This window comes from Amphibalanus amphitrite, unplaced genomic scaffold, assembly GCF_019059575.1.
Source record: "Amphibalanus amphitrite isolate SeventyFive unplaced genomic scaffold, NRLGWU_Aamphi_draft 000686F_arrow, whole genome shotgun sequence".
NCBI classification, from domain to species: Eukaryota; Metazoa; Arthropoda; class Thecostraca; order Balanomorpha; family Balanidae; genus Amphibalanus; species Amphibalanus amphitrite.
In genome coordinates, this window is record NW_024882180.1 from 133,666 (window position 1) to 194,613 (window position 60,948).

The 60,948-nt window shown below is 48.8% G+C and overlaps 3 protein-coding genes and 1 non-coding gene across 12 annotated transcripts; 3 read left to right on the top strand and 1 right to left on the bottom strand.

Annotated features, from left to right (window-relative positions):
• Positions 1-28,816: 28,816 nt before the first annotated feature.
• LOC122364607 (methyltransferase-like protein 7A) lies at positions 28,817-34,972 on the bottom strand. 7 transcript variants are annotated; one of them, XM_043335170.1, is made up of 5 exons: positions 34,931-34,972; positions 31,622-31,932; positions 31,049-31,324; positions 30,634-30,771; positions 28,817-30,188 (listed from the first exon to the last, which is right to left on the bottom strand). In XM_043335170.1, exons 1-5 carry the CDS (start codon positions 34,935-34,937, stop codon positions 30,051-30,053), a joined length of 870 nt encoding a protein of 289 aa, XP_043191105.1. In that variant the 5' UTR covers positions 34,938-34,972; the 3' UTR covers positions 28,817-30,050. The 7 variants fall into 7 exon arrangements, with proteins under 7 accessions (XP_043191105.1, XP_043191106.1, XP_043191108.1 ...); XM_043335171.1 differs by having other exon boundaries at positions 31,622-31,923; positions 34,931-34,965; XM_043335173.1 differs by having other exon boundaries at positions 34,936-34,951.
• On the top strand, positions 30,393-30,466 carry Trnai-aau. The gene has a single exon. It is a non-coding gene; the product is annotated as a tRNA-Ile (tRNA).
• Positions 34,973-37,740: 2,768 nt separating the features above from the next.
• On the top strand, positions 37,741-54,115 carry LOC122364608 (zinc finger FYVE domain-containing protein 9-like). 3 transcript variants are annotated; one of them, XM_043335177.1, is made up of 20 exons: positions 37,741-37,825; positions 38,453-38,536; positions 39,010-39,098; positions 39,362-41,264; positions 42,302-42,606; positions 43,196-43,370; positions 43,827-44,012; positions 44,447-44,632; positions 45,049-45,144; positions 45,454-45,576; positions 46,022-46,186; positions 47,253-47,431; positions 47,937-48,065; positions 48,675-48,779; positions 49,074-49,224; positions 49,687-49,784; positions 50,140-50,282; positions 50,542-50,662; positions 51,660-51,824; positions 52,627-54,115. In XM_043335177.1, exons 2-20 carry the CDS (start codon positions 38,479-38,481, stop codon positions 52,780-52,782), a joined length of 4,533 nt encoding a protein of 1,510 aa, XP_043191112.1. In that variant the 5' UTR covers positions 37,741-37,825; positions 38,453-38,478; the 3' UTR covers positions 52,783-54,115. The 3 variants fall into 3 exon arrangements, with proteins under 3 accessions (XP_043191112.1, XP_043191113.1, XP_043191111.1); XM_043335178.1 differs by having other exon boundaries at positions 37,780-37,829; XM_043335176.1 differs by having other exon boundaries at positions 37,785-37,813.
• A 762-nt stretch (positions 54,116-54,877) lies between these two features.
• LOC122364603 lies at positions 54,878-60,223 on the top strand. The gene is made up of 3 exons (XM_043335165.1): positions 54,878-55,512; positions 57,670-57,700; positions 59,532-60,223. Exons 1-3 carry the CDS (start codon positions 55,075-55,077, stop codon positions 60,221-60,223), a joined length of 1,161 nt encoding a protein of 386 aa, XP_043191100.1. The 5' UTR covers positions 54,878-55,074.
• Positions 60,224-60,948: the final 725 nt, after the last annotated feature.

Below are 60,948 nucleotides of genomic sequence, written 5' to 3' on the forward strand. Positions count from 1 at the left end.
GTGTCTCACTCGTTCAGCACGAACACAAAATGTTAACACCGAAACATTCTCCACAAATGATCTAAGAAGACACATTGTAGCAAATGGAGGTCAGGTCACCAAAAATCATCTCAAGACAATGAAAACGTTGCGAAAACCTATCAAGGGCCATACTCATTGATGGGTGTGTCGTATTTATTCCCTCAAGACCCCGTGCCACAGAAAACGGTCAAATGACCAAAGTCGGGTAGCTATAATCACTAAATGATGCGCGTGCCGCGCTGCATTCTAAGGGTGCAGATTGCGATAAATTTCGGACTGGTTGGTCGGGAGGTTACAGGCCTCCATACCTAACATATCCCAATAAAGTGCGGATGTTTTTATCCAACTAGACTTACACATTAGAGCATCAACATGTAGCTTAGTGTATTTTGCTTTCCAGCTCGACCCTAACTGCCGTTGTCGAAATCAGTGAGCAGGTGAGGCTTAGATGTCTAAGGCAATTCTAGAAAAACAATCTAAACTTAGGTAGCAAAAAAAAAAAGACAAAATGAGCAAAGCGCACCACACTGCATTGCAGCTGTTGCAGTGGGTCCGTCCCTGCCACGTGCCGTGCAGTCCAGACCACCGCCGCATTATGGAAATGAACGGCGGGCTTCGCATCGGCACCGTTTAGTCGAGAGCGTCGGCAGACGACAGAGGGCCGACGGCCGTCGAAGTGATCCAATTTAGCAAATGTCCGAGCGTGGTTGGGCCGCGGGCCGACGGGGGCGGCGGTGGGGCGTGTGCCGGTTCACGTCGGTTCGAACAAGCGGCGTGGTAGGGGTTTGAGGGACTATATTGGGAAGGGAGGGAAATGGGGTCTGGGAGTCTACGTACGCTCATTGCTGCATGTATGTCCTTCGATGTGTCGAAAAGAGGCTCGTTCTTCCATACATTATACATGAGAGAACACCCCAAGCTGAACATCTATGATTTGGAGCGCACAGGAACGCAAAGAAAAGCTTCAAAACCATCATGTGGGCGGCAAACGCCATTTTATTGGAATCAAAATGTTTCTTTCTGCTCATGCCTTGTTCAATTTTCAGGTGTCATATTGCAAATCAGGATGGAGCGCAGGATGCCCAGGTCAGACGCGTGTCAACGCTTTAGCAAGTGCTGAGCTGGTGTTCAATAAAACCGCATTTTTAAGATATTCGGTCTTAAATGATTGTTCCAATAAATGTTATCGTGCTGGTATACCTACTGAAGCGCCGCGAACTTCCCAATCTTATCCTGCACGCATAAACCAGTAAAACTGATACCAAATAAACGGTGGAATCAGAATACCATTCTAATAATCCTCCAATTGTAGCACACCGAAGACCTATGGCTGTACATACTTCAAGTCTGACTTTAAGCTCTGTCGTCAACGGTCCTTGCGCCAAGCTCGTCCGTTTGGAAAGTTTCCACATTTCGGCGGAACTTTCGCCGGCGGACCGAGGAGAGACCCAGGGCCAGCGTTCCTCGCGCCCCTCCGAACGACCGATCGGCCTCCTTTTCACTTGTCCTCACATTCCAGTCCTGTCGCCACGTCCCGCCGTTAGGAAACCCTCCTTTCTCCCCAGTCCCTGTCCTTGACTGTGCCCTCGTTTCTTCTAGCGGGCACTGGGTCTGGGTCCGGAGAGAGAGAGAGAAAGAGAGAGAGAGAGAGAGAGAGAGAGAGAGAGAGAGAGAGAGAGAGAGAGAGAGAGAGAGAGAGAGAGAGAGAGAGAGAGAGAGAGAGAGAGAGAGAGAGGAGAGATATGAAGGATATAGAGGGACGGAGATAGAAAGTGAGATGGAGACACAGACGCAGTGAGGAGTACCAATCGAGATGGAAAGGGAAACGAAGGCGCACATCAAGCAGTCGGTGTGTGTCGTTGAGACGTTGTAGCTATCTGAAATCGATTCAACGAGACAAACATGGCAGTTGGCACGTTGTGCGCAAAAAAGGACCGTGAAACGTAGAGAACTAAGAAACAAAACACAGATAAAAACAAAGTCCTATAATTTACCGGGCAGCCAGAGCCGAACGATAAAGTCCGTCCCATTTATCCGTTCATTATTCGTCCGTCGATTCGTGCATCGCTCTTTTCACTGGTGTGTCGCTATGTCACTCTGTTTGTCCGTCTATCCGTCTTTCCTATCCGAGTCTATCCATCCGTCCTAGGTTAATTGGTTATCCGTCAAACTACCTATCCGTCTGCCCTATGCCCACTATCCATTCGTATCCGCCCGTTCGTTCGTTTGGTCCACATCAGTCGTTGCTCGTCCAAGCTCATCGTCTGCCGTCTGACGTCTCTTGATCGTCTGGCGTCTCTGTCTGTCGTCTGTCGTCTCTGATTTATCGTCTATCATCTACCGTCTACCGTCTGTCATCTCCTGATCATCTGTGGTTTGTCGTCTGTCGTTTGCCGCCTGTTATCCATCGTCTGTCGTCTCCTGATCGCCTATCGTCGGTCGTCTGTCGTATGCCGTCTGCCGTATGCCGTCTGCCGTATGTCGTCTGCTGCCTTCTGTCCGTCCATCCGTCTGTCCGTTTGTCTGTGTACAGTAGCGGCGGAACACCTTCAATTAAGGGGGGGGGGGGCACTGCCGACTTTTGGTCCCATTCTTTCCATGCAACGCCCATAGGGCTAATGGTAAGATGCCAAAATCAAAGGGGGGCACGGTGCCCCGATGCCCTCCCCGTTCCGCCGCCTATGTATGTGTATTCGTCCGTTCATCGTTCACCCATCGTCCTCGGTTCGCCTGCCTTTCGTCTATCCTACGCCCGTCGTTCGTCCACCACCCGAGCTCTCTGGACAGCGCCGCCATGTTGGTAGGAGCGCGGCGTCCCAGCGGGGCCGACCAGGGCAAAAACGACCCTCTTCAGAAGTGGGTCACGCTCCAGCCCTGGTGCCCCAGTGGCCTAGTTTTGGTCAAGGGTCACCCCGCCGCTGGCCACGTGGTCCAGATGGCTTTATAGACACCACGTGGACGCACAGCCTGCGAGACGCACCCCCGACTTTTTGGCGCCGTCCACAGGTATGATATTTGTCTGCGGTGTTGAGTTGAAATTGTGAATGCTTGAAATGTTGATGTGGGCGATTGCAGGCGAGTTGCTGCTAACAAATAGCACATTGATGAGCAATAGGTTATTTGTAGAATAAAACACATTCCGTACTCATACAATAAGCAGTTTGGTTCTTTTTTCAACAGTTTTTTTCTTCGACGACGACATGACGAGGTGACGAGAAGAGCATATGATTGCGATTCAAGCGGTGACTTGGTACAGCAGCCAATTTCTTTTCTAGTTTTATCACATAAACGTTGTAAGGTGTGGCATTAAGCAAGATAGCAAAAGGCAAATGTGGGCAAACGAGCTGTCTGGGCATGCGAGGTTAAAGCTTCAGAGATTCTTTGCATTTGTATCAATGAGTAAAATGTTGCCTTTCGCTGATCAATTTCCAATTGCATCGCCTTGTTATTCCTTCCACGCAACATATTTGTTCCAGCAATCTCTACCAAAATATACCCGAATACCAAATACCCAGCAGTAACTACATTACCCGTAAAACGTCCCACGAACGCCTACCGACCGCACCAACCGCAATCAGAGCCGCAGCCATTCGTGACCGGAACTGGGGTTCGGCCGTGGCTGTCACGGTACGGTTACGATGACCGCAGGGTGTTTTTGGGGATCCTTTTCCCCTAGACACAGGAAGAGAGACGGAAGGGTACTATTTGGGACGTGATAGGTATTTCGGGACCCGCAGTGTCGACAGGAGAGCACGACGGTCGTGGTTTAACAGGTGATAGCACAATTAGGTATACAGCAGCGTGACATTGCACGGGCTGGCCATGTATGTTGGCTCGAGCAAACATTTCGTGGATTTAAAAACGCAAGGAAAAATAGATAGTGGGATTTATCGACTACTGGGCCTCGTTTCATAAAGCGAGTCCGTAACTTACGCCGGTTTTTGGGCTTGTATTGCAAGCGCATGTGAAGGATAAATTTATTTCCCCTTCTCCCTTCTGTTCTTGCTTGCAGGATGAACAAATTCAACGATTCAAACTATCGTCATCGCTTCACATGCACTTGCAATACAAGACCAAAAACCGGCGTAAGTTACGGACTTGCTTTATGAAACGAGGCTCTGGAATGATTTTCCGTCAAAAACTTTCATGTGCGTTCAAACTACAACATTTTGAAGTCACAGACTTCGCCTGATCATACTAACATAAACGATCAATTAACCCTCGCCGGACCTATTGGTTTTCTACATACGCGCCGGCCGAGGGGGGGGGGGGCGGGTACGACCCCCCCCTCGCCGTTTCGCCCCTGGTGGAGCTAGCGCGTCGCGGAGAAAACGAGCGTGTGCGCCGTTACGAGACGCAGAGATTGGTACCCGATTTTAAGGTCCTAGGTCAACCGGTGACCTCTGAGGTCAGGTCAAGTGCCCCAGGGTACGATTCAGTTTTTGGTGAATAACTTCGCAAAAAACGGCCGCAGAGCCGCGATTTTGGCAGCATCGTGTTCGCCTCGCTCAGGCGCGTCGAATGATATACTTTTTGTTCGGGTCAGGTCAACTTGGGGTGTTGACCTCAGGTCAAGGTCAGGTCAGCACCCCCAGGTCACGAAGTTGGTCGAAAGAGGTCATGTCGCATATCATTCGATTCGGCAGGTCTTCCTGAGTCCATTGGTGGCTTTCTCGACTCGCTAGCTCAATTTGATCGGGAGTTATTGACGAAAAACTAATATGACCTTGATGACGTCATAAATGACGTCACGGAAGGTCAACATTGCAAAAGTGACGCATCTAACCTTACAAGGAGTGCATCAAATCACGATTCTGTGTGCTTGAGATAGTTGGAGATCGTTCCCGGCGCCAGAATAGCAGTTTGAATTTTTCCCCATTGACTTATAATGGTGAGGTCACGAAAATGACCTGACCTCATATGACCTTTAGGAAAAATCCGAGATATACAAGTTGTGAGACTCATAATGGATACTAGATCCTGCAAGTTTCATTTCCCTGTGACATCTCCTCTGGCAGTGAGGGCGTTGCGAAGTTGCGACATCTGAAGACCGTGCAGAGGTTCACTTATGACGTCATAGGTCAGTGACCTGACCTGACCCAAAAATGCGGTTGGTGTCAAAAGATGCGGCTTGGATGAAAGGTCAGGTATGCCAAGTTTCAGCTATCTATCGCCAGCGTGTTTGGAGCTATCGCGAAAAAACCCTATGGGGGGGCGGCACCCGCCGCCCCCCCCCCCCCTCGGCCGGCGAGGGTTAATGCCATTTCCGTTACAAAGAAAAAAACAGTCATTTTTATTTTTACTTCAAGTGGATGCTACATTGCTGTACCAACTTATCGATTCAGCACAAACCGGCATTTTCAAAAATGTAAAAGCCGAACGCAAGCAATGATGCGAGAGAACATTGGCCACCTAGACGGTGGTCGCAGCTGCTAAAGGGGACATAACGAAAAATGAAAATTACCCGTATCTTCGTCTTTGTCTGTCTGCAAATTTCGGTCCACATTTTTCTGTCAGTCTGTCTATCTGTCTGTCTGTCTATCTGTCTGTCTGTCTATCTTCCAATCTAATTGTCAACCTATAACACTGCACTGCACCAGGTGTGGGACAGGTGACAAGACCGTTGTTGCTGGGTCGCAGTTCTCTGGACAGCGTGACAATCTCCCCTTCCACCCCCCTGTGGCCAGATCACCGGAAAAGAACGGTTCACACCGCAGACGGTATCACAGGGGCAGGTGACGATATGACGAGTAACGGGTTCAGGGGTCGGATGGGGTCGGCGCTGCAAGAGTGATAGCAATGGGAGATGGTGTGCTGAGCAAGACTTTATACCTCTAACACCAACCCTCTTTGTTAGAGATGGTGCCGAAAGCGTTGTCGTTTTAGGTGTCACAGTGACCGTTTTCACGACGGGCTGTCCGGCGAGTGCACCTAATTTGACCAAATCTGCACCTAATCTCTTTTACAGCAAATATCTGTATTTCATGAATTTATTTCAGTGTTTCCATCGATGATACTCTCTGATAATGACAAAGCAGGCATATAAGCAATTAGTGCAACCCATAGCTGATAGGTAGTAAGAGACACACTGAACCTGATTTGACCAAATCTGCACCTAATCTGCACCAAATGTGCGCCATATGAGTACCAGATGGCCCTGGCCGTCATGAAAACGGCTAGTAACAGTCACTGAAGTTAGCTGCTTGCTAAAGTTGATAGTATCCAATAGATCAACAAAACGGCAAAAGGTAGATGAGTTTTACCAATCGCGGGTGAGAGCGCGACGATTAATATATGTGGCTTTATATGTATGAAACTTGTGTTACTGGGTTTCAATAAGCTACAACCACAACGAGCAGTTTTTATTTTATGTGATTTGTTCCTTTCGTGCGTGGTTTGTTCAGACTTATGGTTAGCTGTGTTTAAAGTTTGCAAGTCAGTAACAAGACATGATACATCGTTATCAATTGAAAGCACGCCTCGTTTCGCCAATCACAGGGACTCATCAGTATTTGTATAACAATTACTTTCTGCTTGATTCGCCTGTAATGGCAACAGGCTTTGATAGGCAGGTGGCAAAACAGTATGATGCATGGAGTGTAGCCTATGGAAATGGCATTTCAGCCATCAATTAGGTTAGTTTCAAGTTAACATGACATTAAGTTGTGGTAGGATAGACTGGTACTTACAAGTGAAGTTATCATTTCAAGCACATTCTCTGAGCGTTACATTCATTATTCAGACACTCATGCAATAATAGCTTCCTGTGTTGGGAAACGTACATGCATAAACGTTGATTTACCAAACAATCGCGACATTAATAAGCAGCTTGGGTACTTTTTAAGCAGTGTTTCAGACCCTATTTCTTCCACTTGGCATACCAAAAGAATTAATCTTTTCAAGTTGAGTTCTGGAGCTGTTGAACAGTTCATTGGCTGGACCAACTATTTGTTGTCATGGACTGACGCTGGGTAACGGTAAAATGGCCCGCTGACCCGTGCCACCCACCAGCAGTGGCCACTGCATAGTGCCGAGTGTCCGCAATCCCCTTTCGACATGGTTTGACTCAGTCGCAGATGGCTACCTCGGTGACGCGCCAAGCCGCAGTGGAGAGTGTCACCAATCGAACCCCAATGGTCGGTGACCTCCAACCCGTTGCCTCTGACCCTTTGGAGCCCGTGTGGCATGCGGCTGTGGCCAGATTGCCTTGTGTGCCTCGGTCGCAGCAGGACGCGCCTGGCCACAATAAGTGTCCGTTTATTGTGATGGTGGTGCCGCCGTGTCGCACCAGTATTGACGCAGTATCAGCCAGTTTGTTTTTGCGCTCGTACTCGCCTGGTGTGATGATTGATTTGGATTTTTGATTGCCAGCTAAATTGGCGGTGGAATATTTATGGGGTGGTTGGAATAGCGGCACACGAGTTTGAGTCATTCGTCACTGTTTGACTAATGACATTAATTGCCTAAGCATTGAGCAAAGGGCTTCATGAAGTCATCACATCAGCGAATGTGCACGTATCTCTTTTTGAAAACATGTAGGAAATTGAAAGTTTTCAATAGTCAATACAGTAGATTTTTCAGAGTAATCCAACAAATAACCCCAGACTTCACCAAATCTCCATGATACGGTCAACAAATACCGCGTGGGCTAATGGCATAGACTATAGATAGGCAATGTTGTTTACATAGTTTAACTTGTGCAAAAAAAATCCAAAAATAGCCCGTACTTTCTTGTTGGACATAAAAGCCTTGGGACTTTTACGTCCCCTTTTTCTGATAAGGGAAACATTTGCAGGTGATTTTAATGGGTTTATGGTATTGCAAATGCTGAATCTCCTTCTTCAGCTCAGTAATTGTTGGGGGACCTGAAGAGTAAACATGTGCATCGGACTGTTAATTGGAAGCCTTTTAATCGTGACCAGATATTTCGAATTTGGTTGGCAACAGGTACTCTTGCAACCAACCAGCAAATAAAGTCCTCTGTCACAGCTGCAATACCTATAGGTGTGACTGATTAGCAGATGAAGAAAGCGCTGAAAGTCATCCTCTTTCTTTAGACTCGCGTGTACTACCCTGACGTCTCCCCTCCCGCCCCCGCCCCCAGTGCGACCCCGGTCCCCACCCCGTCCCCGGCGACCGGCCGCCTGCAACAGCCCTGCAAAATGGCGGCCAGCCGGTCGACGGAGCAGCCGACCGACTGGGCTCAACTCAAGGGCAGAGAGAGGTGCCCTCCGCCCCAGTGGAACGCCACTGCACTGGCTCGAGGAGGGCTCCCACTGTCCTCAACTGACCCCTGGCCGTATGTGCCGGCTGGGTTGGGATCTGGAACGAGATAGCTAGCTGGAGGTGCACTGTTCTGCATGAACTTTTTGCTGAAGGAATAATGGGCTCGTCCTACAATATTGTGAGCTGAATTTTACTTAAGATCATTATTTGTCGTTTTGAATGATACCGAAGGTAACAAACAATTACCTATGATCAGAGAGATCTAAATACAATTAATTCCTGGTTTAAAATGAAAAAAAATGAAGCCCAAATCTTGAAGGTTGATAAATTTTCCCAACAATAACTCGATAGGAACATTCCAGAATCGTTTACGATTGCTGTGCAAAAGTTCCCCAAAAATACATAGGCACTAAATTCGAAAAATATCGACATTTAGGCAAGGCTTGAAACCCTCTGCAATGATGACATTAGTTTACCTTACAGTCGTAGGCACAAATTCGGCCTAGCCAAAACGGATCTAAGTTCATTCGTAATATATTGTTGATGTCTTTCAAACGACCTTTACATCCCATCGAAAATTAAGTAGTGGGTTATATTGGGACACAAAAATGACCCTGCTATTCGACAGTTACTGCTTGGTATGTACAAGCAGAGGGGACCGGTATAAGTAAAGAGCCAGTAGCCTACGAATATATTCAAGAAACAATTAGATACAAAATAAGCGGACCGGTTTCGTCTATCAAAGACTTCTTTAGCGCCTTTTCAAAAGCGTATGAGAAGGCGTTTTTACGTTTTTGAAAAGGTGCTGAAGAATTTTTTGATAGACGAAACCGGTCTGCTTATTTTGTATCTAATTGTTTCTTGAATATATTCGTAATCGTAGGCTACTGGCTCTTTACTACATACCTGTCCAATATATATATACTTACTGTTTGGTGTCCCGTGTCAGTGCTTACTGGTGCTTATTTTTCGGTGAGTGAGAACCGAGAGGTCTATGGGCTACCGCGAAGTGGCACTATTTTCCTTTTCTTTGCTATATGCTTCTAGGGACAGAATAGTAGTGTCACAATAAGGTCAGAACATGCAAGAATGTGGTGTGTGCTGGTTATCTTGGAACTGTCCTAAAAAGAATGTCTGTTTATTTTGGCCTTTATAATGACGTGCATAAACACTATGAGTTAAACATACAAAACATAAACACATAAGAGTTCGGTTTTAAAGATAAAACAGAAACAATCTCCATTCACTTTTCAATTCAACGACTGCGGAGTGCGGTCTGTGAATGAATCTGGTCTGAATCTTGCCATCCAGCAGCCATGTTGCATGATAATATCAGTTTCATGTTTTAACTGTGATCTCATTCGTTTACCTAAGTGGCTTGAAAATATTCAGACCTTTTGGAAATCTTTGCTGGACACCTATGTATTGTGTATCTGATTTTAACTTAAAAATAGCATACGCTTTTTTACTAAAGATAAATTTATTGTTCATAAGTGCTTCGAAAACGATTTTCATTGTTTTTCATGTTTTGCTCCGATTTGGCAATTTTTCCCTTGATATCAGTTGTTTAAAATGTGACCCAGGGCTGCTGAGCTCGATAGGTCTTGACATGACCGCCTGCCCTTGACCGTTGCTTTGTTGACGATTGTTAATCGCCAGTTTCCGTACCCAGTTTAACTGTGCCGCTATGCCACCGTTTCGCGTCTACGGGGGGTTATACTGCTCTTTAACGAGTAGCCCGCAAATTATGCAAATGCTGCTTGCATGACCAGGGGCAGTTCATAGTGGAACAAATAACGTGAACGATGCTAATTTGTGGCGCAAATTTTGGCGTGGCTTCAAATTAAAACGCGACACGCGCTGTTAGTGCCACACAATGCAGCGCATTGTTTGATGGACTTGACCATTCAGGAGAACAATAAATCAGAAAATCATGAAACAATTTAATCAGCATGGATACTTAAACACAAGACAAATTAGGTAGATCGAAGGACTATCTTGAGCTTATTGAACAGCGTCGCTCGAAAAATGCAAAGGAGAAGGACATCTGTGGCCTGTGCAATCCTATCAGCCAACTCACAAAGGCTGATTTTTGTGTGATCGGCAACAAAAGCGAGGAGTGAAAGAGGGGGAGTGAGTGAATGCGTTTTCGCAGCGTTTCCCTGCGCCCTCGCCAGGTCAGGTCTTTGTTTCATAACACGGACGGCCAGGGGATTGGTTCCTATGGCACTAAAGTAGATGCAACAAATTTACAGGGTAGGTAGACCAATAAGAAATATCACCCCCGTATAAGTTTGGTGGCTCTAAGTCATTATTTAGGTGGGCTAGGGCCTAGGGGTATAAATGAGAAAAAAATCGCCAAAACACGCCAAGCGTTTTTCGCTCATAGCTTTTGATCTAGTAAAGATAGAGCAAAAATAAAAGCACCAGTGAACTCAGCACAATACGGCACATCAAACAGCATGCCTCTTTATCAGGTTTACTGCACTTTAAAACTAACTAAAATATAGTATACTTTAAATGATTATTTAAGTTCATAAATACATAGAATCGAGAGAATGCGTCATATTATATAGCATTCGACTCGGATGATCAAGAGGAATACAATGACACAATTTTTGGAGCTCTACTTTCACTGTGTGCCGAGTTATTTATAGCAAAAAGCGTAATTTGACCTAATTTGACCTCAGTTGACCCAACCTTAGCGTGTTTGCAACAAACATACACATTACACAAGCTTAGTTACGTATTGATATGAATTGACATGGAAAAATAACTAAAGAAGCTTTAATTTTATGCCTGCATAAGGAAGCATACGAAAGCGAACTCTGAAGTTTTTGGAAATAGAAGAAACTTTCTGGGCATTTTGCTAAATCAGCATGAACCGTTTCAAACTGAATTTCCAAGGTTAATAGAATTTTAAACAGTGTCTTTTGGGGCACGTATGTACATAACAGTATAATATATCAAGTGCGCATCCTTCGCTCGTTTTATGCGTTCATCAGCAAATGGCAAGTGTTGCGTCAATTCTAACCAACCCTGCCATATATCAGAAAAGCGATTAAAGAGGTTGACTGTTTCAGTTCACTTCAGAAAACTAAATAGGGACTGGCATAGGTGCTCTTTTACAACCTACGCATGTTTAGGTATGTCTTGTTTTGCCCCAGCTGTCCGTGCCGTTGATTCGGTGCTTCTGGTTCTAATTTGTTTATAGCAATACCTTGCATTTTGTAATGCACATTTGATGTTGATAATTGATACTTTAACCCTCGCCCGCAAATGGGGGGGGGGGGTGGTTGCCACCCCCCAGGCAGTCTTTCTGCTTTGCACTCAACATTTTTAGAGCTAGAAGGCTGATTTTTCGTATAGCTGCTCCTATATCCTTTCTTGATGTCCACTGAAAATTTCAAGTTTCTGTGATTTTTGGTTTTGGAGATATGACCTTGTTTTTTCAGGTCATGTTATGACCCAAATGGCCAATTCTCAACATCTTGTGTTTGCCATGGGCCTTGTGAGCTTTTGACACCCTGATTTCGGCCTTTTTTGCCAGTCTTACCTCCCACCTATCATGGAACATGTTGTTCGACGATGTACAGGGGTCAAGGTCAGGGTCAAGGTCAACCTAGGTCATCTAAGATAATTGCGTGTTAGGCAAGCTGAATTTACTTTTTGTGAAGTTTTTTGACTGCATTTTTGGTAAAAGCTTCTCAGATCATGATTTCATGTGATATGGACCCAAAAACAATCGGTGCACACATCAGTATACACACAGACACACACAGACATACAAACACATATAATTGACCTTGACCTAACTTGACCTGAAATGACCTCAGCAGCAAAATTCTGGTCGGATAGTGTGACAAAGAGGTTCTAGCTGGCTTGGCACCAGAAAACAGCATCGTCATCGGTATTTGATAAGCAGCGCACTTGATATCCAATGGTGACCCAAAACAGCAACATTTTTTAGTTTGACCTGACCTGGAAGGTCAATGACTGACCTGAGAAGGCAAAACTGGGTATCAGTGGATTCGTCTCTTCCCAAAGAATCTTTTTGGTCTTTACTGCTAAGCTCTATCTCCAACAGGAACGAAATGGCGCGGGGGTGGCAACCACCCCCCCCCCCCATGTGCGTTCTAGGATGGGAAAATGGCATGTGCGGGCGAGGGTTAATAGGCATGTTACCTACGCCGCAATTAAATGCTTACAGTTAGTTGCTGATTGAGCCCAGCCGACTTGGATGATGCATGATAAGTACAACTTGATCAATGATCAATGATCATACCTACCCATCATCGTGCATGGCTAACCAAGTGATAGCTAAAGTCACGTTTGGCGCCCCCTCCCCAAAAGCGTTGTGCGTGCTCCCCCAGTCTCCCCTCACTCCCCCTCTGGCGGAAGTGGGGTGCCGAGTGCCGGACAGAAGCCCCGACTCGCCGGCGCCACCCTCGGTTGCTATGGCAACCAATACCGGCGCCTTGTCGGTCCCCCTCAGAGGTGCACACAGTCCGACCCTTGTCCGTCAGCGCGGGTCGAAGCCGGGTCCTTCGCCGGTAAGGAATTGGAGTTGAGCGTCATTTATAGAGTAAAGTCGTCGATAAAGATAGAAGCGAAAAGGGCTATTACATACTGTTATGATAATGGTAACGGTGCCTATCTGTGGATCGAAAGACCGTAAAATCTGCACCTCTAGCCGGGAGGCCGGTACGCTGGGCGGGTTTGTTGACCGTGCGCACCTCGGCTCGGCCGAACCGCGGACGGCCTTGACCCGCGCGCGCGGTTGTAAGGCGCCGACGTAAAAACAGAGCGGCCGGAATGTAGCTGATCGCGGGCAGCCGACCGACAAAAAGCCCAGCTCCCTCGCGAGGGGCGACCGCCGCGCCGCGCCTGCCCGGCGTGGGCCCGTGTGGAGCCACGCGGCGGCCACTTGGGCTCGATTCGGCTAGTGCGCGTAAGTTCTCAGCCCGGCCACCAGACGGCAGCACCGACAGGGGGAGTCGGGCCACCCGCACGGCGCGAAATGTCCGCGATATGGCGGGGGAGGGGGAGGGGAAGGGCACCTCCTGCATTCCGGCAACGACTCCGGCTCTCTCCGGACATGCCGTGCGGTCGCTACGTGGGAGAGGTTGGAGTCTTTTCCTGCTGTCCAACGGCCGATGCCGTACCTACCTACGTCAGCACAAACTCCCGGGGATTCTTTTGGTGGGGAGGGGGAGCACTGAGACCCTTCACCTTCAGGGGCGGCGGATTCGGGGGGGCAGGGGGGGGGCAGCTGCCCCCCTGGCAAACTCGTGGGGGGGCAAAAGTATCTTTTTGCCCCCCCATAATTTGTGACTAAACTTAGACAAGAAACCATATACCTGATTATTCTGTTCGATCATCTGAAGATGTAACCAGATTAACATACTTAATCATACGTTGCCTTTCTTAAATGACAAGCGTTCGCGTTCAATTGAAGTTTTCCTCTCTTCAACCTAGTTTTGGAGACATTATAAGCGTCAACGTGACGCAGCGGCAACCCAGGCCTTCAGTGACCGCTTACAGGGGCGACGGATACGGGGCGGCAGAGGAGGCATCGTTCCCTAAGAAACTTTTGGAGGAGGGGCAAACGTAGTATTCTTTCCCCTCCATAATTTGTGCCCTAAACATGAGGAAATTTTCCATAACCTGATATTGCAGCTATGCGCTCCTACAGTTTGTCCAACGGTGCCTTTTGAATATGTGTAAATGCTAACCATTTCCGCTTTATAGCTTTTTTTGTCTTTTCAGATTCGATTTAGAGATATTTTAAGTGCGCAAGAGACGCAACTCATACTTTCAGTGGTCGTTTGCCGCTATTTTTGTACATAAATGCCAAATCGCAAGCGAGCGGAAACGGAAGGGCTAGCCATTCGCTTGCGGGTAGTTGACTGATGAGCGCTCGTAATAAGCCACTCCCCTGATTTTTTTTTCTAGCGCAACAGTTTCCAGTGCATAAAATGGTAACGCCGAGGTCGTACACATTGAACACATTGACCAATGCACGGTATGACACCCAAAGGCCAGTCATCAGAGATCTGCTTTGGGCATTCGGAGGCTTGTGTGGGGCCAGTGTAAAAACTGGATGTTTACAGTTCAGTATCCGCTTTATTTCAGTTTTCACTAAATAACTAAAAATTAATGTTGGAAACTTTTGAGGGTTAGGGCACTGATCATTAGTGGGCCCCTCTGGCTAAAGGCTGGCTATAGAATACAGAGCATCGAACACGGAAGGAAAATCTAAGGCATTTTGGAAAAATGAGTATGCCCCGCAGCGTCCGATAACTAACACCTTCCAGTGGGTCAAGCCAACGGGGTCCAAGTCTATAATGGCACTTAACGATAGCACTAACCTTGTCTCACTTTTCGTTGAATTCTGTTCCGAATGGTTTCGGCCACAGACTGGCTGCACTGAGGCCGTTTGGTATGTGTAACTGTAATTAAAGCCACCTGGGACGCCCTGACACCAGGCTGAAGCTGGGTTGGAAATGCTTTGTCTTTGCAGATATCACTGGCCGCTGATTCTCGAGTGCCTGAACCGGTAGATGTGGTAAAATTTGGTGTGATTATTTGGACCTTACCGCAGTAAGCGCTGCGCACCCTAAAGCGCTAATAAAGAAACGCCCCACCCAGAGCTTCTGGATTCTCGCTCCAGTCCACCGCTCCTTCACCCTAGCCTGCCGCCGCGCTCCCTCACCTCAGACCTCCGTTCCCAGCTTGACGAGCGTTTGGGCCTTAGTTAGGCCTTGCTGTAGGCTTACTGTATAAACCCATCGAGACAGCCCGTCTTGGTGAGCTTAGTTGGCGAACTACTGCCTTGGGGTGGGTTTCTGGCGGATCGCTGTCCCAATAGGTTTAGATGCGACCGACTGTCTCTGAATGTTTGAGCGGTCTCCTCCCGCTGTGAGCTAGTTTCAGTTGATATCTGTCTCAGAAATACTTTTTAAAGGAAGGTTAAACGGAAATCGAACGTAAAATGAACAGAGGAAATGGTAACGAGTTACCTCATTGAAGAAAAGCGCTCGCCTACTTCAAAAGGTTTGGCACCGTTCTTCAACATCTGATATGCGATCGGGTTATGGCACTATTTTTCCCATTGGAGCTTTTTTCTGATATAGCAATACGAAAATCGTTACATCGTCCACTGGCGGATCCAGGGAGCGAGCATTTAAAGCAAATATGTACTCTACTCCCCCTTCCCCTGCATCGCCCGAAAATCGAAATAGACAAAATGTATGTACCTATACCTTATGTTTCCTAATAATAAAACTTTTATCAGGAATGTTTTTGCTTTATACTGTTCAGCAATCAGCAGTATAAAGGAATCGAAATCCGAGTAGTTTTTGGATTTTAAGACACTTTTTTGGGGGGTATGTCCCCTACAGCGTCGAAAACGCCTTTCTGGATCCGTCTATGACATCATCTCGACTGGGATCTTGCCCCCCCACGCCAAAATCGAATCCGCCGCCACTGTTCACCTTGCGACCAGACCCAATCTTGAGCATCTTGCATCTTGACACCAAAACATCTTGGCTTTGACTCAAGAGTCAAGATGGCTGAGAAAAAGGCACCATGACTTTAAAAAGGGGCAGCTCGTAGTTAAAAATTTATTGGACCATGGAGTCGGACACGTCATTACCTTTGAACGTTCCAAATTTAGTAGTCTATGAATGATCATTCCCTTTACTAATGGAAAACGGGTGAAAGGGAACTTCTATGCACTTTCTTTTCTAGAGGGAAACTTTGGCTACTGAAGCGAACAAACTTAGCACGCCCACCACACAGCTTTGCTCGCTGCTCTGCACATACCGAAGGTACAGGAGACTCTACGTCGCTCCATCATCGCGTGCTTCCGTGATGCGTTCCGCGAAAATCACCGCCTACGCCAAATTCTGGTTGCCAGCCTGGCCACTCTTGTTCTTGGGGATGCCTCATCGGGACACTGCGCGCCTATCGTTAGATTTATGTTCATCGTATGTGGGGCCAATATGGGTGTGCTTCTACAGGTTGCTGGAGGTCATATCCCACCTGAGATTATGTACACCCCAAGACCCCCCTGTGGAGTCACCGACTCGCTCAGTTGGCTCCTGGCTCAGAACACTGGGGAGGCATGGGCACTAATACAAATGATATTAGCGCCACCCATATGATAGTGTTATGTTGTTTTTGGTATGCCTATGTTTTGGTGTAGGTATGATTGTGCATATGTTTTCTAGCGTATGTCTTGTGTGCATTGTGTATGTTTGTTATGCCCATGCTTGTCTTGTCTCTAGACGTAATACAATTACAATTGATGATGATGATGATGATGATGAGTAGAGAAGTAGCGGCTTAAAACTGCAAAACATACCTACCTTTGGAATTCGTTCGCGAAAATGCATGTCATCAACATTTACTGCGCGAACAAGTGCATCTATCATGAGAAATAAGCATGGAGTTGGATCGAAATCAAATGGGTTATGATCTACATCTACAACAATATCTAAGTGGGATCGTCAATCCAGCTCTTCACCATTTGTCGTGAGAACCATTGAGATTACAGACCCAATAAGTTGTTAACTCATGCACTCGTCCAGTGTCCATGTCGATCACATTCCAGCTACTGAGGCGACCATTTCCTGCAATGTTGCGAATGTTTCGGACCGCTGTACGGTTACAGATGACGAATGCCGCGGTGCACATTGTTCCTCCAGTGATTGAGGACGCTTCATTCGACCATTCCCGGCAGGATTGGCAGGTTTCGTTGAGAGGCAGAAAGTGAGTTATCTGAACAGCAATAAGACTGGAAGTTTCATAACTATTCACATTTTTTCATCCCCGCCGTTGGCATTTCCTTGAGAGTTGGAAAATAATGGATTTGGCTTGTTCTTATTGCGTAAGTTGTTTAATAAAAATAAATGAATTGATTGACAACAATTGAACTGATTGACTCGTAAACCGGCGGGTCCAGAAAGGCGGCCTTAGCGGACTCCCCAAAAATTTCCAATTTCCCCAAAACTCCCCGGAAGTCCATTCCTTACGCACTGCTGAGCAGTAGAAAACAATTTCTTTCCTGATAAAATTTTTGTGTTATTTTTATTCTTCAAAAACCGCAAAATTTTGTTAATTTCGGGCGCCGCGGGGGCATTTGCTCCAAATGCGGAATGCCCCTGGGTCCGCAGTGGACTGGTAACAAAATCATGGTGCAAGAGTTGACTTCTTTTCGTTCATTAATGGGTGAAAATGTTAATCTCAAGCTGCATCCAAAATAATTCAAGCAAAAACGAGAATCGTTTTAGGTGATCGTAAGCTTCCCTTTTATTTTTATGTTTTTTATTAATCTGGAAACGTTTCCTTGCCAGCCACGAATAAACAGCGGTATGATTTGAAATGCAGGACGTCTTTTCCACCTTACGTTCTCACGCCTATTACAGGTCTTCACTCACCTTCCGTCCTTCGACGGCACAAGGTAGGAGCTGGAAAAATGACAGGCGAATATTTCTTTGACAAACGATCTTTGTAACGTGGCACCATGGCCAGCAGTCATCAGTAAAATAACGCATTGATGCTCCAATTAATAATTATTCCAATCAACTGACATCTTTTGTCGATAAATTCTAGCCTCTGCGACCAACTGCACAGTGCACGAGCTACCTAAGATACCGCCTTCCCCACAGAGACACTTCCCCAGCTTCGCTGAGAGCACGTGCGGTGCACCGTCCGCGCGGCGCCCAGCCACCGTACCCCATCGGCCTGCATTGTTCGCGCTCGGCGTTTTTCTGCGCCCCTGCGCCGGCGAGGGGAGGCAGGGGAGGGTTGGGAGTCGGTCCCCGCCGCCGACGGCGCCGCCCGCGGCAGGACGCTCGGCGCGGGGGAGCGCGGCGTTGGGAACGCAGGCGACTCGCGGCAGCGACCTTGACGGCCGGGAGAGTTGAACGCCCGATGGCGGCCGGCGGTCGCAACGTGCGTGTCCGACCGACCGGCCGAACGGGCGGGCAGGGGTCAGATGGGCTCGGACAGCCGCGGCACTCGGTGGGTTTCTGGAAATGATGCACATCGTCGTTTAGTTTGGGTAAACAGAATAAAGTTGAAAAAATCGAATCGTTCTTTACCGCAACGGCAACTTCAATGCCAGAAAGATTAGCATTTTGTGTCGTGCAAATGTAGGTATCACTTATCTGGACGGCTGCGACTTCCTGCCGGCCAGATTCCTTACCATGGACATTAGACAATCGTTTAGGTAGCTTGTGGATTCATTGATAAATTCACAAGAGATTTTATGCTTTTTTGGAGGGACGATCAAAAATGAGATTTTCAGACGAGGGCCTCTGATAATTCTAGTCCGAGCGCCAGTCAAGCCCCGCATGCATGCAGGGAGGGCGCTGGCCGGGCCGGGGTCTGCAGCGGCGCCGGCCGTTCGCGCTGTGCCGCAGCACACGTCCAGCCGCCATCCAGCGGCCGACCGGCCCCGCTCGCGGGACGACATTCCAGCGGTGAGCCAGGAACGTGGCCCGCCGTCAGCGGCGCCGGCGGCGGCGGCACCGGCGCGCCGCCGCACCGGTCACCGTCACACGCTCATCGCCAGCCAGCCAGCCGGGCCAGTCTGCCGGGCGCCAGAGCTGCGGCAGCCCGGCGCGGCACCGCGAGCTGCGGCAGCTCAGAGCCAGGGGCGGATCCAGAAAATCTCCAAGGGAGGGGCCATTAGAAACCAGGAGGCCCCCCCCCATAATCCCACCTGTTGGAGGCCCCATCTTCCCACTTGTTGGGCCCCCCCCCCCCAAAAAAAAACTGCGTCTATTGAGCTTATCTAGCTGTTCAGGCAACATCTCAACATCTGTGCAGGCTTGGAGGCCCTCTATGCAGGTTAGGAGGCCCTGTAAAAGTGGTCATCTCTGTGAGTATAAGAGACCTCCAAGTTATGAAAAGCTTTACCAATCTTCTAACAAAGAAGTCTTCTCAGCTAGTCTTCTAAGAAATAACTAAGTGGGTAGGTTAAAAAAAAAACTCATCGGATTTCGGCCACTTTATTTTCAGGAGGCCCCCTATTCAGCTTTTTAACTTTTTAACTTTTTATTTTATTTTTGAAAAAAATCGGCCAAGGGGGGGGCCATGGCCCCCATGGCCCCCCCCCCCTTGTATCCGCGCCTGCTCAGAGCAACACGGCTGAATGGGCGGCAGGCGCGCCGGGAGGCGGCACTGAGCTGCGGATCCTATAGGAGCGAGGGTGTGCCGCTGTTGCGCAGTTGAGGAATTCGGTTCCTGTTTCAAATCGTCCGTTTTAGACAATATGCAACGATGAATACAGCGATGAGCGACATAACAGGAAGATCCATAATTTCGAGTTTCTGATAACAGAATCGAAGACAGGAAACTTTATTCAGCGCGTCTCCTAGTGCCACCATGGATATTGCAGAATCGGCTGTAACAATATACCTGTAGTTTCGACTCCGGCCGTCTACCCTCGAGTTCACAGAGGCCGCGCTGCAGTGACCAGCTCTGTTCGTCAACAGGCGGCCAGTGTGCGGCTGTTTGCACACCATTCGGACGCCATGGGGCTGCGTCAACACAGGTTTCAGAGTCTCAGAGGCTGGGTAACGGCACAGGTGACGCACCAAACGCTCATATAACGGTGGGAAGACGCAGAACGTTCATGGTAAGCGTCCATTCAACGCTTCCTTCGGTGTAAGGCCAGTCCGAAAATCCGTCCGTCCCGTCCCAGTCGTCGAGACAGCTCACTGCCCCCCGCCCCCCCCCCTCCCCATGATTTAGCTCCACCTTCCCATCTAGTGTTATTCAGCTTTCCTTTTGGAACAAGGTCATGACCCCCTAATTGCAAGAATACGAGGTACGAAATGACCGGCACTGGCGGTCGCAGCCGCTAGCAAAAGGGGGGGCCAAAGTCACACTCGCGGGACATAACATTTATCCGTCACCGGAGGGGGGGGGGGCTGATCGGCTATTTTTTTACGTCCACGAGGCACCGCGCAGTTGGCATTACTTATGCTTCGTCCATCTCATTCTTACGTGAAATATTTAAGCTCAATTTAAGGCAAAATCACCAGTTCCATTTCCCGTCCCACGGTGCTTCCACCGGTCGGGCCACTGCACCATGACGCGGATCGGTGTAGCATAGGTATTCCAGTATACCTATTAGGTATACTGGAAGGTCAGGCACGCGGATTCATGACCTTACCACTATAAAACAATTCCGAAAAGTACAGATACCTCTTGCTTTGAACAAGCATGTGAAACCCAGAGAGCATTTTCAGACTATGACATTTACCCATATAGGTACCTAGTTGTGTGGCGGCGGGAGAGCGTAGGTACACCGACCTCTGGAGACCCCCACAGGTTCCGAGCTTTCAAAATTGGCATCTGAGGGCCGCGCGTGACTCCGCGGGGCTTCGCAACGGCTCTATTGGGGCTCACTCAACCTGCCTAGTCCTACTGCTAAAAAGACTGGCCCTGAGCCCTAAGGACTTCATCAGTCTCTGCCAGCCCCAGGACCCACACCGGCTCATGGGGTCCCGACGTCGAAATATGAGGGAATCTGCGCGGGACCATCAGGACGTAAAGTAATCTCGATCAGGACCAACGTAAGGCTGTGCCGGAGACTGCGTGAGCCCTCTGATCTTCAGAAACCCTCCCATGTATGTTTTCACGTAGAGGCCAGTTTTAGGCCCTAAGAGACCAGTACAGGGCCTGCAAACTACAAAGGCCAGTAGTTTGAGACCATCAGAGACCGAGTTGGGCTCTCAGAGGCTAATGTGGGTCCTTACTCATTACAGGCCAACATGGGCCCTCAGAGGTCAGCGTGGGGCCCTAAAAGACCGGCATGAGCCGTCGTTGGACCCCAGAGGCCAGCAGAGGGCCCTCAAAGGCCAAGATGGGCCCTCCTCAGAGGCCAATGCAGGCCCTTAGAGGCCGGCATCGGGTCTTCAGCAGCCAGTGCGGGGCCCTCATTGGCACCTAAAGGTTCGTCTTGGAACACCAGAGACAGAAATAAGGCCACCAGAGACCGGTGTGAGACCCTCAGACGCCGGTTGGGGCCCCTGAGGCCGGTTGGGGCCCCTGAGGCCGGTTAGGGCCCCTCATAGACCAGATGTGGGGCCTCAGAGGTTGATGTAGGCTCTTAGCGGTCAACGTGGGCGCTTGAACGCCACTGAAGTTCCCTCAGAGGTCAGTGTAAGACGCTCAAAGACCGGTGTGGGAGCTATATTAATAGCTGGGCGTGGGTTTTTTGAGCCTCGTGACGATCGAATAATTGCCAGGGCCCCATACACCTATATGGGGGCCCATTGGCTGTTAGCCCCCCCCCCCCGCGACCGCCACTGTGTACACATTACACACATGCCTCTGAGATTACATACTAGCTCACGCAAACTCTATGCAGGCCCCGGAGGTCCCACGCCAATCCCACGAAACCAAGCCGGCATACGGCGTCACCACCGGGCTTCTGAGGTGCACAGCACCGACCCATGAGGTCTTACTTTAGTGTCTTAGAGCCAATCTCCTTTAGCAGGGCCCACCCGCCACTGCCGAAGAGGGTCTCATGCCAGCCATTGCTGGGCCTACGAGAGCCTCAAGTAAATCCACGCTGATATTCCGTGTAAGATCCGGCCATACTCGTGAACCGGTGCCAGCGACGCTGACCGCCAAATTGACAGAATGCGAAACTGAGCCCACTCATGAGTGAAATTTACGTTCTTTGATGGTGCAAGAAAGAAAATGAAACATACGAAAAGATTTTCTAGGACTTTTGTTCGATCTGAAAGGTGGGGCCAAAAGATAGTATGGCCCCACCTTTCAGCACCAAAGGGGGGGCCATGGCCCCCGTGGCCCCCCCCCCTGGGACCGCCTATGAAATGACGTCATGCGTAGAGATCAGAATATCATTAATTTGTATCATCACCTTTTCCTTCATGTTGCCACTCACCAGCTTTCGTATAAGCGAGGCCGCCATCGCGCATAATAGACATTTGAAGAACTCAATCGAATGTCACATGATGCAAGAGTATAGAGGTGCCAAATTTGGTCAGCTGTTGTCGTTAAAATCCTGCAGGGATGGCGATAGACTGTGAACAAATGAAGATGTTTTCACGCCTGTTGCAATGCAGAAACTAACGTGCATTGTCCTATCAGACAGAATTGATGAGCGGGGTTATTCATGCATTCACTGCATCACTGAATTCATAACCGAGCCACCTCCGTGCATACAGTACAGGTCATTCACTACGACTAGAATCAAGTGTGTGAGGGTACACGACACACCCAGGATGCATACTGAGTGACAATAGCTTATTCTTCTGGCCCTCCTCAGCTAGCGTTGACCGAGTTTTCGACAGACGATTTAATGTTCAATAAATAAATAAGCTTTGCCCAGCTGGCGTGAGTGTTGTGGGTACATTTGAGGATGTCGTGCTGGAATGTCTAGCCCCTAATTACCGACGTGCCTTGTATTCGCCAAAAACATTTCATTCTAACACGATTCTTGCGAGCTGACCGATACGAAGGATCGCCAGATTGTCAGTCATCGACCCTGTATTTTTCATTGTAAATCTAGCTGGAACCAGTGCAAAAGATCCGCAAACATGACACTTGCCAATAACGGTAAACACACATGTTTCATCGAGTGTATCGTGAATTACAATCGACTGACTGGTAGGAACTCACGTGAAGTCCTTGGAAAACACTGAATCACTTCCATATTTACGACATTAATCTCGCCCTGACCCGGTTACTTCGCCATGACGTCATGGAGAACGTTTGAAAAACATGCATGTTTTTCAAACGTTCGCTTGACAACATTAACACTTTCCGTTCAAAATACTTTTATCTTTCTAGTTGAGGTTTATTTGCCATTGGGTCTACAGTGCAGAGATATTTCTATCTCGCACTGCTCTGAGATGCAAAGATAAGAATTTGCTATATCTGCATCCCTCTGAGATGCAAAGATAAGGTCTCGAAGGTTCATAGCGAAAAATCAAGAGTTCATGTGATGATGGGTCAATAACCGAACGACATTTTTAATGGTTGCCTATGAATGAAACTTATGAAATCAAAACAGACTAACTTTAATCTATTTTTACATAGATGGCTGCATTTAAATATAATATTTTATTAATTAAGGATAAACCTCAACATAGAAAGATATAGGATTCCTCATGGCTCACTCGTGGAAGATCGGATATCTTTTCCTCGCGTGTTACAGAAAAACCTCGCTCCTTCGTCGCTCGGTTTTTCAGTACATTTCAGTAACCCGCTTGGAAAAGATATCCTTATCTTCCACTCGGAGCCATGAAGAATCCTCTATAACTTTCACCTTTGGAGATTAAAGCTTTCCGAGTAAGCACGAAATGCATGAAGCATGGTGACCCGCTCTCAGCTGCATCCTTCGACTTCTTATTAGAAATAAGGGGTCGATAAGTTTTAATGGGCGATGAACCGATTGTCAGTCCAGGTTAAACCCCTCTGTGCGTGTAAGCACGTATGTATTCTCCGCCTCCCATGTCGTGTGAATTGTGATTTTGCAGAAGGAACTGGAAAGAATCATCCAACGACACCAAAAAGCAGACATCAGTAGCATGGCATCAGAATGCAATAGAAATTAGAATGGGAGGCAACTGATGAAAACCATCCCAAGTTCAGAGGGATATCGGGCAGCTACAGAATTAAACAATCATTCTTTTATGTGCACTTGTGCAGGCTTAACAGCGGAAAATGTAAAACGACACGGCAGAGGCCGGGCTGGGGCCTATAGGTACATACCTAATGACCGTCTCATAGACAAAAACACACAGAACAAAAGTAATCGACGGTTACTGATTTGCTTCAATAAAACATCTCCCATTGAAAAGTCATTTGGACTTGCAAGAACGAGTGGAGGACAAGAGAAGGAAACCAGGAGTTCAAGAGAAAACTTGAGTTCTGTAGGCAAACGAAAACAAGAATCGGACTGAATGCTACGACTTTTTTCTCATTTCATTTTGTAATTGAATTTGATCCCTCCCCCATGATCGCAGCCCTCCCCTATGCCAGCCAGGGCCTTGTGCCAGCCATGCGGTGAAGCTTTGCTCGATAAATACGGTGCTGAGGCCACGCATCCCAATGGACTATCGGTTGCCACTGAGCTGAGGGGTAAGGCGCGGCAGGCAGCAGGCCATGAAGCATCCAACCGAGTGTATGCCTCGAGCAACGCTTGGCATGTCGGGAACGTACGGCATTTTATGGGTGCGGAGAACGCATCTTCTGTCAGACGTGTTTTGCAGATGATCACAAGGATATGCAGCGAGAACGGGTGCCTCGGGGATTTTCTCATGGCGATCTGAACACGATGAACAAATGAAAGGGGCAATCTGCACATCGATATAAGGGACCCGGCCGCACGCCGTACTGCCTACCTACTCTGTAAGCCATATTTTCATATCGATTTGATGTGAAAAATGACTTCTGTGAGTAGGTACTGAATGACTCATGTAGGCACCACTTTTTGATAAATGGTTTTGCGCATTTTATTCTACCGCAAACCTCTAGCACATAGCGAACACTTGAACTCGTCTCGTAGAGGTAGGCATCGATAGGTATCTGGCTTGCCATTGCAAATGAAGTGATATTTTTAATGTATTAGGTGGGTATTGAAAAAATATCACCACTGAAAACATTCCGTGGTATTCCTTGTAGGTTCAAGAGCTTCAGCTCAATCGGTTCAGCGAACAATTACCTATCACTTGTGCTTCAATGCACACATGAAAAAATGAATCAGGAATTCGAGATTCAACGAAATACTCACGCCCAAAGCTAATCTACAATACAAACTCATCTACAATAGCATGATGATGATTTCTACTTCCGGCATCCACCGTTCTCCAAACCGTCCAGACCTGGCCCAACAGATCAGCACTCGGCCGGGTCATGAGAGGCACGGCTCCTGTGCCGCCCATCCGGCGTCGGCCTGTCACCGGGCGGGCGCGGTCAATGCCCCCGGCAGGCGGGGTCAACGTCCGCGCCCAGAGGCACGGTGCGGCCCGACCGGCCGACGGGGAACCTCTCTGCTCTCGGGCCTCCGAAATGCCGCAGCGCGGCCCCGCCCAGCGCAGTGAGCGCGTGTGCGTCGTCCTCTCGGCTCGCCACAGCCGCCGCGCTGCATGTTTCAAAGATGGCCGTCGCAAGATCGCAGGAATGCATCAATCACCTTCTGGGAACGCCGCGCGGCGCCGGGAAAGTGGGGGCGAGTGTTTGCGGCCGACCGGCGTCGCTCCGAGCGCGGCTATCGGCCAGTGGCCTCGGTCGCAGTATTTGACGAGGCAGATTGCTCTGTGGGTTTGACCGTTGGATAGCGTATCACAATTTGAACGAGAACGTCGTCACATGTTTGTGGGCCGGAAACTGTTACGGAGGCGGGCGAGCGTCTGACCTAGCCTGCCATCTAGTGGCTGAATTGTAAGCTGCAGTACTGAACACTGGCACCGGACGCCTCTCCCCAGACCCTCGAGCAGACTGAGCACCGAGCAGCGGCGCCCTGGGTTGCTGCTTCTGCCATCTAGTGGGAGTAAGGGAAGGTTTGTTTTGTCCTAGGCGGGTCGATTCGGAGATCCACGATGTCGATGTTTGTCCCTTCCCCTACACGGACGTGCACCAATGCATTCAGATGGTGATTGGAAGAACACCATTAGCGAGACCCATCCATGCTGGAGCAACGTCACAGCACCGAAAAGTTTCCGCATGTTCGATGATGTCAACCACACGATGTGCAGACAACTAGCGCATAGGAACTTCTTTACGCGCAATATCAGAAGTGAAGGCAGCTACAAATGCAAGAGCCAATGTAATACACATCAAAACCTGGCCTCAAACACGTATTTCGTTTCAGGGAATGTCAGGTGATCTGCAGGATATAACCGCACGATGCACGGTTCGTCGGAAGGTCATCTCAGGCTCAAAAGAAACGGTATATACGATTCGAAAGCTGACGGTGAGCTGAATCCAAAAATGTATTTTTTATCAAAATCGATCGATGGCCTTTTTTGAAAATTGCGTTTTTGTAAAAACTTAATAATCTTTTATTCAACGGGCTGTCCCGGACATTCTTGAAAACATAAACACGTATTTTTTAGTTCCAGTGAAAGCTGAACGCCAAAAGAACAATATTTAGCGAAGCAATATTTCCGAACATGCATACCTATGCGTCTCCCACAGCCGACAATAAGGCGCAATCACACAGCTCAGTGTCACGATGGACCAAAGTCAGCCACACAGAAGCGTGAAATGACCCTTATCGACTCGCAGACCCGGCGCTCTCGGCCCGCCTGACCGGCCACGGAAAGAACGTTCGGCTCTCGTTCTGCTAAACAAATGTCATATTTGTCACTTTAACTGTCCACATCGCTATTAAAGATATTCAGGATACCTGTGAAGAAAATTCATTGTTCTGCTTGATTTACAACATGCTTTAATTTACATTTTTCTTATACATGTTTTGTTCCATCCAGCTGCGATCAGTGCCCGCGCAGGGGAAGTGAGCGGGGTTTCACTGTCAGAGGCTGTACTGGTGACAGCTGCTCGGCCGTGCGACCGGTCAAAGGTTACCCTGCCCCGCCGGGCGCTACCCCCACTCCACCCGAGCTGAGGCCGGTGCAACCTCTGACATTTCAGCGCGGCCAATTTTCCTTATATGGGCATGATACCAGGCTCAATTGAGCAAAGTAGACATGAACAAATGCAAATTAATGCATGATGTGAAGATGACAGAACAATGAATTTTCTTCACAGGTATCCTGAATAACTTTAATAGCGATGTGGACAGTTAAACTGACAAATATGACATTTGTTTAGTAGAACGAGAGCCGAACGTTCTTTCCGTGGCCGGTCAGGCGGGCCGAGAGCGCCGGGTCTGCAAGTCGATAAGGGTCATTTCACGCTTCTGTGTGGCTGACTTTGGTCCATCGTGACACTGAACTGTGTGATTGCGCCTTATCCCGCGACCGCCTGGGGGGGGGGTCGGATCCGACCCCCCCCCCCTCCGTTTTTCTTGAATAACTCATGAACCGCTTGCGCTATCAACTTGAAACTTCGCATACCTTCTCCACCATCAATTTGACGTCTCCTGTGCAACTTTTAAGTAAAAATTTTCAAAAATTTCTGAGATATATCGATTTTAGTGATGTAACTACATGGCGTTTTCAGTCAAAAAATGGTAAATGTTTAAAAAATCGCCAAAAATCGAGGTTTTAAGCAAATTGCAAATTAAGGACATGAAAAGACGCAGCTCAACGAGTTCTTTAAAATGGCTATCTCGGATTTTCCATAAAATGCGTTTTTCACCCCTAAAAATTCAAAAAATTACATTTTTTGGAAAACAGCTGATAAAATCCAAAATTTTGAGAATTTCCAAAAAACCGGAATATATGTTATAGAGCTCTATTAGAACATAAGATGTCCCAAATTTCAACTTTCTATCTTGATTTTTGACCCCCAAATTGTAAAAAATAGCTCTAACATGCATAGGGCATGGTGACGTCATAAGCATTTTCGCGAAATAGAGGCACTTCTGAACATCGCATGTGAAAACAAATGGCACCACTAGATTCCTGGGACAAAGCTCGTCTAGAAAAATGCATTTTTATGTCAAAAATAAAAAGTCGAAAAATTGACCTTTTTCTCAGCCCTCGTTTAGTATAAACGATTTTTTATGCTTTCAATGCACACTTATCACCAGCACAGTGACTTGGGGTCACATATAACCATTACCATCGGATTTGGCGTGAAAAATAAGCCATAAAACATGTGTCGCACGCCCATGTAGCAGAAAGTGAAAACCGTGACCTTTCGTGACCTGACCTGACCTTGACCCGTACTTAGTATGACCCCCATACGCACATGGTACCTTCACTAGGTCTTTGAGGTCATTTGTGGTGAGTTTCGAGCAGCAGCTATCGATTCCGCTGTCCGTAAGCCTAATCATGCAAAACCCCTGAATTTGACCTTTGACCTGACCTTGACCCGAAAGTTGACCTCAATCTTAAAATCTTAAGAGTGCTTTGGGAAGGTCTCGTAGAGACCTTTCGAACGCCGCCTCGCGGGGCTCGATACGACCATTGGTTCTCGAGATAACAGGGGGGGGGGGGTCGGATCCGACCCCCCCCCCAGGCTGATGTGGGTACGGAAATAGCCCAGGCGGTGCCGGGTTATTGTCGGCTGTGGGAGACGCATATCAATGTTTGGAAATATTGCTTCGCTAAATATTGTTCTTTTGGCGTTACTCTTTCACTGGAACTAAAAAATACATGTTCATGTTTTCAAGAATGTCCGGGACAGCCCGTTGAATAAAAGATTATTAAATTTTTACAAAAACGCAATTTTCAAAAAAGGCCATCGATCGATTTTGATAAAAATTACATTTTTGGATTCAGCTCACCGTCAGCTTTCGAATGGTATATATCGTTTCTTTTGAGCCTGAGATGACCTTCCGACGAACCGTGGATGGGGAGCTACATAACCTGCACCCATCTATTCGCTCCATTCATACCATCATACCATTCAGCCCAAAACGGTCATACAGAAGCGAAACGAATTCCATGATTTGCAGTTTATATTTGGCCCGCTAGAGTGAACGAAAATATCGTTCAACGAAAAGACAAGATTAAATCAAAATATCGAATAAGCAATGCCCAAGTGTTCGACGGCACTTTATGGTCTAAAACAGTAATAATCTGTCGGACGATGAGCAGATATGATTTCACGCAGCTCTGCGAAAATAAGGCCACACAGAAAGAGATGACACATTTTGCATGTTTGCAAAGTTCATAGCATTGATTTATGAGCGTAAATAAAACACCAATGTTGTACACGTAGGTAACCAAACAGCACAATTAAACAAAGCTGATAGGTAAATCTTATCACCAAAAATCGATCACACAAACTTACAGCACATAGCGCTATTGCTACATACCTGAGCGGTCGACTCGCTTTACACATGTAACAACACCACAAGGCACAACAACAAGAAGTATAACATCACCTAGCATAAGCGCTGCTTATCCAACGTTCACTCATATAGCAAGGCTCTCGCGGGATTTGCCATTTCACATTTCCGGCTATATCTCCGAAACTAATCGATGTACGATGAAGCCATTTTAGAGGATCATGGCAGGCATGCGTACAAATAAATCGATCGCATCTTCAGCCCTTGAAAGCTTAAGACGAAGAAAGCATAGCCGGAAATTTACTCAATTTCATGGGAGCAAAACCTACCGCTAAAACCCGCGAGACCTGTACCTTTATCACATTCACATACGAAACATTCGCAAATTCCTCTTCGGCAACGGTTCGCCAAAATAAAAACAGAAATAAGTGAGATACAACACCAACATTGCCGACACTAACGACTCTGGAGTCTGGGGTGATCGTTCTTTTCAAGCGCAGCCCACTTCGAATACACTGAAGCAAATAACCGATATCTCTGCTACGAACCTTGAACACCTATCTCGATTCAAACGGCCTTAGGCATTACACTAAAACCTTTTGCTTAACACGTTTCAAAATTCATTTCAGCCATCATACCGAGGTTCTAGTTTGAACGTAAACAGGAACGCAAAATAATGACCGTACAACAACGGCACTGATAAAACAGTGCAATTACAACAATCACCAGCAAGGACACACTCATAAAAAGTGCAACATTGGTGCAACACATGCCTTCACCCAGCTAAACAAAACGGCTTATCCCAGCCTGTCATTACGCCCCGTTCACGATAAAGGATATTTCCCTTTCCACTCGACAGCGCCCTCTCCACACGCATTGGCCATCCTCACTTGGTGGCCACCCCGAAGGCGAATGGGTTGACGATGCCGAGTCCTTGGAGAGGCGTGGAGACGGGCACCACGCCCTTCCCCATCACCAACACCGAGTGGTAGTCGACGCTGCTGAACCCGCTACACGACAGCAGCTGCAGCAGATGAGGACGACAGTGAGGGTAGATACTGGAGATAGTATGCGCAACACTGAGCAATCGAGCACCAATTTAGTCCAATTGGTGTCCAACATCAATTTTGTTCTAATGTGAAAAAAAAACTGATGCCCCCCTCCCCCAAAGGAGAGAACAGAAGGGTCAACCAAAATTTTCAAGACTCTTCCCCTCGCCGCAGCCAGCGGCCGGTTAGCTCAGTTGGTTAGAGCGTCGTGCTAATAACGCGAATGTCGTGGGTTCGACCCCCACACTGGCCAGTTCTTTTTCGGTTTGCAAGAACTCCGGGCTGCGAATACGGCGAGCGCCGAGCACACCACCCACTACCCAGAAAATATAATCACAAGATCTCATCCCTAGCTTAGTCTGTGCAATGTACATGACTGATAGGCATCTCGATTATTACAGGAAGGTACCCAACGCTCACCTCTCTGAATTCCAGGTTGATCATGCATCCATCAAACACGGCCGGCCAGATCCCAGAGTTGGAGAGCGCGTTCTGTACGCAGCGGCGCCACGTACCCGACGGGTGCGCCACGTGCTCCAGGAAATAAAACTTGCCGCCCTGGGGTACCAAATGCACGTCACATTTCAGTTTGTTGACATGTGATTCAAGTGATTTTTTTTTTCTTTCCCAACCCTAGATGAAAGCCCACATTGCCCAAATGTGACATGACCAAGGCAGAATGGGATCATGTGTAATGTGTAATTGTGTAGTAAAGAAATATTGCGAAAGAGCTAGAGCTTGAAGAGGTAGGCTCTCGGGTATTATTTCTCCCCTCCTCCCAACCACGATAACTTATAGTTTACCTATACCTAGCCATCCGCCCGCCTGTACTCACGGGCACCAGGACACGTCGAATCTCCCGGAACATCTGATCCAGGTGTGTGACGCTACAGAGCACCTTGGTGGTCACCACCACGTCCACCGAGCTGTCGGCCACCGACGGCATCGACTCGCCGCGCTCGGCCACGAACCGAATGTCCGGGTCCAGGTGGGCGGCCTTCTGCAGACACTCGCGCCGAAAGTAGACCTCGAACGCCTGGTTGGGGTCGACGCAGTGCAGCCGGGAGCCGGCCGGGTAATACCCCAGGTTTGTGCCCGTGCCGACGCCAATCTGATGGTGGTGATGATGGGGGGGGGGGGGGTGGGGAGTAAACAGACAATTTGGGACAATTCGGGGACAGCTGAGCATCTAAGACTGTGGAGTGTGGATGCTCGGCTATCACACTGACAAATGTGGATATACTAATCCACATAACACTTATACTAATACTACTATGCTTTTTACAATGCTTGGAAATGTTTACACTAGGTATTGGTTGGCCCTTTGCCAATGGCCATGCACTATGCAGGGGGATCAGTTACCATCACCCTAAATTTGATAAAAGTGGTTATGAAAAACATAACTTACCTCTAAAATAACTAAAGCATTTTTCTTTGAGAGCTCATTATCAAAAGATTTCAAGGATGCCATTGATGAGAACAGGTCTGCTTTGGTAGAGTTCAGTGCCCCTTTCAATCTATCTTTCATCACAAATTCCACAAGATTTGCATACAACCAATTTCTTATCTCTTGGAAGCGAGTGGGCCCTACCAACACTTTGATAGTGACTACAATGATCAATAGCCATCCAGTAATACATGCTAAACTGTTTGCTAAGCAGAGGAGAAACAGAAACATCTTTGTCTTGTGATAGGTACTTGCTAGTGGATCTGAAATAGCTACAGATAAGGGCCATTAGGTAGGACAATAGAAAATGACAACTAACTAACCCGCGCACCGACGGGGGTCTGCGCCAACTTAGTACCGACGGGGGGGGGGGGGGGGAGAGATGACCGCCCCCCCTGAGATCTCGAGAACGAAGCAAGATAGCGACAAGCGGTAAACGGCATCGGATACGCACGGTCAAGATCTACAATTTTTACTAAGGTCATTTTCAGGTCAGGTCAAAGATGACGTCACAGGGGTCGAAAAAGTCAAAATGGCGGCGCTAAATATGGAGAGTTTTTCTCGAATAACTTTCGAATTAGTCAAGATAGGAACAAACTAAGTGCATCATCGTGATCCTCTCGTCAATCCGCATCGAATGATATATATGTTGACCTCAAAAGGTCAAGGTCAAAGGTTGACCTCAGGTCACGTGACCTCGAGGTCATCATGTATATCATTCGATGCGTCTTGACGAGCTGAACACAATGAGACCATCCACGCGTCTGTATCTTGTTCCTGTACGGAGTTATTGGCCAAAAACCTTTGGTGACCTTTGATGACGTCACATGACCTCACAGCTGCCCAACAGCAAAACAGACCTCAAGGTAGTGAAGGTTGATCGTATATGAAGTCATGTATGGCATATGGGGCCATTCCGACCCGTTTTAGTGGTAAAAACAGGGAGTTGATTTTTCCCCCATTGACTTATAATGGGGAGGTCGCGAAATTGACCTGACCTTAGGTCACCGATATCAAAATTCCGAGATATACAAATTGTAGCTACTAATGACCTAATAACATCCTGCGACTTTCAAAGGCCTACGACATCTACTGTAGCTCTGGCACGGTGACAAAGTTGCAAAAAAGTGACTTGAGGTTGGGTCATTCAAAGTGACCTGGTGACCTGACCTTGAAAGGAAGGAGGTTCAAACTTGCACACCATGTGTAAAATTGATAAGGGAATAGTCATACCAAATTTCGCGGCACGTAGCGCCGCGGTTTTCCCGCTATTCGCGAAAAACCTCAGGGGGGGCGGATATCCGCCCCCCCCCCCCGTCGGTGCGCGGGCTAAGGACAAAACATTTAACATACAACACTTGGCACAATCTCATTTCATATGCCACATTGAAATGGCTTAGGAAAAGCAGAAGATTCCTTTTGGACCAGTGCACAGTGGCCCTTTTTCAAAATTAGCACGCATTAATTCCCACATTAACTGAAAGTGGTGCAAGACATCACCACGTGATCAAGGGCGTATTCCCTGCCAATGCAAAGATAAGAAAAGAAACGAACTGCCCAAGGAGATTCGGCCCAACAGCGACAGGCCGCTCGGCCCAAGATTTGGCGCACGTTCGCACGGCTCGCCCGCCGGCCCAGGCCGCTCTGAACGCAAGTGTGGCGAGCCCGCCAGCCGACCGCGCTGCACTGACCGCCAGGACGCCCCAGGGCGTCACGTGACCGCATCTGCAGCTGTTGCCAGCCACCGTAAGTCGGCCCCGGCCGGGCAGCAACTAAGGTCAGCGCGACGCGAACAATACAAACACATAGGCGCTTTTGACGTTAGATCTTAAGCCGACCACGGGACTTGTGCGGCTTGGACATCAAACGCGACAAGAAATCGGACAGTTTTACTTGAGCACAGCGTTATGCCTACATGACATTTCAATAGGCACATCTTATGGCAAAAGTCAAGCCACATTTAGGCGCCCACCAGGTGACACCAGCCTCGAGCCAGGTCAATGAGCTTAGTCGTATCGAACAGGAGCCTCAGCCGCTCGCGGACTGAACTGGCTCACGTTATCCACCGTAGAAGCAAAATGGCGCAAAATGGCGCGATGCCCTTTGGTGGACATGGTCAGAAGAGATCGGCGATTCGAACGATGTATAATACGACATGTTCCGGAGTGTGCTACTTAACATAAAGCTTCATATGTATGCCGTCATCTCCAGTTGATAATTGTCCTGTTATTGTGTCCACAATATTCGGCAAAAGTGGTCTATTTAAGTTTATACAATGAAAATTGTGATTTCTAGGGCTTCTACGTAAACTCAGCTTCACAGCTATGCCACTAATTTTTAATATTTTCTCACCGAAAGCCTTACAAACTGATGTTCATCTCACCCTACTTTTTAGGGTCCGCCGGTGGTGTCCGCGCGCCTCTCGGCAAACCTCGATTTTGCGGTCAGTTTTACCAAAGATAATTATTTTTTAGGAGGTAAAAATGGCACCATCGGATAGTTTGGAATGTTTTGCACGCGATTAGACTGCTTTTTACTCAAAAGAAGAGAAAAAATATTTTGAATTTATGCGTGCTAATTCTGAAAAAGGGCCACTGTGCAGTGTCTAAAAGACAATATCAATTATCACATCACAACTGACAGTTGCTGCTCTACAACTGCTCTGGGCAAGGGCATCATGAGAGCCATGAAGCAACAACAAGATCACAATTCACAGTCGTCAGTCACTAGCTAGCGACAGCTATGCTTTGCTTGTGTGAGCATGTCACGCTATGTTGTCCCTCCCCAAACTTTTGTGAATGCTACAGAAGGTATCATTTGAGTTATAGTACTGCAAAACTATACCTTTCTAGTTTCTCTCAATGAATTTGACACTGACATCAACATGCAAAAAAGATCACCTGAAGATGCAACAGGATATTATGAAATGATGCCCAGGGTCACTTAGCTGGTTGATGCTTACAAATCTGGCATCAATCTGGCTATTAACAATCACCCATAACAATAACGTCCAGCCAAAAATAGCAAAAATAATGGTGCACATAAAATAAAATATCCTGGGTACCTATTTATATAGCCTTGGTACCCATCATCAAGATCAAGATGAGCCACCAATGAAATCAGTAGGCACAAATTCAAATTATTTACATTCATTTTATTGAAGTTTGATATTTCTCACTAAAGTGGTTGAAAGTTGGACAGCACAATACCTAAATGAGACTCAAAAGAGGTCAAGCCAGGGGATTGTTGCATAAAATTTGCAAAAAGCACCTTGCATAAATCTTTGTTGTGTATCTTGGCGTGCATAAAGGCGATATCGTATAGTATAACTGTTCAGCTTCGAACAGATACTGACAGCTTTGGTGGCGTTCACAATCAGTTTCCATGGTGATCATGCTGTACACCAATTAAAATGTTGTAAATGCTGAAACAACTGCTGATCGAGGGAAAACGCAAAGAAAAACGAACATCTTCTCCTTGTGCGCTGTTTTCGAAGCGCTTGCGCCAATTCAAAATTAAACTACAGTTCATACCGCTCACATGGGCACGTTTTCCGGTCCATATTACGATATGGTAGCACAGGAAATTAAAGGCTAAAAATATAGACTGGCCCTTGGACTGAGTAGTAGTAGTAACTACTAAGTAATCTTGCTTGGACTGAGTAGTAAAGTAATCTTGCTTGGACTGGCCTGCATGAGCATCTCAGGATTGATGTTTCAGATCAAGCCATTAGCCAGGGACAGCGTAATTGATTCATATTCATATTCATATTCACGTGTATTTGGGCAATCCCGAATAAGCTTCAGGCTATTCCTACCCATCGTCAACAGATTAAAAAGGGAATAAAAACAGGAGGACAAGCCTCACACACACGTCTCACACACTCTAAAATGCACTCACTCATCAGCCTCCGGACTTATCTCCGCAAAGGAGCTCGGCTCGCCCCAGCGTTTCTCCTAAGGTAACATTTCAACTGCCTTGAGAAGGGGGCACCTGGGAGGTGGCGAAGGTTTAGTGGTAGCGTGTTATAGAGGGCAGGTGCACGGATCGAAAAGCGGCGCCTCCCCATTTCAGTTCGGGATCGAGCGACAAAGAGGTCACTGTCCTGTCTTGTGGGTCGCTCGTGCACATCACCCACAGTCCGGAGCACACAGGCGAGCGAGTCTGGTTCGCCAGAACGGAGAACTTTGTGAGTGAGAGTGATTGTGTGGAACCTGCCTAGATCCGCAGCTGACAGCCAGCCAAGCCGTTGGTGTAAGTCTGATACATGGTCGTATTTTTTGCGGCCGAAAATGACTTTAGCGGCGAAGTTTAATATTTTTTGAATCCTAGACGTATTGAGCTGCGAGCCGTTACCGTACACTGCCAGGCAGTAGCGGATCTGAGACAGGACCAGAGCGTTTACTAGAGTGGCTAGAACACCGGCTGGCAGGCTGTGCCTCAGATGTGACAGACCAGTTAGGATTCCGAAACAGCGTTTACTGACGAGCGCGATATGCGAATTCCAACTTAAGGTGCGGTCGAAGACAAGTCCGAGATTTTTTACTTCTGAGCAAGGGACTAAGAGATGGTCGCGAAATTTTACACTGAATTGGGGAACGGTGCGCAAATTTTGTTTGCTTCCAAACAGCATCAGCTGTGTTTTCTCAGCGTTCACCTTCAAGCCGTTGAATCTGAACCAATTATCAAGACAGCTCAGGACACGTTCCAAACGAGCGATAGTGTCTTTTAACTGAGCTTTAGGACCACTGACCAAGAGCTGGGTGTCGTCCGCATATTGGACCACCAGGGCGTCCTCCGCGAAAAGGTGAAGGTCATTGGCAAATACGCTGAAAAGTAGGGGGCCCAGCGCAGATCCCTGAAACACGCCGATGCTGTTTGGAAGCTTTGAGGATATTTTAGAGGTACCTACCCATGCGGTCAGTGAGGCTGACGCTTTGGGTGTGATTATGAAGGTAGGCCGAGAACCAAGCGGTGTCGATGCCGTTAGCGCGGAGTTTGTTGAGAAGTTTTGCGTGGTCTATCACATCGAAGCACTTACTGAGGTCTAGGAGGCAAAGCAACGATATTTCTCCACGGTCATTTGCGGACAGGATGTGGTCGGATATGGTGGTCAGCGCGGTCTCCGTGGAGTGGCGGGGGCGGAAACCGTGCTGGGATGAGGAAAGGAGGTGGTTGGATGAGAGGTAGTCAAAGAGCTGCTGATGAACTGCGCGCTCGACTATTTGATTCAAATTTGCTTGATTCAAATTTGCACCTGATTGTCTTGTCTTCACGGCTCTGATGTAAGTGATACGACCCTTGTCTGAGAACTCTGATCCTCATAGTCATCTGCCCGACACCGTGAGGGAGTGAGTTATGTGAGGACAAACTTACAGAGACATTGAGGCAAGGTAGATCTGAAAACAGTTTTCACTGTTCATCGTCGTTTGTAACAGATATTCGTCATCCTAATCAACCAAGGCAATCAAGGCTCAGGGGCGTCGACACCGGTCCGACTTTTCCGACTAGTCGGACCACTTTTTCGACTAGGCGGTGCCCTGCTGTGGCTCGCGGGGGCCCCTGCTGCAGACCGCGGGGGCCCTACTGCGGCTCGGGGGGCCCTGCTAGAGACCGCGGGGGCCCTGCTGCGCCTCTGGGCCCTGCTAGACACTGCGGGGCCCTGCTGCGGCCCGCGGGGTCCCCTTCTGCGGCCGCGGGGGGCCCCTGTTGGGGCTCTCGGGGGGCCCTGCTGCGGCCACGGGGGGCCCTGCTGCGGCCACGGGGGCCCCTGCTGCGGCAACGGGGGCCCCCCGCTGCGGCTCGCGGGGGCCCTGCTGCGCCTTCGCGGGGCCCTTCGCGGGGGCCCCCCCACCGTTGGGGGCCCCGAGAAAAAGTCGGACCAGTTTTCCTTACGCGTCGACGCCCCTGTCAAGGCTGCAATCGAAATCATCAAAAATAAAAATAAAATTCAAAAGCAAACGCTTTTAGGCAGCTCGCAGCTGCGCTAGGCTACTTTCACTGCATATTCTTGGCGGTAGCCCTGCTTGAGTTTGGCGTTTTCATCCTGGTAGGTATATCGTGCTGCCACATTTCATTTCATGGGAACAGTGTAAATATGATTCAGAGGCGAAAGTGACGCTCAGGAAATAAACGCAGTTGTGAAATGTGGTGGTGGGCTTGGTGGTGGGTATGAGTGTATTTGTCATTTTTTAATTTATGTTTTGCAGTGTTTGAGATGTTTGTGTGAATTCTGTAATGCATTTCAAGCTGAAGTGTTTTGTTTTCTTCAACTTCATGTTTTATGCAGCGTGTAGGCGTTTCCAGAAACTAGCTCAATTCGGGCAGTCCGCGATCCTCGCATGCAAATGCCATATTCTGGATAGGTATTCTTAAATTTTGATTCTGCTAAGTGCTAACTAATTATAAAATTTGCAGTATTCATCTACTCTGACTTCATCTTCACATTTACCACCCCCTCCACCTCACAAAGTAATGCTGATGCTCTGTGCCAGTGCTGGAGTGGATTTTTTTTCGCAGGCTGGGACCATGCTGCTGCTTCTTGGCTCCTCATTGGTCGAATTCAAGTGGTCTATTCGTTAGACCAATGAGAGGCCAAGCTGTGCCAGCAATAACTTCCTTATATGGGGAAAACCGACAGCACGCTGATATAAAAACAGCGACCGAACAGGGCCCTGGATTAGGTAGTTACTGCACTGACTGCTGCAGGCTTATGCTTAACAACAGTTAATGTACTATACTGATTCATTGCTTCATATTTATTTGGAACTGTTGTTTATGATCTTTTTGCAGGTGAAGCTGGGCATCAATGAACAAGTATGGAAAAGTTTGCTGTTGATTTGGATGCTGTATTGGATGAATTCGAGCTAAATGAAGGTACGCTATGATGCATAATATAATCAGCTGCTAATGTTTTCTTCTGCCATCTGATCCTGCCAGCAACATGCTGTGAAATACTTCTAAAGTGGATGCTTGAATGTTACCTATGAACTTTGCCTTTTTAATGATTTGTATTAGGCTTTTTAGATTGTTGGCATGGTCTATGCATGCATTATTTAGCAATTACAACATCTGTTCAGCAATAGTCCATTGCCAACCTGCCATAGCCTACCTAACACTGAGACTGCTTAAGTACCTACCTAGCATGTCAAAATGGTACTTGTAACTTTCAATTTTTTCTTTCAAACATTTTCTTTTAAAAGATTCAATTCAATTTGGAATAGATTATAGGTATAAATGGTTAAAACCTGAAATTGCCCTACACGGTAGGGCAGCTGTGTCATGACACACCCTGTAGGTCCTACAGGGTGTGCCATGACACAGCTGTAATGTCTCTTACTTTTTGGCAGACCAAGCTGAAGTAGCAGCTGCAAGACTTCAGAAGCAGATTGAACAAGGGCGCCTAGAGATCGCTTCATCTGATAACACACCAGGGAGTGTGAGTTAATCTTTACTCAATGAAGTAATCTTTAAAGCATCTGTCCAAGTCATCCTTATATTCAAGACTAGTGACTGTTGTAATTGAATGACTTTATCTCATGCCAGTTGATGGGAACACTTTTGTCATACAATCGAGGTTTCAAATTCAATACTTCAGTGCCTAATAAATTTGCTGAGCTCCAATTTGATGCCTGAGTTTGTTGCTACATGATTGTTGCTGCTCCAATTATTCTTTTTCTTAATGACTGTCTGCTGTTCCAGAGTTATGCGAACTCGCCCCGGTCTTCGTTCGCGCACGTGCACGATGACCCTGGTCGCACTGTGTCGCCGCTCGCTCGGCTCTCGGCCGGATTTGAACCCGCCGCCGCAACTCTGACGTCAACCAATCACGGAGCATCGTCTGATCCAGCGGCCAATCACCGTGCGCCTACTGATACGACGGCCAATAGCAGTTCTCTTGCGGACGCGGTAGCCAATCACGCTTTGCCATCGATTTCTTCAGCCAACCACTTCCCGGGACCAGGAATCGCGTCAACTGATGGTGCCAGAATCCCGGATGTTGTGGCTAGCCCCGCCCACTCATCATCTTGCTCCAGTAACACAGAATCCCCGGAACACTTCACGGCACAATCGCGGCCGGTCAACGGGGAACCAAAGGCAGTGCCATTTGTTGAAGAATCGGCGAAATCTGTACCATCTCCGGACGCAGAAAACTCCGCCGCATTGGCAGCCAACGAACAGAGAGCAAGTATCAGTCCACCTGCGGCACCGCCTGTGCTTGCGATACCGAGCTCATCTTGCAGTGTTTCTGAAGAGCCGAGCTCTACTACAAAACCAGCGAGGCCTCCCGTCGTGCTGCAACCTGACGCACAGTTTCCCGCGAATGCCGCTGAGGGTGTGAAGGCGGACACTCCCGAGAAGGCTGCCGGTCCACCATCAGTCCTTGTCGCGACTGGTACGCTCTCCTCCCTCACGCAGCCACCGGTGGCTGCGCTACCCGGAGACACAGGCTCCCGTGTGATGGCGGCTGCCCAACACTCTGGTGCTCGGGACGATAGGCTCCCTGACTCTCCGTCACGTGATGTGCCCGCCGAAGCTGAGGGTGGAACAGACAGTGGTGTGGAGGCTGAACCTGTGACCGAGCCACAGACTGAGACGCAAACTCAGGAGATTCGTCAGCCGACAGAGGACACTGGCCACTCTGTCAGCACAGGGCTGATGTCTCAGAGTGATGGCCCTGAGGAGAAGGCAGATTCTCTCCAGAAGGACCCGTCTCCGAGCCCCGTCACGGATGTCCCCGATGTTGTCAGTGCCTCTCTGGGTCGTGCATCCAGTCCGCCGTCCGCCGCTTCGGGCTCCCCATCGTCGCCGGTTGAGTCTACCACTCCTCAGATGGCTAAATCTACCGCTGCACTGACTGCTGATCCTGCCCCTCCACCAGCGCCTGAGTGTGCCCGTCCAGCAGCCGTTGAGTCTGCCGCTCCGGCGACCACCGACGCTCCGTCCTCGCTGCTGGCTCAGGTGGCTGCCGCGCCGTCTCCGCCCGCCACAGCCCCGACGGCAGCCGCCGTGCCGGCCGCGGCTCCGACAGTCGCGGCCCCTCCCGCTGCCGCTAAGACCACCCCAGAGCCAGCTGAGATCGACCAGGAGCCGGCTGAAGCCGAGCAGGAGCCAGCTGAAGCCGAGCAGGAGTCGGCTGAAGCCGAACAGGAGCCAGCTGAAACCAAGCAGGAGCCGGTGCGGTTCCGTCCCGCCGACGATGTCAGCGACTCCGAGCTGGAGACTTACCTAGAGGAGCTAGAGGGCGACGATACGGGTGGCAACGCGGCGCCCAGTGAACCCGTCGGCGGCGCACGCCCCAAGATATCCCCCGCGGCACCCGTCGAGCCGCCCCCTCCCTCCCCTCCCCCGCCGCCGGAGCAGGCAGCTCCCTCCAGCCCGGCAATGCACCTGCTGAAGGGCGGCGTCATCTCCAGACTACAGAGCCAAGTGTCGATTGAGTGTGAGGTGGATAGTCGGAACACGCGGGCGCCGGCGGAGTCAGGTCGTGGATCGCCACCGCCGCCACCGCCGGCGGGAGCGGCTCCTGTGCGACCCAACAGCCTGGATCTGACGTCATCGTGCTCGCAGCCAATCGCCGAACAGCCCGAGATTCGGGAGACAGGTGGGTGGAATGGACGGGCTTTGTGAGAAACGTGTGCGTGTATGTGTGAGTGTGTGTGTGGGGGGGGGGGGGGGCGGAGGGAAACTACTGTTAAGTTGCTTCGCTACCGCTCTCTGGCCTGTATCTCAAACCTTTTCAACCTCACTTCCGGAACATTTTTAATCATTTTCGAACAGTTTTTATGGGTGCAGCTGCTGGTGTGCTGCAGTTGAAAAAGTTGGAGCTGCATACGACTTGTGACAAGGGTTTCGTGTGGATGAATCTGTTAATTGATTATGCTTGCAGCATTTTAGTTGGTTAAGTCTTACATTCGTGGATCAATAACTTGATTCGTATGCCTATCAACCAGCCCGTTTTCCCATCACGAGTTTCCGTGACATTGTTTATGGCGTCTCTGCTCATTCTCATTTTCCCTGTTCTCACAATGTCTGGTACTCGTCAAAAATGGGCCATAAATAGGCCACTCATCGTCTATCCATGGACAAGTATGCCTAAATTCGGTCACCCAGTTCCTCCCGCCCACTGAACGGGTCCCAACATTGACCCAAACACAGCTGTGCAAGCCGCCGGAAAATAAACAGAAGCTGCACCGCTGACTGTCACTTTAGACTCGACTCTGCATGACAGAAAGGCTTCTGTGAACGGTGCTATATTTGCTGGCTGCAACACTCGCTAAGCATACACTGCCCGTCGCGATTAGATTGACATTGGTCGATAGGATAGTAATACCATTTTTGATTCGGTAGGATAATATGATATGCCTTATTGCAGCGTTCAATCGGTGATTGCTTTGGTCTGAAGAGTGTCGTTCGAAATCAGTTGATACAAGCTATGCTAGGTATTCGTATGAACAACTTTTCTGTCGTGTGCTTTACAATCTCTTTGCTGTGCTATGTGGTTTGACACGTACAGTCCACCGCTAAAGTAATGTGCGCTTTTACCAATCTCAACGGATGGCTTTGACTGGCGATTTTTTTTTTTAATTCGGAGTGATCGAGAAGAAGACGTCTCACTTGTCTCTCTCCCCCTCCCCGCAGACGAACCCACAGCAGACTCAGCCGCCGATGTCGACTCCACCACCGCCGCTCAGTCCCCGCCTCCTCCCGCGGCTGACGAGGACGACGCATCGGCCGCGACGACCCAGGAGAGCGTCTCGACGACGGGCGGCAACATTGTTACGGCTCCCGGGGCGTACGAGGAGGCCCGGCTGGCCGCCGGCCGGCCGGCCGCCGTTCCCGCACCCTCCGGCGGAGCCACTCCACCCCGTGGCCAGCTCGTCAGTCTCTCCGATGAGGACAAGAATCTGGGAAAGGTGGCGCCCGTCTGGGTACCCGATGAAGATGTGAGTATCGGTGATCGGCGTTTTAGATGAGATAATAGTGAGGGGATGTGAGTTTGGGAGGTTTGGGAAGGGAATGGTTGGGGATGGTTTAGTGATGCAATGGCGTCTTCCGCCGCAAGAAAGCTCCTGTTTTACCAAGTGTGCGTGCTAAGAGGCATTTATCGTTTGCATCCTATTTCAATGAGTAATTGACATTGATCGTTTTGGGCTACATGCAAAGCCAATTTGTCGCTAAACCAAGTTCGTGCTATTTAACGATTTTAATTTCCGTGCACTTTTCACTCCACCGCTTGCCGTTCGCTTAGTAAAGTTTTGAGATCGCCATATCTCCGCTCCGCTTTCGTACACGTCTGATCACGGAGCGTCACGAAGCTGGTGTGCAATTACTTTGAACCACTTTGAACGATTTGATATGACCGAATAGATTATTGATACGATTGCGTGGCGAAGATATGTAAAATGTAAATGCATACGAAAGCTCCAACATACTAACGAACTTTGCGGAGAAAGCCAATTTTTTAGCCTTCCCATAGCCCCATAATATCATGCTCCTGATCCCAATGTCTCACACCCGCCACCGCTCCACCAGGCGGTGGCGTGCATGGAGTGCAGCCTGCGCTTCACGGTGATCCGGCGCCGCCACCACTGTCGCGCCTGTGGACGGCTCCTCTGTAGCGCCTGCTGCTCCGAGCGCATCTGTCTCGACTACATGGAGTTCCGCGAGGGTCGCGTCTGCTCCCGCTGCAAACGAACCATCGATAGAGGTGAGAGGGGCGCTAGATGAACGGATGGGGAGACAGTGAGGTTTACTGGTTGGGATCTCGGTAATTTAATCGGGTATCGGATTAAGAAGGAATTAAATGATGCGTTCGGCCCGGGTAAATAACCGACTGGGATTTTGATTTTTGAAGTTATTAATAATGGCCTTTGAATAGACGATTATCACCAGTCTTATGGTGTAAGTGGCCGTGTTTGCCATTCTAGAATTAGTTGAGAACAATGCTGGATGATATGTTTTGAATTTGATTACAGCCAATAGAACATCCCTACCGGCTACCGCCCATGTTTGGTCTGAGATCTGGCCCATCCCTTGATGCTTCAATGCAATGCGACCTGTCCTATGCCCATATTTCCCCCATATGACTGTCCCCCGTACTAATTGTCCCAGTCCCACACCCTCCTCGCAACCTCTCTGATCTGACCATCCTCCATCATTCCAGTCCAACAGGAGAGCCGGGTGGTGTCTGCCGGCGGCGCGTCGCCCTCCCACCACCAGATGGCTCGGCCGCCCAACCCCAACAACCCGATGGAGTACTGTTCGACGGTGCCTCCCACCCAGCAGGCGTCTCACAACGCGCCGCCGCCGACCGTGATGGTGCCCAGCGGCGTGCTGAAACGGAGCGAGAGTGAGTTGATCGGGGAAGAGGGGCTGGGTGGGGATTTGTAAAGAAAGGATGGGGAGAGGGAGTTGGATGGCTGTATTTGACGTTTGGAGAGGGTATTAAAAGAGGATCAAAAGGCATTGTCATATGGTGAAGGGAGGACGAATCTCTCAGGGGATTCGTCCTTCCCAATACATTCAGGCAATGTATAGGGTGACTGAGCTGTCGCAGAAGTGAATGTGCGTCGTTCTATTGCTCGTCATTTGTAAGATCGCTGGGACTGGGACTGAGTATTGGACTAAGTCATCAACGCTTTGACGTTAATCTGTTCTCTCACCGTATAGACTTAGAATCCGCATAGTTTGCACATGCTGGAGGGCTGATTGAACTCAAAATGTTTAGGGATGGTTGCTAAGCTTCGTGTGGAATACCCACCTTCCATCTCACTGCGTTTTCAGACTCTGGCGGCCGCACGCCGTCACGGGAGGCCAAACAGGTGATGTTCAGTGACGGAATCCGACCCGGCGGCGACCTGACCGAGCCAGCCCGGCCGAGCGGCCAGCGGGGCGCGGGAGCTGACCCGGAGTTGAGGCGGCCTCCTCACCGGCGCACCGCCCGGCTCGGCCGCGGCCCCGACCGGTCACGTGAGTGGGGGTGGTGGGGTGGGGATTGGGAAGGACGGATCATATCAGGGGGATGTATCACGTAACCGCTGTAACTTCGCTAAACGCTGTTGGATTACTTGTGGTTTTTGACAGACTTGTATCGTTCTATCAGCATGGTACATAGGAGCTACATATTAATATCTTCATAGGTAGCTGTCATTACGATTTTAGCTTTTTCTGCTAAATGTACTCCTTTCTAGCTTCTCGCTTGAAGTGCAGTCATTGGGTGCTCCTTCTAAGTACTACCGGCTATAACCAGCATGCGACCGAAGGAACATAGGAAAAGTGTGATCCCACAACTGCCAACACCACGTCATGTTCAGAGGATCATCACTAACTATTGGCAGTCTCTCCGCGGTGTGTAATGACCCTACTGATGTTTGTTATGTTTCCAGCGGCGGCCATTCTGAAGGACGCCAAGGGCTGCAAGGACCTGGCGTGGAAGCCGGAGAGCGGCAAACTGCCACCCATCTACCAGGCCGGCTCCGCCGGTGAGAGCACATGAGGAGTGGGGAGTGGGAGGGGTGGAGTGAACATCAAACTCATAGTAGACAGTGGGTCATTGCTGGTGTGTAAATGCCGGCTGTATTCAGTCATGGCTAATAATGCTTTCAGTGATTATGAGCTGCCAGTCTTTCACAGATAAGAATACCGGAAATTTCTGAATATCAGGGCGGCCACGGCCAAAGTACCACAATATCCCCGTATCGGGCCTTGTGAGTTCCATCGGGACTCACAGGACCTCTCCCCGAATCATCAAATTTGACCCCCTCATCTGACAAACACTTCCCCTCTGGCAGGTTCAGCCGTCAAACAGTCCACGCCCGAGGAGACGATCGTATCGATGATACGGGCCGAGCGTGACCTGCCCTGGTCGTTCCTCATCAACAAAAATCTCATGGTCGTCGTCAAGATGTTCAAACGTGAGTGACGACAAAAGTAGTCGAGGAATTTTTTTTGCATGGTTATGGTCGTATAGACATACGTTTAATCGTCAAAGGTCTACCTTTTAACATTTATCGGATAATATTTTTGATGTTCTATTTTTAACGCTCTATTTCATCGTCATTCCGCTACAAGGACCACAGTCAGATCAGGTGTGTCTCATGACTCGAGTTAACCTCTTGCACATGAATGGCTTTTCAAACTTCTTGATAGTTATGCTATTTAATCAGTTTTACTTGTACGGAACTCATCTTCCAAAGAAGATCTGAACACTTACTAGCAGCACGAAATTGGTTTTGCGTTTAACACTTGAAGCCATGCTTTAAATCGATCAATTGAAGCCATTGCCATGCAAATGCGAAGGCATGCCAAAACCCCACCATCTCTCTGCACCTGACCGTCCCCTTCCTCCCTCCCCTGCAGTGGACTGCTGCGTGGGCCGCACGTGCTGGATCTTCACCTCGCACGGCCTCTCGACCGTCGGCCAGGAGGAGGTTGTGGTGATCCTGGAGAGTCTGCCTGACGAGGCCGCTCTGCCCAAGGACATATTCTTCTTCTACCATCACCTGTTCGCCGAGGCCGCCAAAGGTACTACATACGCCGGGGGAGTGCGGTGATACGAAAAGCTGGATAGCGAGTTTGAAGAGGTGACGTGGCGTGCAAAGGATGTAAAGGCTGTGAAGGGTAAAGGGTGGGTTTAGGTGATTAGGATTAGCAGTCTCACACTATGGAACCAGTATAACGCCTTTTGGGGCGACTAACGGAGCGAGCGAGAGGGTGGGCCTTGCACGTGCGAAATTGCGAGGGGGTACCTCCAACTGACTTGTGCACGGCACCCTACTAACTGGTCTCTAGCGATGTGCCAAATTTGGGCACAATCGGCCCAGCCGTTCTCGAGATCTGGAAGCGGCACCCTGCACGTGCGCACGTGCAAAATGGGTCCCAACTGACTTGTGCACGGCACGCTACTAACCGGTCCCTAACCGTGTACCAAATTTGAGCGCAATCGGTCCAGCCGTTCCCGAGATCTGGAAACGACCCCTGCACGTGCGCACGTGCAGCAGCACCCCAACTCTGGCACATGTATATGCAGTGCCTAGTGGGTGCCTACCTACATGCCAACTTTCAGCGCAATCGGCCAAGTAGTTACCGAGATATTGCAACAATTACAAAAGTGACACCTCTTCGTTTTGCACGTGGCACGTGCATAAGAGGTCACCCACATGCATCGGGAATAGTCCAATACTTGGTAGAAGGAATGAAGCTACCCTACAAAAATTACCGCGTGTAAATCGGTCAAGTGGTTGCTGAGATATAAGCCTCGCAAAAGCGTGACCACGGCCGGCCGGCCGGCCGGCCGCTCATACTCAGAAATTTCCGTTAATCTAAGGAAAGACTACGCTCGCTTCGCTCGCTCCGTAACCATACTGCGCCAATTGAGTATTGCGAGGATTTTTGCAAGGATTTTTGCAATTCGTGAATGCTTCGGCTCAATGAAGTTCCATCCAATATGAACATTGTTTTATATCAGATGGCTCTATCTTGTGCTGAAAACTTTCACGTAGATAGCCGAGTCTTGTCTGCGCCGCCCCCCTGCTCAAGACATCAGCGGCAGCCTCCAGCAGTGACCTGACGCCCTACCTCTGCCCCACAGGTCACTTTGTGACAGAGCTGGGCAACACTCTGTTTTCCGCGCCGTTCCTCGGCTCCAAGGACCACGGCGGCTTTCTGTACCTGCGACCAACATTCCAGTGTCTGCACAACGTGCCGACGCCGCCGCAGCCCTTCCTTGTTGCTGTGCTGATTCAGAAGTGGGAGGCGCCCTGGGCTAAAGTAAGTGCTATTAGATGTGTTTTCCTGGGCTTAGATAGATGCTGATATAGAAGTGGGAGGCGCCCTGGGCCAAGGTAGGTGACATCTGGCAAAGAAATGGCGCAGTTGATGGGAAAGCCAGTTTTTTTTTTTTTAACGGGACGAGCAAAGCAATATCAGCTTGATTTTCGTGTAGCTTGCCGGAATATGTCCGGCTTTGGGTGAATTGACTGCCGATTTCTAACTAGTCAGGTGTTTCCACTGCACCTCTAGGGACCTCTGACCCCGTTTGACTTACTGTTATCTCTGCTGACCCGTTCAAGTATTTCTGCTGCGGCTGCTAGTGCTGACCTCTGATGGTCTCTGACCCCTTCTGACCCTACCTGACCTGTTCAGGTGTTCCCACTGCGGCTGCTGCTGCGGCTGGGTGCCGAGTTCCGCTACTACCCGTGTCCTGATGACATCTGATGACCTCTGACCCCTGTGCTAACCTCTGATGACCCCTGACTGACATGTGACCGTTCAGGTGTTTCCACTACGACTGCTGCTACGGCTGGGTGCCGAGTTCCGCTACTACCCGTGTCCTCTGGTCAGCGTACGACACCGCAAACCTGTGTTCTACGAGGTCGGGCACACCATCATCAACCTGCTGGCGGTGAGTGCACAGACCTGGTGCCGTAGTGTAATGTGTTGGCTAAGGTACTCATAGAATGTTGGTGGTGGGCATACATAGTCTCTTCGACATTTTCGTCGCCTCGGCTATTTGGACGAATTATGAGTATTTGCTGTATTCTGCGTATGATTATTGTGATGAAAAATGACCTTATGCTCATGATATAATATGATTAAGTTGAATTGAAATAAGACCAAAAAATCGCTATTATCATTAATGATCATTAATGATTTTTTGGTCTTATTTCAATTCAACTTAATCATATTATATCATGAGCATAAGGTCATTTTTCATCACAATGATATTACTAACGATGCTCAAACATATCATTGCTTACATCCAACTTCTGCGTATGAGTTTTTGTTCATCAGGTGATTTCTGTCTCTCAAAAAGTGATGGATAGTTGGAGTTCTGAAGGTATTTGCACCCACCAGCGAGCCATCATGAGGTGGCTGAACAAGTCACATAAACCTTTGAGCGTCGATCTCACCGTTTCTCAGCCCTCAGCCCCTTGCTGTTTCTCACCGAACCGCTATATTGATGTTTCTTCCCTAACATCCATCTCTGACATAACTATCCCTCGTCGGACAGGACTTCCGTAACTTTGCCTACGTGCTGCCGACGGTGCACGGCATGCACATCCACATGGAGGAGCAGGAGACGTCCGTGCTGATCCCCAGGAACCGCTTCAACCAGGTCAGAGAAATAGGACGGTCCGGTGAACTGGTGCGCGTCTCAATAAAGAAACCCCGATTTGTCATCTTGTTTTCACAGTGAGAATGTTATTGATCATTACGAGTACGACTGTAGAATGGCGTACTATTTGATAAATCATATCGCAAGATTTTTTAAACGTAAATGTCCAAATAAATATGCTAGGAGTTTGGACAAAGTTCAGCCGTGTCTCGCCGCATCTTCAGACCAGCTAGCCATGTCATTACCTCCCCGCCTACTAGCGTCCCTGACTGACGTTCCTCCATGGCCACCCAGGTGCTGAAGGCGATCAACAACAGCAACGACCACGTGCTGGCGCTGGGCGCTAGCTTCTCTCGCGAGGCCGACAGTCACCTGGTGTGTATGCAGAACGAGGACGGCCAGTACCAGACGCAGGCCATCAACATCCAGAACCGGCCCAGGCAGGGTAGGTCTGAGTGGTGGTGGTAACAGTGATGACTGAGGGATGGGGTGAAGTTTCTGTGTGATAGAAGAAAAAAAAACACATGGGAAATGTTGTGAAGAGATGGAGTGCTCAGGTAACATGATTGATGATTGTTGATTTTTTTGCAGAAATGTTTTTATTGTATAATTTTGTTTGCGAAAGCATATCTTTCTAAATAAGTATTGATATAAAATTCGTGGTCAACACAACTTGTTGGCGTTCATATTATGGGAAATTTTCATTTATCATTGTTTTTCTCAAATTCATACGTAATAGGCCAGGGAAACTCGGCGGAGTTCACTAGAGCGTGTTTTGCTGCAAGTTTCTCGTTTCGTTGGGGATTCGCGAACAGGCCACATTACACGGCGCCAGTTTCGTGGTGTCCTGCTGTCCCAGCTGTCCTGACTGAGCTCCCTACTTATCTCGTTCGTGTGTGTCCGCCAGTGACGGGCGCCAGTTTCGTGGTGTTTAACGGAGCGCTGAAGTCGGCCGCCGGCGTCACAGCCAAATCGTCCATCGTCGAGGACGGCCTCATGTTTCAGGTGAGCAACTGGTTGTGAGCACCACTTGGTGAGCACTGAGCAGTGAGTGTGTCTGGTTGTGACTTCTGATATGATCACCGGGCGTGGGGACCACATGCTCCTAGTGTGCACGGCCCCTGGATGAGTACGGTGTGTAAAAGTTTCAAAGAGAGCACCTTTCTCGTAATACTGCGAGAGTTCAGAGTTTGGACATAGCCTGTTGTGAGCTCATGCTTCAGATGTTTTTTCTTCTACGGACTTAAGAGGTTTGAACGCGGTTGGTGGGCTCTACCTTCAGATATCTACCAATCCTCAAGCCCAAACAATGATAGATTCACCACTCGAGCTCTAACCCTCTCCCTCCGTCTCCCCTCAGATCAGCCCCGACACGATGGAGACTCTCCGCGGCAACCTGCGGCAGATGCAGGACTTCAAGATTGAGTGTGGCCCCGTCGGACAGCCCCCTGACGAAGTCATCAACATCAAATGGGTGGAGGACGACCGCAGCCACAACCTCGGGTAAGCGCCAGTTGCTGGTGGTTGTTGCGACGAAACAGGATCAATTGTTTCTGAGAAGAGTAATTAGGTATTAAACTGATTGGTAACGTTGCAACGATTTTTAATATGCCTCAACGGTTTCGTGCTACGGTTCAATCTCCGAGTGTTGAATTGTACCACTGCCAACATTCTCATGAGAAAAATGCAAGCCTTATGCGCAAAACTATGAATTTTTGTGGTTTCTGACGATCCATTATTTCTGCTACCGCTGCTACCGCAGAGTCCGAAGCGTCATTGACGACAAGCCCCTGGACGGCATTCCTTCGATCCGCGTCCACTCTGGCACAGACTACGTCGGCGACTCGAAACTGATCCGATGGACAGAGGTGTATCTGATCAAGGTGAGATATTCCGCTGAACGGAGGTGTATCTGATCAAGGTGAGATATTCCGCTGGACGGAGGTGTACCTGATCAATCGGTGAGATATTCTGCTATACAGAGGTGTACCTGATCAATCGGTGAGATATTCTGCTATGCAGAGGTGTACCAGATCAATCGGTGAGATATTCTGCTATACAGAGCTGGTGTACCAGATCAATCGGTGAGATATTCTGCTATACAGAGGTGTACCGGATCAATAGTTGAGATACTCCGCTGAATAGAGGTGTACTAGATCAATTGGTTAGATACTCCGCTGAAAAGAGGTGTAGGCACCTGACCATGGCGAGATATTCTGCTGTGTAGAGGTGTACCTGATCAAGGCGAGATATTCTGCTGGTTAGGGGACCGTGTACCTAATCAATATGATATATTATGCTAGACAGGGGTGTCTGATTAAGTGAGCCATTTTATGGATCATAACTCCGCAATTGTAGGATCTTCCTAAAAATATTTGTATGAGTCCCAACCTTTGATTTATGTGACGTTCATGAGAAATGCTAAGAGGCATGTTGTTTTTTCCCATTATGCAACATTCGTGATTGTATTGCTCCTCTTGTTTCAGGTAAAAGAATCGGTCAGATTCCCATATTAATCAATCATATGTTTTATCGTTTCACGTATGAAAATCGCAGACATTGCGTTGATCACCGCCTTCATGTTCTGCGTAACCCCGCCTATAGTCTGTTCCATATCAAGCTTGCAGTCGGAGTTTCTTCGGCAGATCGCTCCTCCGCTCAAAAATTTGCGTCTTAAAATGTAAGAACTGTATATACAGAAATCACGCACTACTTTCAGCAGGGCACTTCGGCTGCAAACTTGAAACGGAACAGAGTATAGCCGAGAAAGTCTCGAATGTCCTGTGATGCTGCCATCACCCGCGCTGTGACAGATGACCAGAGGTCACCTGTGACACCCTCAGTGCCAACTCGACCGTGACCTCCTCTCCCCGACAACAGGTAACAGAGTCTGTAGCGCGATCGAGCAGTGAGCCACCCGACTTCTCTCGGCTGGCTGAGGAGGTGGCTCGTGGCACCTGCGTGGCCCTGACGCCCCACCTGCCGCTGCTGGCTGACTCCGAGAGGACTCGGATCGGTCTGCGTGCTACGGTCGATCGAGACACGGTATGGAGAACTGGGTAGAAAGTGCTGGGGAATGGGTTGGCCGGTGTGGTGTCTATTGGGCGGGTCAAAGGTTCACCAGTAGCGGTAACGCAGTGTGACCAAATTGGTTAAGCGTTAAGGGGAGGATGTATAAAAAAGTCGTACGAGAATGTCACTATTTTCAAAAAACTCGTCTTCAGCCTCATTTTAGGTGCAGTTTTTACAGAAAATGTGGGAAAAAGACTATACCTGACGTCAAGTTCTGGTGGAAAGTAAAAAAAAATATTGTCATTAAAGATGTAAAAAACGACATTGCAAGCGCGACAGTACGAGTATGACGGTGCGAATCGTACATTGGAACATTTTCAGTCTTTATTCCTACACTAGGTAGGTATGCTTTCACGACAAAAACGTCGTGTCGTGATGATGTAATTTTAAAATTTCTGAGGATGTCATTATACTTTTCATTGGGGGTGACTTTCCCCGCAACATCACCAATTTGGCCACACTGCGGTAACGTATTGAAGCACAGTCGCTGTGTGCTATAAACTTTGTTTATGTTTTACGACATTCAGGGCTGTTTTTTTGTGATGATAAGACGTGGTGTGCCAGAAAAGCACGCTTCATAGAATGTTGTTTCTTGAACTCAAGGCTCTGTCATCGCTGGTTTGACGTTTCTTCTACAGTAGCTGTAGCTTGCTTAGACGAACGAGGTTAGAACAGCGTCACCACACGTGCTGCCTTCCGTCCTTGTTACTGGTTTCTCCCCAACGATCCGCCCCCACCCCGCCCCACCTCACCCTCCCCCACCGCCTCCCCACAGGTATGCTACGAGGCGGGCAGCAACGGCGAGGCGCTGCCGCCCTCCTGCATGAGTTTGCTGGACTCTGAGCTGGTACCCGTTCTCCACCGGTACGCCGCGGAGGTACCCGACAGTCCCACGTGTCTGGAGCTTCTGTTCCACGTTATCGATCGCTGATGACGTCAGATTTGAAGGTGTGGTAGAGGAGACGACACGTGCATGGTGTAACACGCGAACATAGGGCTGAATTACTCAGCAGTCGGCGGGTAACTCGGCAGCGGAATTATAATGGTGCTTTTGCGTTATTTTTGTTTGTTTCTGGTGAATGATTTGAAAGTGATACTGAGTGCAGCGATAATTTCAGTTGCGTTCTATGTCGTTTGGTGTGAGATTAGTGACAAGATTTGGTTGCAGACATGTGGGATCGTGGCTGCCGATATGAGGAACGCGATCATGCGATCGGGAAGCTTTGTAATTGTAGTACGCAGCACTTGTTTATGATGTAGTAACGGCTTGTAACGAACGCACTGCCGAGCGAATGAACGTACCCGAACTGACGCGATGTTGTAATACGTATCTACTGTGAATATGCCAGAGTTCTATTATGCCGTGGGCGCAGCCCTGTGAAAATGACAGGGACACAGTCATTGGAGTCATGCAATGCTGACGTTGCACAGTGATGAGATGTGAATCTGACGCACTATGATAATACTGATGTGTGATGTGCGAACATCTGTGATGTGAGCTGGGGCGACCGCTGCTGTGATGTGACCGCGCGTCCGTGATGTGTGAGTGTGGGGGAGGACGGCATATGAGTCGCTGTAGTCCAGTTACGTCATATGAGGCCTGTGGTCCAGTGACGTCATTAGCCGACCGTCGAGGTACTAGCGTAGCTGTGGGAGCCTCTGCGCGCCGCGAACGGCAGAGGGCACTGTAACCGGGCGGTGGCAACCCGTGCTCTATAAGGTGCGGGCTGTCCCGCCGACAGGGCTCAGCCTTCTGCGATGTCAGGCAAGACCCTGCGCCAGCGCTGACTGTTAGCGCACCTGTGACAGCTTTTGCCGTGTGCTTCGGCGCAGAGGAAGCGCATGTCGGCGACGGCGCAGGACGGGGTCTCGCCCTAGGTTCTTTCCTGTGCAGACCCCACGGGCTGTTACTCGAAGGTGGAGGACCGCGTTACGCAGCCTGAGTTGCTCGGTCGTCCTGTGCTCTGTGCTCGCCGCGTGCTCCGGTGCTCCGGTGGAACCCATGCCATGTGTATATACTCCATTTATGATGCTTGGGTGGCCTATGCGACTTTCTGGTGCGCCGAGGGATGTGGGCTCGAGTGCTGATACCTGCTTGCTTCCCACGGCGCATTATGTCTATTCAGTTGGTCTGGTATATTCAGTGATTAACCTTGTTTTACCGGGGGTTACTGCGCTGTATAGTTGGCGTTCGTATAGTGATGCCAGAGCATGTATCGTCAGCAATACACTGTATTTTAAACAATAAAGGCATAATGAATAGACGGTGTTCTGTCCGAACAAAGTCCATATTAGAACGATGGCGCGAGACAAAAGGCGCATGAAAAATGAAATGTGTTACACTGATGAAGAATGTGAAGAAAATGATAACGGGGAAAAAAGGAATTTGAAAATTTGGCTCAAAACTTGGTTCATTGTGATATTGTTATTGCTTTGGCTCGACGAATGAATGAAATGTTTGCTTGCGTTTCCGTTTTTTCTTGATTGGAAAGATCCGGCACTTTTGTTTAATGTTGCAGACACAACATTATGGTCCTCCGGGCCGGATCCAGAATTAACGTAACGCACTTAAAGGAAAAGGGCCACCTTCGTGAAATATGAAGATATCGTTGTTTTTCATTTTGACATTATTATTTTTCATTTTCTTTTTAAAACTGGTGCCAGAAGTGCACAATTCGCGAAAAAGTATTTAAAACTATTTAACATATTGGTACTATGTTGATACTCTCTACGGCACCTACTGTATGATGGCATAGCGATGACGTCACACTCAAGCCAATCAGCGTTCAGAAGACAGACTCGTCGGATTGTATCAGATAAGCTGATTGGTTAAAGCTGAGCTGGTTGGAGCTGATTGGTAAAAAACCAAAGCCTCGCCGCGGGTGGCTGTATTGTCGGATAAGAACGCATTCCTGGGATAAGGACGCATTCCTGGCGTATTTTCTTTTAAAATTGCCGATAACTACGAATGGAGGCCGAAATCGGCCGTAAGGAGGTAGACAAATAGGTTTTCGGACACGGGCTACAAGATGGCTATCTCAGTTTCAATCCCCATGTTAAAGGTGGCCCTTTTCCTTTAAGCATTTGAACTCAGAACTTGCATCAGTATTTAGATTTTGAAACATATGCGCATAACGCTGTAACGAACTAGCGTAACCAATGCAGAACTATTATTTTAAGGTTTGAGGACTTTTAACGAGTTTCATATTTTCGTAACGTAAAAATGAGCGGAGATACGAGTACGTCCGAGGCCAGCCTGAAGACGAGGAGTGAGGCTGGAACCAGCACCTCAACAGCCAGTGCCAAGCGCAGGAAGGCTCAGGTGTCCCAGTTGAAGGCGCTGCAGGCCAGACGAGCGGCTGATGAAGCTGAACGAGCGCTGGAGTCACGAAGACGGGCGGCCACCGCTGCCGCCGCCGCTGCTGAGGCTGAGGCCCAACTCGTGATACAGGAGGCCCGGGCAGAGGCTCAGAGGGCTGCTGACGCCGCCGAAATCGATGCTTTAGAATTGCGGCTCATGGAAGACGACGATTTGAAGTCCCAGTCCCCGAACGATTTGGTATTTGAAGATAGAGACAGAGAGGGAAATGGAGCGCCGGCAGACCCTAGGCCGCCCTCCGGTGTCATATCAAGACACGGTCAGATGCAGCAGTTAACCGATGTGAACATAGGTGTAGCAACGTATCTCTTTGGTGAAGGATACCTTTCACCAAAGTTTTAGATTGGTGAAGGATCCTTCACCAATCTTGAGCAATGCAGGTGAGGGTCTTCACCAATGCTGGAACGACTGGGTTCGACGGTCGACCTAATGTTAAAAAAAGCAATGCCGAATGGGATGAACAAAAAGGCTAAAACGGCAACAGGTACCCAATTACCCCATCCTTTCAGTTATGAAGCGTTATGCCCACCTTTTTTCACAATTCACGCCATTTAATAAATGATAGGTAATATATAATACTGAACGAGGCCGGTGTAAATAAATTTTCAAGACCGAGGTCCATTCCTAACTGAATTTTTGAACGAGGCCGAAGGCCGAGTTCAAAAATCAGTAAGGACTGAGGTCTTGACAATTTATCACCGGCAGAGTTTGGTATGTATTTTACTGTATGCCAATGATAAAACAATTGTCTAGACCGAAGCTCTTAGCGGTTTTTTGAACGAGGCCATCCCAAAATGTTGACTTGGTAATGCATTTTTGACCGTGGTCACTTTGCTTACACCAGTTATTACCACACCCCTCAGGCTAATGTATTTGAATAGGCCAGGCATACAGTAATATAAAATACCACACGGGGCCGGTAAATGATTTCTTGAGGACAGAGGTCGTTGTTTGATTTTACAACGACCGAGGTCCTCAAGAAATCATTCCGGCCTAAGTGTGGTATTTATTTTACCATATGGTGCACGTAGTTGCAAAATGAGCCTTCTCAAAACCACGCTTCTCACCAGTTTCTTAGGATTTGGCTTTGGCGATGACAATTAATATTGCATTGAGTTTTGTTATTAAAAAATAAAAAGTAGGGAAACGCTAAGAAAAAAGTGAACAATACGTGAAGAAGTTGAATCCTTACTTCGAAATATCAGTTTCCAGCTCCCCTTATATCGTGTTCAACATCAGTACCTAACCGTGGAATCGTGAACATCAAAATGAAGTAAGAAGCACGGCACGGTAACACCCGGAGCTGTCAACACTGCCCTGTCGACTAGTCCAAAATGACGTGTACCTACCTGAATAAAAATTTGATTATTGGCGTTTATTTGCGTTTCGTACCTACGGATAGAATCGCCACATGGCCCACCAAAGTTATCGCGTCTTCTGGGCAACGCAAAGATAAAAGAAGCATAGCTAGAAATGAGCTTTGTAAGCAATGTTGAAAGACGGGTCAATGACCTCAAAACCAAGCTCAAAACAATCTGCTGGTATACGAAAAATGACCACGGGCCAAAACTGTTTCCCAGATACCTAAAGCATTACAGTCTGAGCGGGCCGAAAGCATATACCAACATTTTCCGAACGCTCGTGCCAATACTAAAGAGATAGGTACTCCACCATATGGTAAAGCCGAAAACTGTATTGAAGTTGGTAAACGTGTAAATGTGTCTCAGTAAATGCCGTGAATATCGAAATAAATTGGCTTGTTTTTACTCGTGAGAAAGTTGTAAGACTTTGGTCACGAAAAAATGCAGTGGAGCATACCTTTAGGTTCCAAAGGTATGCTTGGATGGTGGATACCTTTGGTAGGTATCCAAAGGTATGCTTGGATACCTAAAAATTCAATTTTAGGCGTGTACTGAAAAGTTGACGTTAATTAGATGATAATGGCGATTGGCGTGAGACATTTGCGAGAAAAAAAAAAACAGGAGTTGTGAAAAACATGCCTGTCCCGTAGCTCAGTTGGTAGAGCATCGGACTCCCGGTAGTGAGAGCCCGGGTTCGAGACGCTCCGGCGCTCGATATACGAGACTCCTGACGGGGATGGTCTGCGGTTGGTGGGAGCAGCCGCAGCCAGTTGAAGTCAGTTGAGTGGGACAGGCCGTGTCCGGCTTTGAAGGGCACGTTAAACTTTGGCATCTAAATTCTCCCGTTACCCGGAATTGCGCGATCGGACGGTAGGGGTCGTGGTCTACGCAACAAGCTCTGCTTAGCGTGGGCTCCGGCTCTGTCAATCCGTCCATTCAAACATTCGAGCTAAATTTATAAAAAAAAAGAGTTGGCGAGATCCCCCCCCCCCCTCCACTGCGGTAAGGTCCTGCACCCTCTCCGAAGGTTCAGGTGACATCCTTCACCAATATTTTTGGCGCTCCTACACCCATGGATGTGAATCAGATACGATCTCAGTCCGCTGCAGGCAGTGGCGGCGGAAGCAGGGGGGCAAGGGGGGCAGCTGCACCCTAAAGCTATGGAAAGGGGCGCCTCGAAAATCTGTAGAGGAGGCAGGAAGTTAAGAGGTGCGGCAGCCATAAAGCTGAGCAGTGCGACACCGCAACTGATAAAGGCACTTGTGACACGAAGAGGGTGGCAATGACGTGGGAAAAGTATCTTTTGATATGCTAAAGAGTGGAGGGCATCATCTGAAACAAAGGCAGATGCTGCCGACCCTGTCGAATATAAGCTTGCCAGGCGATAAAGGACAAAGGCTAGGAGGGCGCAGCCACTCGAGAAACGCGCCATGCGGAAGAGGGGCGCCTGCATGCGAAAGAGGGGCGCCTGTGTGTGGGACGAAAAAGAAACATTTATGGAGACGTCTTTGAAGGCGATAGCCTCCGAACGCCAATGCACGAACATATGAGGGCTTATAGCGTTGCAGGCTCCATGCGACAAAAAGGGGCGCCTGATGGCCGATATGCGAGAGAAAATTAGTTTGTGTAACATTTATCGGGGGCGGTTTGCCGTTTACAACATAATGTTAAGGGAGGTCCGAGATTGGGGCCTGTAAAATTGCACTCTCCGTATGGGCGGTTACACCCCTAGTGCTAGGGCGTATTTTGCGTTTTTTTTTTTTTTTTTACTGGGGAGATGATTATGACCAGGAATAGCACTTTGCAAACTTCTATGGACGCCTGTATAGGGGCGAAACTGATTTTCCAGTGCAGGGACGGCCATCGGCATTGTGGGGCGGCATTCATTCCACTGGGGCGTCTGCCAGTGTTGAAGGGCGGTATTCATTTCAATGGGGCGCCCGTTGGTGTTGATGGGCGACATGTATCACCTGGGGCGCCTATCGGAGATTGGGGCGGCATTAATTTCACTGAGGCGCCTATCGGTGTTGACGGGTGGTATTTATTCATCCGGGGCGCTTATCGGGCCGGCATTCGCTTCACTGAGGTGCCTATCGGTGTTTTAAGGCGGCAGTAAATCCACTGGTGTCTGGGGCGCCTACCAGCGTCGAAAGGCGACATTCATTATTCATTTCACTGGGAGGCATATTGGTGTTGATGTGTAACATTCATTCTCCTGGGGCGCCCGGCAATGAGGGGGCGGCATTTATTCCGTTCCCCTGGGATGGGCCCCTATCGGTGTGGAGGCGTCGCCGTCGTATTAGTTTGAAATGGGGGCACCTCTGGGTGGTAATAGATGCATTCATTTCGCTGGGACACCTACCAGCGTTGATTGCCTGTATTCATTCATCGGGCTCCTATCGGTGTTGAAAGGCGGCATTTATTTCACTGGGGCGTCACAAACCTGCTACTCCCACTATAAACCTGATGACATTGAGCCAGGATGTCCGTTCCGAAGGGCTGACGTGATACTGATGACACCACTGAATGCAATAGTGCAGTGCAGCCCAGGCGGCATGCTGCTTACCGGCCTGCAGTTCTCTGTCACCGAGTTAGTGTTATGGATTCGGCGCCTTATTCACTAGTCCACACGAAGGTATTGGAACCGTGGAACTCTTTTCGATATGCCTTATTTGGAGAATCTTATGATATGGTGATGAGGTTGTTTCTAAACGAACATTATGAAGGTTACATTTACGCTATGGAATGTACCTAACTATTTCTCGTTACATAAAAACTGTAATTCTGAACGTGTTAACAGGTACAACACATTGTCAAACGTCTCTTCACTGTTTGTGTTACTACAACCGTGTATATGGTAAGGGGCGCCCAGTGGGAAGGGGCGCTTCAATATCGTTTGCACCCCTATCCTAGAATACCTTCCGCCGCCACTGGCTGCAGGGCCCCAGCGAGCTCACCTGCCTGAACAAAATGCAAATGCTGACGCCCGGGAGCGCACGGAGCGCTGGCTGAGTGAGCTGCCGTGCGGTGACGGCCAGCGCCGGACCTCATCACTGCCCAAGATAACGCTGGACGAGTTTGATGGCTCTCCACTCGAATGGCCACGGTGGAGCGGACTTTTCCGGGCTCTGGTGCATGATAACGGCGCTCTCTCAGACACCGAACGTTTGACCTACCTGCAGTCTTGTCTGACAGGCGAAGCGAGAGAAGCAGTGCGTGGGCTCTTATGTGACGGCAACATGTATGAAGAGGCACTGAAAGAGCTGGATATGCAATTTGGGGACCCTCGCGCGGTTGTAACAGCTACCCTTGATGGTGTCCTCAAGCATCACTCCATAAAGGAAAATGATGTCGAGAGCCTGATGCGGTTCTCTCGCGCCCTCCACGCCGCCGTCAGTGTTCTGTCCGCCAGAGGTTTCGAAGCTGACCTCGCTGCAGTAACAAACCTGGACCAGGTCCTAGAAAAGCTGCCAAGGTCACTGGCTTGGCAGTGGGGCCAGGTGGAGCTGAAGATGGCACCACGTCGTCCCACGCTGGGAGACGTTGACCAGTGGCTGAGACCGCTGGTGCTGGCTGGTCGCCGCGCGCTCAGTGTCTCTACCCTAGGAAAAAAACCATCAGGATTTTTCTGATGGTCTGATGGTGCATGGAAATTGGCCCACTGGTCTGATGGTCTGATGGTTTCTGATGGTCTGATGGTTTCTGATGGTTCAGGGGTCTGGTGGTTTGTGATGGTCTGATGGTTTGTGATGGTCTGATGGTTTGTGATGGTCTGATGGTTTCTGATGGTCTGACGGTTCTGATCAACAGTCGCGCCATCAATTGATGGCGCGACTGTTTCAGGAATTCTGATAGTCGCTGTGCTCCTTGGCGGTGTTCTGTGGTTCCTGTTGATCCTGGAGGCGCTCCCTTTCAATCACTTTCTGAGCCCGTGGTGATCCTGGTGATAAAAGGTACGATTATGAACACCAATATATTTATACCACCACCAATTGACAAATAATTTATCCCCCCAAAATTTTACCGATTTCGTTTTATTTTGCCTCTCCTCCTAATTTCAGGATCAGCCCCTTGTATCTCTCCGCAGACGATGTCGGAATCTCATCACGGAAACCTCTCCAGAGGACCTTCACGGGCAGACTTGGGTCGAAATCTTGCACATTTTTGGGGAAAAAGTCCTTGATGTCACTGCTATGCACCACACGTTTCACACCATCCTTCAGCAACTGGAAATGTACATAGGCGTACATCTCAACCGCAATGAAGCGCCAACAACAACGCAGCGTTTCACGCAGCGCCGGCATTTTTGAAAATATGTTTGTTTTCATCGCTTTTTAAAAGAACAAATATCCCAATA

Excerpts from the sequence above, each read along its gene's own strand:
- LOC122364608 (XM_043335177.1), top strand. The coding sequence starts at position 38,479 with ATGGAAAAGTTTGCTGTTGATTTGGATGCTGTATTGGATGAATTCGAG. Across the intron at positions 48,066-48,674 it reads CCATCATCAACCTGCTGGCG|GACTTCCGTAACTTTGCCTA; the intron begins GTGAGTGCACAG and ends CTCGTCGGACAG. Across the intron at positions 49,225-49,686 it reads CCAGAACCGGCCCAGGCAGG|TGACGGGCGCCAGTTTCGTG; the intron begins GTAGGTCTGAGT and ends TGTGTCCGCCAG.
- LOC122364603 (XM_043335165.1), top strand. The coding sequence starts at position 55,075 with ATGAGCGGAGATACGAGTACGTCCGAGGCCAGCCTGAAGACGAGGAGT. Across the intron at positions 55,513-57,669 it reads AGATGCAGCAGTTAACCGAT|GTGAATCAGATACGATCTCA; the intron begins GTGAACATAGGT and ends ACACCCATGGAT. Across the intron at positions 57,701-59,531 it reads ACGATCTCAGTCCGCTGCAG|GGCCCCAGCGAGCTCACCTG; the intron begins GCAGTGGCGGCG and ends CACTGGCTGCAG.
- LOC122364607 (XM_043335168.1), bottom strand. The coding sequence starts at position 34,912 with ATGCAACAATCCCCTGGCTTGACCTCTTTTGAGTCTCATTTAG. Across the intron at positions 31,933-34,869 it reads CTCTTTTGAGTCTCATTTAG|CTATTTCAGATCCACTAGCA; the intron begins GTATTGTGCTGT and ends CCTTATCTGTAG. Across the intron at positions 31,325-31,621 it reads ATGCTTTAGTTATTTTAGAG|ATTGGCGTCGGCACGGGCAC; the intron begins GTAAGTTATGTT and ends CACCACCATCAG.